This window comes from Nicotiana sylvestris, chromosome 12 (assembly GCF_000393655.2).
Source record: "Nicotiana sylvestris chromosome 12, ASM39365v2, whole genome shotgun sequence".
NCBI classification, from domain to species: Eukaryota; Viridiplantae; Streptophyta; class Magnoliopsida; order Solanales; family Solanaceae; genus Nicotiana; species Nicotiana sylvestris.
In genome coordinates, this window is record NC_091068.1 from 159,130,986 (window position 1) to 159,203,074 (window position 72,089).

Below are 72,089 nucleotides of genomic sequence, written 5' to 3' on the forward strand. Positions count from 1 at the left end.
AGGCAAACACACAACTGTAAGCCAAGTGACAACATAACAAAAACCCATTTGGCAATTTTAGAACAAAATTAGTTAAGTTAGTTAATAGTTAGTTTCTTTTGAACTTAAATTTTAAAATTATTATGCATTATGTGTTATTAATAATTAGTTACTACATCTGTTCCAGTTTATGTGAACCTATTTTCTTTTTGGTCCGTCTAAAAAGAATGGCCCCTTTCTAAATTTGGAAATAATTTAGCTTAAAGTTCCAACTCTACCCTTAATAAGAAGTATTTATAACCACACAAATAATCTAGATCCTTTTTTGACTTGTTTAGGACCACAAATTCTAAAAATCTTCATTTTTTCCTAAACTCCGTGCACAGTCAAACATGTTCACATAAATTGGAACGGAGGGAGTACTATTTTTGAATTTGGATTTTAAACATAGGAGAAAAGTCTAATTTGAATTTGAAATAATTACAAATTTTATACTAAAAATAAAATAGAAGAAAAGTCTAATTGTTTATTTCATATAATGTAGAAAAAAGTTCTAAGAATATTCATCATTTTAATTATATAATTATATTATTAAACATCTGTTTTCATATTGTTGCAGCAATATTTATCAGTTGAAGGGTTTATATAATAATATTATCTATTATTTTATGAAGAAATAAAAAGAAGATAAATATTTTAAATATAAACTTTTCCTGAATTTTTTTCAATTTCTCAAGTACTTAAATAATAAAATTCTAATTCAGAAAAAATAGTAGAATTTGGATAGACTTGAATATATGAATATTCAGTGTATTTACATGTTTATAAAATAATATCATTTACATGTTTCTTTGCTCGTAGTTTTTAAGTAATATTTTTTTATAAAAAATTATATTTAATATTCCTCGCGTGGGTGTGAATACTATTATATTATAAGTAGCACGTATGTCGCATGCTCCTGAAAAATAAAAATCAAAAACTAAAAGTGGGGGAGACTAACCAAATAAGTGACTACATGATTAAAAGAAGGGGTTTTGACACAGTTACTCACAGAAATAAAATAATTTACTTTTATTTATCCATTTATTTTTCTACCCATAAAGTAATTACATTTCCTACCCATGGCAGTTTTTGTGGGGAATTTTTTCTTTATTCTCCCATTCATTTTTATTTCTATGCTTCTTTTCTTTCTTTCTTTTTTCTCGGTTTCTTCTTATTTTTTTATTTTTTCCTTTTCTAATTTCATTTAACTTCTTTTTTATATTCTTTTTTGTCTTCATAATCTAATTTCATTTACTGTTTTTACTATTCTTTTTTATACTATTACTAAAGAAAAATCAAATTGTGTACCAATTAAATGTAGCTAATACAACAAAAAAATATTAACTAACATATAATACCAGTATAGTATATAGCTATACCAACAGGGTATACAACTGTACGCAAAGAGTTAAAAATTAAATTCAATGATTAAACTGAAATAATATCAGTTGTTAGTAAAAATTTCAAAAATTCTAAAAGAATCTAATTGCAAGAGTATACCGTTATATTATATATCATACTATAATATTTTTTTTTATTTTTTTTTGCAGTTTTAGTTTTCCCCTCACGCTGGGTAAAAGCTTAAAGCAAATTAAAAGAGAAAATACAAGTGAAATTACGTGTAATAAATATATTATTATAGTATATTGTATATTATTACAGCATACTGTTACAGTATATTGCATATTGTTATAGTACACTACAATAATATATTGTATACTATAATAGTATACTGTTGCAGTATAGCTATATACTCCTACAACATATTATATACCGTAGCGGTATACCGTAGCTATATTCTTCTTCGATTTTCAACTGAAAAATTCGATATCAATCACCTCAAATCAGCTCCAAATACTATCAAATTTCAGTATGAACTTCCAGAAGGTACTATAAGCAATATTTAACAACACTCACTTTGAATCAAACAAGAAATCTTCAAATTAAAAAAATTTAAATTCAAGGGCCAAGGTAAGAGCAAAAGCTAGGAAAAGAACAATCAAGAAAAAATGGAGCAGAATTGAAACTAGCCAGAGGTCAACTTCTCAGATAACAAGATCTAATTTCTTTTTGAAGAAGGATATAAGGGAAATAGAAGAGTTTGTCCAAGTCTTCTTCACGGAGGCGAACTTAATCCAAGTCATTGACATCTAGGTGTGTCAAAAGGAAGAGTTTGTGTGCAAGAACTAGTTGGGGTTGTTGTGTTCCTTCTTCCGCATCCATGACTACCTTTTTCTTTGCTATTTCTTGGTTTTTTTCGTTTCACCGTATTTGTGGAAAAGTTTATACAAAAACCGGGTAAATAGTTTGGGACGCATGGGTAAAAGTAGTAAATAGTTTAGACCTGGACATTAAAGGATAAATAGTTTGGAATTGATGGGTATAAAATGAGATTTTCTCTTAAAAGAAGTGTTTTTTCGCATTTTTAGATCATAACAAACTTTTTCGTTAGTGAAATTAGTCTAATTTGATGGCATGCATAGGCATCAATATGAAACATCTTTAAAGCATGACTTCATTTTTTTCTTCTCTATACAGTGATATTATTTTTATAATCTATATTGTGTTGATAATTTTTCATCTTTTACGTCACATTTGTCAACAGTGGCGGAGACGCTTGACCACTAAACTACACTTTTGAATTGTGTTAAAGGGGTTCAAAACTTAATATATAGAGGTAAAAAACAAATTTTGTCATATATACACAGTTTAATTTTTCGGTGAAGGGTGAACCCCCTTCCGCCCCCCTAAATCCGCTCCTGTTTGTCAAGATCTTAAATTCCGGGTGAAGTACACAAATAACCCATAAAATAGATGATCATGAGTTTTTCTTTCCTCTTGTCTGAACTTCAAATTTAACAAGTATTACCCCTGCTTGCCTCATGGGAAATACTTTTAACTTTTGACATTAAAATTCTACCCATAGGGAAAGCGAGGATCAAAAGTTAAACACCACCCAAAAAGTATCATAGTTCTACAAAATTCTGGAGAATTTCGGGATAGAAGAATTAACTTAAGTAGCCGCTTACCGAAATGCTTAAACTTAAAATAGCAGACAAATGCATAATATATGTATGATTAATGTATAATCTGTATATAATGATGTATAATCATTGTATAATCTTTATATATTGGCTAGAAAAAGCAAATAATGAATTCAATGGGCTATTTGTGTAAAGATCCCCATTAACAGTAATTGTGCTTTAGACCACAAAGCTAATAGCCCAATTCAAAATCAAATGTTAAAGCCCAATAAAGATCCAACAATTATTCGGGTTTTGCCCGTTCCTTATCCCTTTTTTTACCAGAATGCTCGTGGGATAACTCTTAACTCCGCCGGCGAACACTCTCCCTCTAGTACTCCGTCACTGAATCTCGCCGGAGAAATAAAATGGTAACGTCTTCCATCACCGGAACGTCAATTTTTCCAGTCTCTTTCCGGCAGCAAACGTCTTCTTCGTCTCTGTTTTCATCTAGGTAATTTAAGCGCTAGGTTTTCGTAATTGCTTTTCGAATGCCTCTCTTAGTGATAAATTTACGTTTTTGTTCCTGATTTACATGTTTATTTTTATTTTTTGATTTTGAGAACAAATTAATACTAAATTACTTTTCTGCAGAAGCTTAAGGAAGCAGATAATTTCTGTTCTCCGAAGTCCGTATTCTGATTCATCAGCTATTGGTAAGTTAAGTTTTTGATTAGCAACGGAATTTGAGTTAGTTAGTGACTTAGTTAGCTGCTTAATTATCTTGAAACGAAATGTTTTATGGTTTTTTTTTTTTTTTTTTTTTGTGGTGATGATTTGGTTTTATTTCTTTCAATTTCTAGGATTTTCTAACAAGACTCTGAGAACCCCGTTAAAGCTCAATGATCACGAACCCAGTGGTCTTACCAATTCAAGGTTTATCACTTTATCTTCAATCCTTAGACTAGTTTGGTTTGTGAACAAGTTTATGGGATTATAATTTGAGGATCTAATAATGGCGGGATCTTTTGGTGGATATTTGATAGATGTTTGGTTCATTTGACTAAAAGTGGGATATGCGGGGTATAATTTTTGAATATGTGATATGCGGGGTATAATATAAAGCATGTCCTTTGTTAAGCTAGATAAACTTCGATAAACTTTTTTATAAGGTTAAATTTGATAATTTTTTTAAATAAGGTTAAGCTTCGATAAACTTTTATTTTCAATATTAACCTTGACTTTCTTAAAAGACTTTGTGAGGAAAGCTTTGGAGAAGATCAAAGGTGTCATTTTGCCACATTGGATGAAGTATAAATTTATACCACAATTGTGGTATGAACAATCCCAGAATTGAAGATTTTACCAAATGTCGGATAAAATAATCCCACATTTTATCCAGGATTATAATCCCTTGTCCTTGTAACCAAACAACCCCTTAGTGTTCAAACTTTTCTATACTTAGTGGAGAATATTTTGCTCTAATCATATTGCTTTAAAAGGTCATATTTTGGTTAAATATACTACCAGATGTAATGATGCAGTGATGTGGTTTTGTAAGAAGTCAATAAGAGTGTAGAGATGTTCTCAACACTTGGTAAGATCTTCCCACAGACGTTCTTCGATCCAGAACTTAGATAAATTTTCCTTGCTCTTGAGATGAGCTTACTGTTGTTTTCCTAAATTAGTGAGGCTTTGTGTTCTTCCTTCAATACTCACTAGAAATAGAGTTATTGAAATTTACTATGAGTAGCTTATCTTCACTTTCACTTTGATGGTATTGATGTGTGGCACGTCGTTAGAAACTGAAAATATGTCGAAGAGCATAAATTGTCATGCCCACTTTGATATTGTTTTGGTGCTTGCTAGGTCTTAAAAAGCTGGGTTAAATAGGTAAAAAGACAACAATCTCTCACAGGAAAGCGTTGAAACAATTTATCCAAAATATATAATTACACAGTGAAGAAATAAGACACAAGCATAGACCCAAATGTGCATGCTCAAAAGATGGTCAGCCAGCCTGCGCTTAACTCGCAAGCAGAAATGTTGCATTATTGAATGTCTCTTGAGCACTGGGTGGTCTTTGAAAATTCACTTGGTCAATGTTTACACACATAGACCAAATCATTGGTCGAAACATGCCACCTGGATAATATAACACTCCTGTTTTGAAATTCATGGAAACAGCTATGGTGTTATTGAAGCAAAAAAGGGGAATCCACCCATCATGCCTGCCGTGATAACACCAGGGGGCCCTTTGGATCTCTCTACTGTGTTATTCAGGAATCGAATTATCTTCATTGGACAACCAATCAACTCCGCAGTTGCTCAGAGAGTTATATCACAACTTGTGACCCTCGCAACTATCGATGAAAATGCAGATATTTTGGTACTGCTTTGCTTTGCCTGCCATAATCGTATAGCTAGATTTTGTTTAATCAAGTTGAATATAGAAAGGTCTTGTTTACAGTTATGTCCATGTTTTGCAATATCAGATCTATCTTAACTGTCCTGGTGGAAGTACCTACTCTGTCTTGGCAATATATGACTGCATGTCATGGGTAAGTATGTCACTTTATAGTGTCTATAATCACTCTGTTTAATCAAATTTTGAACAACTTTCAATTGCGTATATGCTCTACTTCTTGGAATTATGTTCTTACAATAATTATGCTTCAAGCAATGACTTCTTTTTCAGATAAAGCCTAAGGTTGGTACAGTATGTTTTGGAGTAGCTGCAAGCCAAGGAGCACTTCTTCTTGCCGGTGGAGAAAAGGGCATGAGGTACGCAATGCCAAATGCACGTATAATGATTCATCAACCTCAAAGTGGTTGTGGAGTAAGTTCTAATCTCTATTAAAAGTGTGCTGAGAGTTTCAGTCAAGTTGTGTTACTTTGGGTGTAGTACAACTACGTTTCCTCTGATTTGGAAATATTACAAACACTTTCCCCAACTTGTTTGGGACTGACGCGTTGTTGTTTCCCCTTTAAGGTATTAAGAAACACCCTCTCCCCTAAAAATTGGGCCACTGGATACCCAAGAGACAATTATAATCTTCCGTCAACTTATATTTCTTTTCTTCATTTCTTCTATTTTTTGTGCATTCTTCAACTCTTTTCTTTCCAAGTTCTTAATAAAATGTTTTGTTTTTTAATTTCCTATTTGAAGAATGAGCATTCTTTGTTACCTTTTTTTTCAATATAAATTTCTCAAACAGTTAAAAGAACGTACAGCTAATTTGTTCTGACAAAAATTTGTAAAATTGATTGTACTAAACTTTGTAATGGTGCAGTAAAGTGATTGTACGACTAAACACTTTGTATGTGCCAATCTGCGGTATATTTTTTTCTTTTTGCCTTTTTTTTTTTGGGGTAGGCATAACGAAAGAGATCTTTCCTGTAAATCTTATTCTCTATCTCACTTTTTGTTTCATGTATAAGAAAAGACATACAATTCCTTATCAAATAAAAGACATACAAAATTATTTCCTAGAAATGATGTCAACTAAAAAAAAAGGGTAGAATAATGTATTAGTCCAAATGTACAAGGAAATTTGTATAAAGTAAGAGCAATTCCGCATTATATTAGAAGCTCTTAATGAATTGCTCTTCTTTTTATGCTAAAGAGATGTCTCTAGTATAAAACAATTAGAAGAGAGGTAATATATTTTAGAATGTTTCTGTTAGTTCAGAACTGTATGAAGATGCTTCCATTTTTGCTACTTAAACTGGTTGTATTTTTATTAAAAGCCTACTTGTACTTGCTGCTTTAGGGTCATGTGGAGGATGTGCGGCGCCAAGTGAATGAAGCGGTTCAATCTCGCCATGTTAGTAATTTTTCTTATTCAACCTTCTCTTTCTGATAATCTACATTTGGGTTCTGAAGAAGATTATCTTTGCTCAGCCTCCAAATTAAATTTATTGCTCTTGTTATCTTGACCTTTTTCTTGGCGCCCCACTCCCTAAGGGGGGAAATAAAATGATAAGTAAAGTGTACTAGAGACTTTTTGTTTCATGGGCACCAAGCTTAAATTTGCAAGCAAAGTTTCCGTCTCCTGATAGTGGTCAGTGGTCAGATCAGGATGTGTATCATGTACCACATTGAGGGTTTGTCGAATATGTATAGCAACATTAAATAAAAAAGATTCCGATGACAATCAAAGAATATACAGGAAATATCATGGCAGATAATTAGCAGATACTTACACTACCCTTTGAAAGATTTGACACCAGCCTAATTTTAATATTATAATGTAGACAAGATCATGTCGCAATGGTACAATCAAAGTATACAGTAACAAAAGTTAAAAATAAACTGAAAGCCTTTCTAATAAATTTACTATGCAATGTATTGATTTATATCAGCAATGTCACCAACACGAATCTTCCTAGATTTGACGTGACTCAGTAAATTTTGACGACTCATAGGATATATAGGGAAATTGTATACGAATGAAATTTACGCACTAAATAAACATGATCATAAGATAGTTATTGTTGGAACTTCTTGACAAACCATATTGTAGTATACCATACAGATAAACAACTTGTCTAATAGGGTCATTAAGCTAAGTTGATGGAGGTTCACTTGGTATTTGTGGTACGCTACTACAAACTCATTGTTATACAATCATCCAGAATCCAGATTAAGCATAATGGTGATTAACATAGAAGGTTCCATGGACTTCCTTTCTCCATTTGTGTAATTTTGAAAACTATACTGACACAGCATAGGACCATGATGACCATAAAGAAGTCTCTTTTTAAACTTCACTTTCAGTTTACTGGTTTGTGGACATGCTCTTTATGTAACGTAGTTAAAAAAAAAAGATTGTTGACGGGGATGCATACGTGCTGGAATGAATCACCAAAATTTCAATTTATCTTTATACATGGGTTGCAATCTTCAGTGTATTATTTAAACTAACATTGGTGGTCCTTCACGGAGACCACGTGATTTTGTGAACTTGAATGATCTGATACCAGACTTGTGAACTAGGGGCATAAGTTTGTTAAATTGGGATGGGAAATAGGATATTGTAGTTCACCTATAAACTCCGATCAGAGTAGTTAATAGTAGTATATGTTCCAGGACTTTGTGATTGAGCTAAAACTCCGGGCGAAGTAGTTAATAGTAGTGTATATTCCAGGACTTTTTGATTGAGTTGATATTCTACTTATACAGAAAATCGACAAGATGTATGTTGCCTTTACTGGCCAATCAATTGAGAAGGTGCAACAGTACACTGAAAGGGATCGTTTTTTGTCTGTCTCTGAGGTAATGTTACTCATGCTATAACTTGTATGCTAGTATTTAAGATGCTATTCCTTGCTAAAGCATTTCTAGATGCCTCAAAAGCCTTGTTGGCAGTTTCTAAAGTAGTTTCTTGTGGTGTATATATGGTTCTATTTTATCTGATTTCACTTTCCTTCAATGCCAATTTTCGCTGGGCATGAAACAGAATCCATCTGATTAAGCAAACATTTTCTTTCTTTACTGCTTTATGGCAGGCCATGGAGTTTGGTCTCATAGATGGGGTGCTAGAAACAGAATACTAGTTGCAAATGAATCATTAGTAGTACATGATAGCTAGCTTTCCGATGACGGAAAAGCTGGTGTTGCTCATTAACCACTTCGAAGTACAAGAAGCTGGCTCTTGCAAATGTGTATCGTAGAAATATCTCAACTCTTCAATCCAGGAATGTCCAAAAGCCTAATTCTGAAGACGGTTATAGAAAGCGCTCATGTTTTACCATTTTTGTCTCTCTTGCAGATACACTCAGCACTTTTGTGGGTATTAATCAGTCTTAATTCATCACTTAATAACAATTCAGTTGGAAGTGAAGTGATCAAACACAAAGCAGATTCAGGAAGATGTGTATTTTTCCCAAATATATATTACTCCAATTGTTATTCATTCCTTTGCTGTCGTTACGAAAGAATATTTAACTTATGGTATGCGGATTGCAGATTGATGAGGCGACTACTATCTTTGGGGCTTCTGTCCTATAATTACAGTTTGCTGCAAATTCATCGGTTAGCTCTTGGGAAACAGCGATAGTTTTATTGATAAAATACACTAGACGAAAGAGTTTTTGTTCAACCGGGATCATCACGATAATTAGAGAAATTAAATTAGGGATCCGAATTGATTTCTGAAAAAGGGAGGAAACGATACTTTATAACCGCTCTCAAAATTAACCAATATATATATATATATATATATATATATATATATATATATATATATATATATATATATATATATATAGTAGCAAACTCTAGTATTAGTAATGCAAGGTTTTTTTTTTTGTTTCTCACCCGGTATGTGGTACCTTCATTGGGGCCCGACTAAATTCGAATTCGAGGCGGGAATTCCCTCATTGGGGGTAAAGCGCTGCCTAACAAAGGGAGACTTCATACCCAGGGATTTGATCGCGAGATCTCTAGTTAAGGATGAAGGAGTAGTTACCACTCCACCACAACCCTTGTTGGTGTAATGCAAGGGGTTTTAATACTTGTATAAGCATGATTAAACACATAATTGTTCCTCAAAACCTATTCCAGATACTTTCCGCCATATTTTGGAGGGTATTTCTGTAAACAATCAATATTTTTAGAAATTATGCAATACTATAATACATCATATCAAATAATAGATAAGAAATAATCTTAGCATAACTACCCGGCATAAACAAGTTTTGTTTACAAAATATATACAATCCACCTTAAAAGACTCCCAATCCATTATTTGTGCCTTCAATCAACGGATATAGTGACACCCTTTTCCTTTTTTTTCTCTCCTCCTCTCTTTCCTTATGTTTCCACTCGTATGTTTTCTCACAAATCTTCTGATTTTTCAATCTCCTCGGTCATCTATGTCTTCATTCTAGTTCAATAGGAATGCAACTAAGAAATTTAAATCTTTACATTAAACTAAAATTATTTGGAGTACAACTCTGACCATATCGATCGAGTAGTTTGATTCACGCTCAGTCGGTTTATCATGCAATTGCTCTTGTACAATTGAAGCAACATAATGTCATCAATGACTTGGTTGCTGGTAAATATATGTGTCTACCAACGTATTAAATTTTTGTATGCGGTTCAAATATGGAAACATCCTTAGAATCAAGTAAATTTTTGGGCAGTTTTCCATTGCCTCTCACAGTTATGTCTGTGCAGTAGGATATAATGCTATTAGTCTTCACTTGAGGAAAATAATATGTAAAAATAGCACGGTATAGCCAGTTTTCTTACTGGTCATTTAAAAGTAGCCAACGTTTACGAAGTCAATGAAAAATAGTCACTATTTTGCTGTAACAGAGACCGATCCAATATAATATACTGGAGTTTGGTGCACTTGTGTATGAACTCCAGCATATTATGCTAGACCGGTATACTTTGCTGATATACTGGAGTTCGGTGCACCTGTGTATGAACTCCAGTATATTATACTGGACAATTATACTTGCTGGAACTCCAATATATTATGCTGGAGTTCTAGTGTATTTATGCTAGAAGTCCATCATATTATGCTGGAGTTCCAGCATACTTATCCTATCCTGGAACTCCAGCATAATATGTTGGAGTTCAAGCATACTTATGCTGGAACTCCAGTATAATATATTGACGTATTTTTCGGGTTTTGAACAGTGTTTTCGCTCAAATTTATCTTTACATAAAAAGTGATTAAATTTTAATTACTTTTAAAACTGAGCTATTTTTAAACGCACAATTATAAATCTGGCTATTTTAGAATTTCTCCCAAATAATATGCATTAGTCCACTTCTGCGACTAACGCTCATTCTTTGTATCAAGTGGCATGAGAGACCCTTATTTTCATTTTCCTTTTGTTATTTATATTCATTTAATGTTGTTAAGCGCAATAACTAAATTAAGGAATTCTGCCAAGACAACCCCTCTTTCATCCCCTCTCCGAACCACACGTGATTTATGAATTGACTTAGTTGAGAACATGACCATGTCCAATTTTTAGTACATTATTCAGTTAAATATAATTACAATAACATACAATTTAAATACAAATTTTATACAATATGTCTTTTGTATATTTTATATATGATTTATACATAGTAAAAGCAAATTTCATACAACTAATTATATATTATACAATTTATCTACAACTTTCACATATTATTTCTACCTAGTTAAATACAACTACAATAATATACAACGTAAACACAAATTCTATACAAATTTTATACAATATATCTTTTGTATATTTTGTATCTAATTTATACATAGTAAAAATATATTTCATACAACTAATTATATATTATATAACTTATCTACAATTTTCATACATTATTTCTACTCAATTATACACAATTGCAATATACAACTTAAATATAATTTTTATACAATGTTGTTCAACTTTCATACAATAGTTAAATAAATAAAAGAAAAATATATAAACAATTTTTTTATAATTTTTCTACAACTTTACTACAATTTCGTAAATATATTATATATTATGTCTTCTTCTTCTTCTTCTTCTTCTTCTTCTTCTTCTTCTTCTTCTTCTTCTTCTTCGAGTTTCAATCTGAAATTCAGCCAAAATCAAGTCTAATATTTACCAAAACCCCTCAAAATTGAGATATAAACTCCAAACCATATTACCAATTGTTAGCAACAACACCTTATCCAAAAAAATAATGATTTTTGAAAACCCAAATTCGAATTCAAAGCTTCAAAGCTTTTTAATGGTTGTCAATGGTGGAATTGCTGCTCTATTTTCCTTTGCGTTACATTAGTGAAATTTGGGATTGAGAGATAGAGACACGTAGAGAGAATTCTCAATTCTTTGCAACAACATTCAATTCAAACAAATAATGTTTTCTGAAAACCCAAATTCGAATTCAAAGCTTAAAAGTTTTTTAATGGTTGTCAATGGTGGAATCGTGGGTGGATGCAAGATACGTAGGGGAGGGGGTAGGATGTGGAGATAGAAACGTGGGGGAGTGGAAGATACGTTAGAGTAATTTTAGGACACTAATTATTATCATTAATTCCCTTAAAATGTACATAAATGGTAATTGAATATATAAAATATAATTATAATAAAATTTGAGTAAGGAGAGTAATATAGTTTCATATAGTGTATAGGAATGTTAAAATTCCTTACTATATACATTAGTATAGTTGGGGAGAGGCGTGGAGAAAGAAAGAGAAAATAGGGAAATATTTGAAGCTTAAAATTAAGGAGTTGCTATGTTTTAAAATCTTGTTATATTAGGTAATTAAGTTCAAATGTCTTTCACTGTGGTGATTAAGCTTCTAATTTTACATATTTAGCTAGAAATTCCCTAATTTTAATTCTTTAAGAAATGTTTGACCAATTTTTTTATAAATTGCTTCTTTTGAAAATATTTTTACCAAAATAGTTTTTCATATTATTTACTTTTGGAGAGAAGATTTACTATTTTCGTTTAAATCTGCTTTTAGAATTTGAGTTAATTCCCCAAATGATTAGTCAACTTGATGAATTTATTTAGTAAAATCACTTTTCTTTGTTTTAGGACAAAAAAATCACTAAACTATTCACTTGTTTCTCCAAATGTCATACACCACTATAAAAGATTAAAAGCCACTTTTCTTAAGAAAAGACAATTTTACCCCATGTCAATAAATATATAATGTTAATAATTGTATTAAATTATTAAATAACTTTTTAAGGTTATATAAAATTATAATAGGACTATAAATTCAAAAGTAAAGCACATATAAATTCCGTCAAATCAAATCAAAACCAAACAATTGAATATAAAAAAATTAATATTTAGGATTTTAATGGAATTTTGGTTTTATTTCATCAAATCAAATCCAAAAAATTATGTCCATTGTATATTAGTTGTTGTCTTGCTGGACTCCTTCAATATTATTATATAAGTAATTATTCTGCTCTTTGGTTTAGTTTTTAGTAATCTCTTTTGAATATTTTAATGAGTTAGCAAAATCTTATAGAGGTAAAATACAGATTGACTTTGAAAACAGAAAGATGCAAAATTGACACATGAATTGCAAAATAGTAGAAGACAAAATGCATTATAAACGCACTATAAATTTATATTAAGTTCTTTATATGTAAAATATTAATTCATCATTAGTTATTCTTTAAACTTTATATTGTCACAATCAACTTTGTATGATAATATTTTCAACGACCAAAAGAATCAATTTTTAGTTTATTTTATTTGATAAAACTTTTTAAAAAAATATTATAAAAGTATTTTACGTTTTATTTGCGATATTAAGTCACAAAAATAATTAATTTTTAATTTCATAGGTACATTTCTTCATTTATTGAATTAGTTAAACAAATACAATATTATCATTTTTTAGATTTATACTTTATCTATACTATATTAAAAGCACGAAGGCCCTTAACGAAATGTCGTTCGTCTTTTTTACCCTTTAAAAATAAATTTTACATTGGACAAAATTATAATTTAAGTTATTTTCCTAAAATTTTGGGCATTAATTATTTCCTGTATTTAGGACTTAAGATTTTGCTTATATTCTTTCTTTATTTGAATACAATTTAAGACTCTAAAAAGACATCGGGCTAATTATTACTTGGGATTATTTGGAAATTTCACTTATTAATTTGGACGGTTGTAGCAAAGTTATTGGATTGCTAAATTGCGTTTTAGCTATTACTTAGAATTATTTTAAGTCTTATTTATTTATTTTCACGATACCTAAATTTTTTTCTTAGAATGTAGAAGACCTAATATTTAGGACTACTTCTTTTTCTTTCCCTATATAAACTGTACTCTTTCAAGCATCACAAAAGGTGACGTTATATTTAAACACTAAAGTTTTCACAAATCTTAGATAGACTAATATTTAAAATTTTGAAGTTAATTGTGAATTTTCACTTTACGTTTCCAAGAACTTAACCCTATACAATCGAAGTTCTATTTATTGTAGAAAGAATCTCGTTGTTAATTCATTGTGTTAAAAATAAACTCATCTCAAAACAAATAGAATTTTTTTGATAATATGTAATTAGCGGCTTATTTGTATTATTTAGCTACAAATTTGGTTTGTCACTATTTTTTTTTATATAGTTGACCTGTTTAGAATACTCAACTTCATTTTGTACTACGTTCTGAGCTTTCAAAATTATCTAGATTGTTTTCATGCTTAGCAACATCATTCTCTACTTTGCTGTTTATTTATAATTAATATTTGACAATTTTAAAAAATTATTAAATTTTTATCATATAACTCAAATAAATTATTTAATACTCACTTCGTTTCAATTCAAATGACACATTTTTCTTATTAATCTATTCCAAAAAGAATGACACATTTCTATATTTAGAAACAATTCAATTTTAAACTTTTTATTTTACCTACTTTACTCTTATTGAGAAACTTTTATAGCCACACAAATATCATGGCTCCACAAAGTTTTTTCCCCTTAAGCTTTTAGAACCATATGTTTCAAAAGTCTTCTTATTTGTTTCTTCTTTAAACTTTGTGTCAAGTCAAACTATATCATCTAAATTGAGGAGAGAGTAATATTTATAAATTTTTTAAATTTTACATTCCTTGAATAGGTGACCCTTAGCGAAATATCTTTTGTTTTTTTACCTTTAAAAGATGGGTCTGTATGTTTATTTTAATGGAGAATAAAATAAGCCAAATGTGTCCTCTTCTGTCTTTGTTCTTTCTCCACATTTTTGTGTAGAGAAAATGTGATCTACTTTTTTTTGCGTCTTACACCTTCATGTAACAAATATATTTAGGAATAGCCAGCATTCAACTTTAGGGTGTTTGGTTAAAGGCATCATTGATGGTAGAAAAATTTATGTTCTCATATTCTTGTCCTTTTCATTTTGTATTGTGAAGATTGAGAAGTTCTATCACAGAGTTTTTTTCTTTATTATATTAAGTTAGCTAAATATAATCAACGATCAACAATTACTATTTTAAAAAATTCGGAGTTCTTTAATGTTTTACTTTATAATATATTTTTATGTAAGTTTTAAATTTTTTATACTCATTGAGATGGAGTACACGTGCAACGCGCGTATCGTAAGACTAATTTTTATTATAAGTTTATATAACTCAAACAAATTATCTAATAATTTTATGCCAATTTTAACATTATGTATTTATTAATATGAATAAAATTATCTTTTCTTATAAAAGGTGGCTTTTATGATGGTTATGACTTTTGGAGAAACAAGTGAATAGTCCTAACACAAAGAAAAATGATTTTATTAGGTAAGTTCATGGTTGAATGACCATTTGGGGAATTAACTCTTAAACTTTTCACTGCGAAATTCTCAATTTTAATTTAATTTAATAGGATATAAGATAAGTTGAAAACTGATATCTTCCGGTGAGTCGAACGCCGAACGCAAAAACCTCCGTTAAACACTTCTTATTTCTTCCACAAGAAGTTACGTTGCGCCAATTCGTTACTGGACAACTAGCGACTGCTCGAGAATTGATCGATTTAACTAGATGGATCCCGAGGTTTGTTTACACTTTTGATACGCTTCTTATGCAATATTTATTTATTTTTGCGCTTGAGTTTCTGATTTTTTCTTTTATTTCTTGACATGGATATTTTTATTGATTTGCAATCTTCGATTTTCCTTTGATTTTTATTATATTGTGGCAAAATTTAGGAGAGCTGTAGGGAAAAATAGTCTAACTATGTATATGATGAATGAATTTGTCACATGAGAGCCCAATTAGAACGGAATAGATATAGACGATTCTTACAAGTGTTGATTGTGGATGCTCCAGTGTCGGTATAGTAGTAAATAGTGGTGAAAAGAAAGGATTTTTTAAGACTCAAGAGTACTTCGGATGGCGGAGCTAGGATTTTCACTAAGGGGATTCAGTGGTTCGTGCGGTAGTGACCGACAGTTGGTTGATGCTTGGTGGTTTGAAATTGGAATCACTTATGGTGGTTGTGACGATGGAGGCGCGTCATGATTTTCGGATGACCAAAAGCAGCCTTAGCAATAAATATTTCTCAAATCTGGGATGAAGAAACGATTGATGCTATTCAACTAGACAGTGTAGGAAGATGATCAGCTTTCAATTATATATGCTGCTGTATAATAACTAGTGCAGACAATTCCTTTAATCAATCAGTCTATCAACCAACTATGCTTCAGTGCACAGCTATATGAGGTATTCATTTGGCACTATTCAAGTCCAATTTAGTATTCATAGGATACTTCATAGTTAGACTATTTTATTATGTTGATCATTAGCCTACAACAACACTTATCCTTTATCTAAGCTTGGAGCTAGATTTATTTTGTGAAACACACATTGCGTAGATGATTCCTTATTAAATAAGATGGTGTCGATAATTTTCCAAACAAAAAAGGAGCAGAGAAAAAGCTTGCATAGTTGTTTTATATTCTCCTCGATTTTAGATCTGAAAATACAGTTTGGTTAAATCATAAAGAACTAATGCTTTGTCTCAAGTGTCTCATCAGAGGTGGATTACCTAACACTGAATAGGGGGTTAGAATGATCGATAGGTCACCATGAGCTAGGGAAGGGTTTTATTCTGTTCTTGTTCATTTAGGTTTTTTTTTTTTGTAATGAGATGGTTAAGGGAGCATTATACTTCTTTTTAAACATTAACACATCCAAGGACTTTGTATCGACGTATGTTTTCTGAAATCATTGTAACATCAATTCCTGTCTAAACTGTAGGCACATATTTGCATTTTGATCTTTGGCATCTCTTTGCACTTAGTTGATTGCATTGTAAATTAGTTCTCTAAGTCAAGGATGGATTATTTGAGTGGAATCTACACTCTATTCTTGTTGTACATTGGCTTTGTGACAAGGATATATGTGCCTTCATAGTTTTACTTAGTTTATAAATTGCTGCGACTTCTCACTTATACCCTATTCTTATTGCTGCTCTTACTTCAGCAAAAGAAATTGAATTGTTTTTGGTGTTTTCTCCCGTTTCTTAGAATATATCAATTATATGAATGCAAATTCCATTCAATGCAGGTTGGATTGAGACTGCTTCTTTCTCCACTGGGTTCTAATATAGTTGTGCGGACAGCATGGTGAGCTGCTATTTAATTTTATTCACTAGAATTATTGCTTATGATTATGAAAATTTGTGTTTCTGGTAAAAATATGATTCTTATTTGGGAAGATTAGAGAAGATTGCTTCTGTTATTGATGATGCATTTTATTATGTGACATCTACAGCTGTTCTGTGGGGGTTGTTTTACCTGTTTATTCCACATTTAAGGCAATTGAGGGAAGAGATGAAAATGAGCAGAAAAAGTGGCTTCTGTATTGGGCAGGTTTGTACTGCTTAATTTTCTTAATGCTTTTCTCCGTTGATTTTAAATCTCTTAATACGCTATTTAATTTTGTGGCAAGCAGTATTTCCACTTTCTAGGCAAAACCATTACATATATCCCCTCGTTAATTGATATAATACTTCTAGTACAGAAGTTGTTGAATTTAGATGCAGGCTGAAAAAACGGTAGCATCAATTCAACATAAAATATGTTTTTCTGGAGAGACCCCGAGAGAAGGCATATTTAAGCATCTTAATATAGTTGCCTGTAGAACATTAGAATTGATTTTGTGTTGCACGTATCTTTCTTATAGAAAAAAGATTTGTGTTGCAAGTCGTGAGTAATTACTATTACTATTTTAAAGAAGCTATTGAATTTTACCTGTAAACCACATAAAAAATGATTAATATTGCAATGACACTGAGGAGCAAGAGATGTTTGAATTTCTTTTATGTGGATCAGCATAGCATTCCTGCTCAGACTGTATGTTTGTATTATAATGTTCAGTCTCTCTTTGATAGTTGCTCTTCATGTACCCTAGGGTTACGGGATAATTTTGTTGCATTTTCTTGGACATTCTTTCTTCTTAGAACTGAAAGAAGTTTCTGTTTCTTGCAGCTTATGGGTCTTTCAGTATTGTTGAGTTATTGACTGATAAGATTCTCTACTGGTATAGCTCTTGTTCCACTCATTGTACTTTTAAACCATTTTAATGCTTCTGCTAATTTAGTCTGCTTATGTTTTTCTCGTTCCAATTTTGTCAGGTTTCCATTGTATTACCACATGAAGTTTGCATTTCTTGTTTGGCTTCAACTCCCTACTACTGATGTAAGCTAAAGAAATTGTTCTCTTTTTATTGCTTGTGTTGTTTTATATTCATCCCCCTCTGGCTCTAATTTTGTTTTCTTAAGTTCTCCTGTTTAAGGGATCGTGCATAATTATAGGATCGTTCAGGATATTTCTCCTGAACAACCAGATGTGTTCTCAATATGTCTTTATTTGACGTGCAAAGTTCTTTAGACAATTATACTGCATTGATCTTCTGTATATGTAGTGGAGTTCCTCTTACCCTCTCTCTATCTGGAAGGCTGGTGCATTCTCACTCTGTTATAGTAAACTCTTGTGGTCACTTGTCTTACAACTACTGTTAAATCTTAGTCTCCTCCCTTTAAACCTTTATTCAGAACTTAGTGCCTCTTCTCTTGTTTTACCTTTCTGATTTCGCCCGTCAATGTTGATGTTACACAAATTATGGATGCATTTCAGCATTTCATCCATGAATGCCAGATCTGGTAGAACAATTTAATTGGCGAACATTGTGAGTATCTAAATGGTTTGAACTTCTGTTTGCTACTGACAGGGGGCAAGGCAACTTTATATGAATCATCTTCGTCCTTTCCTCTTGAAGCATCAGGCCAGACTGGACCAAGTAGTTGGATTTTTTTATGCTCAAATGGTAATTATAGACTTGATCTTCCTATTTCCCTTTTTTATTTTTATTTTCTTGCTTTTTTACTTTCTTACTGTTTTGGCTCTCGTTGGTTTCTTTCCCTTCTTTTCGTGGGGGTTGGGGAGCAAAGGGCAGGGATCTTGTGTCTCCGAGTTATACGTTAGAAGAAGGCATAACTCTCTTGATTCATGTTTGGTTGATGAGGTGTGATGTCATCGGATGCCTTCTGATCGAAGGGTTGGATTCCATTTTCTAGTTATTTTTACTTCACATAGATCTTAAGTCATCTACACCCTGGTCTGTAGCAGTTCGATATATTAGTTGGCTTTTGGATCTTATATCAGTATCCAGTATCCACAACCTGGCTGGCTCTTTAATTTGCTTAAGCTAATTATCTATTTAAGGTGCAACTCGCAAGCAGCTAATTTTGCATTGTCATTTAACCTTGCATTATTCCTGCCCTTGCAGTCCAAGTTTGTTAGCTTGCATCAAGCTGAAATACAGTTCGTGAGGGCACTTCTGATGAAGACCTTCGTATCAGGTAGCCATCATACACTTGTGACTTGCTGCTATTTCGGGTGTTAGATATCAGTCGTTCCCCTTCATGTATCTCATGTTACTTAATCGTTACATACTTTTTATCATTAATAATGTCCTTTTGGTTAAGTGTCTTGACAAAAATAAGTATATGGTGTTCATTTACATATTTATGTGCCAATTCACCCCCCCCCCCTTTCCTTTTCAGTTAAATGTTTCATTATTCTTCTTTATTTCTTATCAGCAAACCAGTTTGCTTCAGATTTTATTCGCCCTGAGCGAAGGAATGTGAGCAGTGCAATTGAAGGTCCAAGACAGCAAGTTGACACTTCTGATTCTGAAGATGAAGAGTGATGCTCAGCCCAACGATATTTCATAATTGCAATGGTTTTCCTTAGAGAATAGATCTATTCACTCTTTACCACTCATAAAACCTCTACATACTGAGTCTTACATTTTGCATTTCTACGGCTCTTATGAGTTTCGAAATTGATTTTCCTAGAAAAGTTTCTTGAGAGGTATTTAAGACTTTCAGTGGTTTTGTACATAGTTTCTCAAGAGAGGTTAGCTTAGTTGTTCAAATGCAGCTAGGATTTTTCCATCTACATTGTCTAGGTTGAAATAATTACTAGTATACTAGCAAAAGGTTTTATTTATATATGTTTTTGTGTATGTTTATATTCGTCCTTTTACATTTTGTCACAAATTACTGTAAGAAATGTGACAATGGACAATGGACACATCGAACATTTCTCCTTTGCTTAAATGGAGCATTTGCATTTATACTCGCTTTTTGAGTCACGTTTTAACTTGTGTCCGCTTTGCAAAAAAAATTGCAAACGTACCCACTTTTTTGCGGTACTTCAGCATACGGGGCTGAAGTAGCAAAGACAATCATGCAAAACTTCAACATTCTAGTAGCTGAGCCTGAAGTAGACCAAGTGTGCTGAACTTAAGCATTCTAGTGCTGAAGTTTTGTTCTCTATTTGCTGAACTTAAGCATTCTAGTGATGAAGTTTTGTTCTCTATTTGAGGAACTTGTTTTTGCTTGTAATTGCTGAACTTAAGCATTCTAGTGCTGAAGTTTTGTTCTCTATTTGCTGAACTTAAGCATTTAGTGTTGAAGTTTTTTTGTCATGGATAAGCTTTTTCAAAAACTACAGCAGAAGATGCTGAAATTATTTAGTTCATTTATAAAAACTTCAGCAATAAATAAGCTGGAGCTTTTTTGTCCTGGATAAGCTTTTTCAAAAACTTCAGCAGAGATGTTGAAGTTATTTAGTTCATTTGTAGAAACTTCAGCTTATTTAGTGCTGAAGTTTTTATAAAAAATGAAAGTTTTAAGATATCTATGTGATTGAATAGTGTTCGTATAAGTCATAGTGATCAGTTTTCTAAGTAACAGTCTTTCTGTTAGAAAATTCATTTAGCACTTTGCAGCTCAAAGTGGTTCTGAAAATATAATCAAGCAAGATTCATCTGCCGATGCTCTTTATTATATTTTAGGTGCTAGAGTAACGGAATTAGTCTGTGAATCTATATATAACCTTTTAAATGTACCCAACAAAGTTGCTTTTGTTCCATGGACCATCTACGGTTTTGAGTTTATACATCAAATGCTAAAACTCTATAGATCTCGTCTAGTTCATAACTTATCCTTGCATGCTCCTAGTTTTGCTGTTGTGTTTTTGTGGAGACAAAACATTTAAGCATATTACTGTATATTCATAACAGCACCAACAACAGCAGAAGAAAGAAGAAGAAGAAGAAGAAGAAGAAGAAGAAGAAGAAGAAGAAGAAGAAGAAGAAGAAAACGAAGGAGGAGAAAGAGGCTGAAGTTATTTTAAAAGTGGGTACAAATTTAAAGTTTAAAAAAATGGGTATAGGTTAAATGAGGGCGACCAAATAGGGCGCCCCGTGCAATTTTTACGCTTAAATGTATGGATATATACATGCATGGTAAGACTGTGTACAATAAACCTTTGTGGTCCGGTCCATTTTCGGATCCCGCGTGTAGCGGGAGCTTGCGCCCCGTGCAATTTTTACGCTTAAATGTATGGATATATACATGCATGGTAAGACTGTGTACAATAAACCTTTGTGGTCCGGTCCATTTTCGGATCCCGCGTGTAGCGGGAGCTTAGTATATTGTGCTGCCCTTTAAATTTGTGGTCTGGTCCTTTTCTGAATCCCGCGTATAGCAGGAGCTTAGTGCATTGTGCTGCCCTTTAAATGTAGGGATATATCACAAGGTAATTGATAGCATAAGCAGCTAAGATGCTTTTATTGATTGGTTGATTAGATTTTTTGTTGTCACCATTTTTGTTTTGGACTTTTCAGTGTGTTTTTTAGTTAGTACTTGGTTTTGTCGTCACATTGTAGAAGCAAAATGAAAGAATTTCTTTTTTTAGAGTAATGACATAAAATTATCTCTGGTCACTAATCAAGTCCCTCGTTGTCTTTTATCACGCTTTGAGAGTGACTACACGAAAATGCTCCACATTTTTTATGTTGATACATCCACTTGTATTATTCATTCATGCACACGTGAGCCCAAGTAAACATTAAAAAAATATTACAGTAGTATAAATTAATCAGATAAGAAAATTATTAACTGATTAAAACTTATATGCCTCTTTAAATGTTTAGAGCACAAGGATTATTATATTTAATTTTTGGACGTTATTATCATTAAAATAAATTAACATATTTAAAAATTATATAAAATCTAGTACTATAATATACAATAACTTAAAGTAAAAATTTATTACTCCATAACATTTGAAAAAAGTCAGTGTTAGTGAAAAAATTAGAACTTAACAGACTTTGACATTAAGATCCATCCACCAACCGGCACTACAGTAAAGGAGAGAAAATCCCCTTACTTCTGTTCTGTGTTTGTTAATTAGCTGCCATATTAGATAATAATACTATCATCCATTCTTGTTTTCCTTTTCTTTCTTTTCTTTTGCAGATCACTCAAAATATATCCTTTTTCTCCAGCTCCCTCAAGATTCTCATCTTCTGTCCCTTAATTTTAGGTGGGTTCTTAATCTTTTTCTCTTTTAATTCCATGCATGTATTATTTTATTATTTGATCTTGTTATGTGATCTGTACATGATGGAAATAAATGGGTTAAAATAAAGCAAAATGGGTGTGGGAGATTTATGTAGTTGACTCCAATTAGTATAGTTTGAGATAAAAAGGTAGTTGTTGCTGTTGTTATTATGTGATCTGTGGTTGGATCTATTTATGTTCTTCTTTTAATCCAATTTTAGGTGAGTACTTGATTCGTAACTAACTATATTATGTATTTCTTGTGATAAAGTTTCTATCTTTGTATAATTTCATGCTTCTGTTGGTTCCTAGTAAAGCTGTCAAGAAGAGAAATTGGTCTGGGGCAGGTTGGTTTTGGGGGGGGGGGGGGCTTTTGGTTTATTCGAAGGGGTGTCACTTGACACCCCTTAGCTGAGAAATCACACGGTGTACCTAGGTAGCTAGGTAAAAGATTCCTTTTTTATGTATATATATACTACAGTATATACTATATATTGAGTCCCCTAGGCTTTTTCACAAGTTTACATCTTTATATTTTGACACTCCATACTGAAAATTCTGGCTCCCCCAACCGGGGGGGGGGGAGGATATAGTGAGTTTATGGTTGAATTATGGTCTTTGGCTTGATGTTGTGAGTTTATGTTTGAATTCTGTGCTAGAAGTTTGATCTTATTGATTCAATCAATCCAAAACTGTTGTTGTTAATATAGGTCTCCCAATTCGTTCTCTTGTGTTATCGAGTGATTTGACTCTCTCTGTGTTACTGGAATAGAATAGGTTTGAACAGGGGAAATATAGTGGATATATATTTGCTGAACCCAACTACTTCGGGATTGAGGCATTGATTGATACTAAGAATCAGATCCAAGTGTCGATAATGATCCTATGAGTTTGCAGCAATTACCCTAGACGATTTTCAACAGTTGATTTTGTGTTTTCTCGCATAGAGCAATCACTTAGTGAGAGGGCATTGCACCCTGAAGAAGTGAGATCTCCTTCTCCATGATGAATATCGTAACTGAACAAATTTATGTGTGCAAGCTCTTCTGCTTAGATGCAGAAAGGAAAATCTGTAGGTTGTCTTTTTCCCTTTTGAAATTTCTTGAGAGTATTGAAGATTCATTTCCTTCCTGTTCCTTTTTTAGTCTTGCAATACTGTCAGGGCGAAATGCAAAAATGGTGGAGGAAGATAATACAGGAGGAGAATGTGTTATATATTAGACGTTTTAGGACCTGTCGGCTGTCCATGTTAGGAGGGAGAATTGAAGTTATCTTAAAAGATTCAGAATATCTCGGAATCCAGGAAAATCTGGCAAAAGATAGAAAAACAACGGAAGTTGAATATTGATATTGGTGATACCAACTAGAACTAGTGCTTATTAGGCCTCATTTATTTGCACTTAATGGAAGTTTGAATCTTAATCATTCAGATCTCACACATTAAGTGTGTTTGTTTTTAAAGTCTGAATCTTAATCATTAGATTTGTTTGTTTTTTTACTTCACAACCACTTAGTGAGTCTTAACACGTCTGTATGATTAAGATCTATAATAAAGACTTAATAGAAGGCTCTTTGTGTAATAGCGATTTAACTAATAAGTACGTTAGAGAACCCCAGTGTTAGATAATTCTTAAGTACAGATTGAAATATTATGGACCCACATAGAGCATTTATGATTTATGATATTGTGGATTCATATAGCCAACTAGCATGGGATTGAGGTGTAGTTGTTAACTTGTTATTGTTGTAAGATGGGAGTTTTACTTTATTCTTTGTTCTCTGTTTTGAATATTTCTTGACATAACAGGCTGCAGTATTTGTCTACTCTCTGTTTGGTTCATAACTTTGTATTTCCTCTTTGTTTACCCCTCTCCTTATCCACTCTCTATTGTGATTACTTGCATCTTGTGTCACTAAAAAGGGTCGCCCGGTGCACTAAGCTCCCGCTATGTGCAGGGTCCGGGTAAGGGCCGGACCGCAAGGGTCTATTGTGCGCAGCCTTACCCTGCATTTCTACAAGAGGCTATTTCCACGGCTCGAACCCGTACCTCCTGGTCACATGGCAACAACTTTACTAGTTACGCCAAGGCTCCCCTTATGTGTCACTAGATAATCAAATTGACACATTCAAGCCTTTTTCCTCATAATAATGCAATTATGTTGTGATATGACAGGTTTCTTGATTCAAAGGTTGTGCATATATGGATCACCAAACTGGTGAATCAGTGGATGCTATGTATTCAGCTGATATGAATTGTGAGCATGGCGATTTTGAATGCAATATCTGCTTTGAAATAGCTCAAGATCCTATTGTGACTCTTTGCGGCCACCTTTATTGTTGGCCTTGTCTTTGTGAATGGTTGCAAGTTCATTCACATTCTCACGAATGCCCTGTTTGTAAGGCTCTCATAGAAGAGCAGAAGTTGGTTCCAATATATGGCCGAGGTAAGGCAAGCTCTGACCCAAGGTCACGTGTACGTCCTAGGACGAACATCCCTAACCGTCCAGTATTCGGGCCAAGACCACAAACAGCTCCACCACTAGATATGAACTATTTCCAGCATGACGAGTTAGATCCGATGGGGGGATTCATGCCAATGGCAAGTGCGTGGTTTGGGAATTTGACATTATCTTCTTTATTTGGAGCTATTCCGGCTTTTTTTAACTTTCATGTGCAAGGATTTCATGATGCTACTGTATACGGTGCAACTACAGGAGTTCCATACCTGTTTTCGAGTTCAGTTCATGGGGGTTATGCTCATGGTTTTCATCATTCAACTCATGTAGATGGGACAAAGTTCTTAATCAAGATGTTTCTCTTGATTATCGGTTTCCTCTTAGTTGTTTCTTTAATTTTGTAGAGTTTCATTCCAAGTGTTAGAAGGGGAGCCTTGGCGTAACCGTAAAGTTGCTGGCGAGGTCAGCGGATTCGAGCCGTGGAAGTAACCTCTTGCAGAAATGCAGGGTAAGGCTGCGTACAATAGACCATTGTGGTCCGGCCCTTTCCTGGACCCCGCGCATAGCACCGGGCTGCCCTTTTTTCATTCCAAGTGTTAGAGATGAAATTAAGATGTAGAATTGTTAATCATGTGTGTATATCTTAGAGTAGTAGACTTATGTATGTCTAGCAAAAGCAGTGGCCCCAGTGTGCACAGTTATCTTTCAGTGTATTCAGTGTTAGGCTTAGGTATTTATTCCTTATTGCACCATAATTAGCTCCATATTTTTGTCCAATAAAATCTGGTGGAGTTTCAGTTTCAAACTGTTCTGCACCTATTTAACTATGAGTTTCACTTATATACAGTGTTAAGAAACTTTATCAAGTTTTTGAAGATCCAATTACGTGTAAGTTTTAAAGCAAGCATAGGACTGGTAACTTGCAGAATATGGTAAATGACCTGTTATAACAGGTAAAGCTACACAAAAGGAGTCTTACCAGTTTCTAAGCTCTGGTCCTGAAGAAGCTATAGAGTCGATTACTAATAGTACTAGCTTGAAAGGCTCGTTGAAATTGATCCGCTACGAGATTAACATTATACACAATATAAGCACCTGAAGTACTAAACGGAATAGGTATTGGTTTGGTAATGGTTGGAGCAGCAAACTCGGATTCGACAAGAATTTCATTTTTTGGTGGTACGAAGGGGAAATTGGCCCAAAAATCGGATGGGGGTCGAAGGCGATGTCGGGCACCGGCGGCTGACTCAAGTGCACCCCGAACCGCGCTAAATGGTCGCCTATTACACGGCTCACTAACTCTGCCTAGGATATTTCTGTAGAATCCTTCACGAACAATCGTCATTTTTTAATGGTTTTTCGTTTCTCACGGCTGCTCTTTCCACACCTTTGAATATCTGGTGCAAAATGGTCGCCCCTTTCCTTATTTCTTTGATAATAATAGAGTTGACTATCTTTGTGGCATCAATTGTACATGTTCGTGAAAAGGGCTGCATGAGTAGAATGAGGGAAAGCGGCTCGATTGACAAAAAAGAAGAGTAGCCTCCCTAGAACCTGGCAGTTCTTGACCAGTTAGAAAAAAATATTAGCTAACTTTTGGTGAGGCGGTGATGAAGACAAAAGAAAGATTTATCGGATAACTTTTTATACCGGTCCTATTTACTTGTCATATTTGTCAAAGTATTGTCCCAAAATATATCAGGTTAGAAAACTAAAAAAGAATTAATATTTCTATCCTTAAATTAGTAAGCATCTATTGGAGAGAGATTAGTGTGGTGAAAGATTAAAGAATAAAGTAGTCAAATAAATTTATTTATTAATAATATTTTTAAAATATGTGTAAAAGATTAATATGACAAGTAAATTGGACCATAGACATAGAGAGTAATTGGAAAACTTAAATGGCGTTCGGTTATAATTAGGTTTTGGCTAAATTTCCAAAACTTAATTACTTGCTTTTAACAAAAATGTCAATGAGTGTTTTAGCAGATTCCCAAAAACATTAAACCTAAGTAGAAAATAGTTCGGAAAGACATTTCTTTTCCACTAAAACCTTTCCAAAACCAAAAATATTAAGGATAAAAAAATTTCTCCTTGCATTTATAGAATTTCAACGCATAGGGATTAAAGATAACTTTTTCTTTATTTCTTTTTTTTTCTACTAATTTTGTTGGTACGACCTAACTGTATTTTATAATTAGAGAAATTCAGGGAAATATTATATTTGAATATTCTGTTCGTTATGTTATCTTCGATAGTCATTTCCTTTTCCTTTTTATTAGTCAGACAAAAACTAATGACATATTTCTCTTTTTAGAAATTGCTTAATCTTCTAAATAACTTCATTTTATCCTTACAAACATGACTTGTTGCCTAATGGGATTTAAATAACTTCAGATGTCGAGTTCATAATTTTTTATTTAAAAACTACATAGAAGTACTATAAATTACATATTTCATAAGTTAAAATGTCTTCAAACAAATATAAAATCATAATTAGAAATATATATATATATTTCATCTAAATAATAATTACGTACAAATAAAAAAACCAATAAACCATGGAAAATTATTCCCCGTAATCTTTGACTGGTGTTAGTTTTGGCCAAAATACCAAATTGATTGGTCGGTCGAAACTAATTACATTCGCTAAAAATATATATACAACACAATAACAACAATAATAACCTACGAAAATCACACAAGTAGGGTCTGAGAAGGGTAGTGTGTACGCAGACCTTACCCCTACTGTCTCTGATAGATCCTCGGCACAAGAAGATAGAACAAGGCAGTGTAGCAAATATATACAACACATATGTACATAAATTATAGTAAATATTTTATTGGCTGTTATATTTGGAATAGTTAAAAATATACATTTCTCTTACTCCCTCGTTGTAATTTATGTGAACCTATTTGACTGGGCACGAAGTTTAAGAAAAAATGAAGTTTTTCGAAATTTATGGTCCTAAACAAGTCAAAAAGGGGTCTAAAATATTTGTATAGTTATAAAAGCTTCTCATTAAGATTAGAATTATAAATTTAAGCTAAATTATTTTTAAAATAAAAAAGAGATCATTCTTTTTTTATCGGACCAAAAATAAAATAGGATCGCATAAAAACTAGAAAAATATCTAATATAACTACGGTTGAAGCATACCTTTGTGGATAAAATAAACTAACTAACCCGATCGTTACACCTCCATACATATGGACTGAACCAAACCTCTAATCTCTTCACAATTTCAATGGAGACTCTAAAGATTTCAACTAAACCAACAATGTCACATATACAAAACCAAATTCATCCCTTGAATCTCAAACCCTATCCCCTTATCCACAATTCTCGAATTCTTGGTGTGTACAACAACAAAGGTGGCCGCACTTTTTCCTTTACTCTTACATGTAAGCTCAAAGTCAAAACAGTTAAAGGAACTAAAACCAACAATGAAAAAAGCGTTTCTGGTCAGATTACAGTGCCTGATTCTGATAGTGCGCCGCCAATTATTGAAGCAGAAGAAGGGTCTATAGGAAATGGTGAAAAGAAAATGGAGCAGAAAAATAGTGTTTCTGGTTCAGGACTGTTCAAGAAATTGCCTAGAAAAGTTTTGGGAATTTTGTCCAATTTGCCTTTGGCTATTGCTGAGATGTTTGCTGTTGCTGGGTTAATGGCCTTAGGTACAATTTCAGCTGAGACTTAAACTGAAATGCTTCTTTATTTAGTTACATATCTGCAAATTTAGGTGTGAAAATTTCTGATAGTTTATTGAGTTGCAGTTAATGCCTAGATAAGTTATGATACTGGTAAAGACTTACATGTCAGTTTCCTTATTTGCCTTAAAAGACAATTTATTTACTAGTAAAATTTAGTCAAATGTGCCCGACAAAGCGGAATAGATGTAGAGGATTCATATAGCCACCCTCAACTAGTTCGGATTTGAGGCGTAATTGATTGGTTGATAAATGTAGTGTATTTTCATGCATATGTGCTAATTCATAGGCGGATCCAAAATTTGAATTTTATGGGTTCGAATGCGTAATTATATACTTGCATCTAATTTAGTGGGTTCAACATCTACTATTTGTACATATATAGTGAATCTCTTAAGACATATACATGGTCTAAGCCAATGGTTATGGGTTCAGATGAACCCACAACGTGTTCATTGGATACGCCGATGTGTTCTATATGCATATTTTGATAGAGGCACAGATGATAATGACGTGATAATGCTGATCTGTAGAAAATTTACCCTATTGCATTTATTGTCCTTTATGATTTATATAATAACACATGTGTTCCCATGTATAAGCTTTTGTTGTAGCTAATTTTGCTCATTATTTCTTGCTTTTGGCGTTGCATTTTTATCCTTAATTATTTGCTAAGTTGCTCCGACATGGCAGTTTAGGTGCCGCACCCGTGTCGACACGACACTAGTATGGCTGTGGGTATGGGATCCGTATCGGATTTAGTCAAACAATTTTGGGTACTTTGACCACGATGGATGGAAAATTCGAGACGAGATACAATTTGTTTCCCCAAAAATAAGAACCAAAATTAGGGTAAATTTGAAGAAAATAGCATATATTATCTAAGAAATTAATCCTTTACTTATCTACAACTTGAGAATAAAAATGAAATCCACACTTTACAATACATACTTAAGTATTTCACAAAATTTCTCATAATTTAGATGTATTTTTTATATTTTTATTTTTTTGAATTATTTTTAGCCGAATCCCCGCACCCGTATCCGTACTAGGATCCGTATGCCCGAATCTTAGAATTTACATCTCAAAGGATCCGACCTCTAGATCCGCACCCGTGTCGGACAACCATACCCGTGTCCGAGCAACTTAGATTATTTGGGCAGTAGCTGTTCTGGTTGCGCACATATGCTGCAGAACATGCAGTATAGGCACATTCATATTCTGAATTATGGGATTTCATTTTGGAGTTTTCATCCTATCTCATCTTCACTACAAAATCCACAAAAGATATCTTGCTCTTGTGATATTCCAGGTCCATTTCACTTAATATTATATAAGGAAGAGAGATTCCTATGCCTTCCATCTTGGCATGACTATGAGCTTTTTCCTCGAAATCTTAGCATTATAATTAGTTTTTTTCATCTTAAATATAGCATGAAACCAGAAAATTTAGTCTTTGTTAAGTTATGAGTGATAGATTGAGTAGCTGTGGATGATGTAGTGCGGTGAAATTCTTGTCCAGTAAGCGTTCTTATTCAAATGTTAAATTTTACTATAAACTTTTTGTTCCGTCTTAAGTCACACATCCTGATCACTTTTTCCTATTATTTGTTTCTCTCAGATTTCAAGTATTCTGACTAACAGTGGATTTTGTTTCGTTTCTATTTGTTTCCCTGAAGGAACGTTCATTGACCAAGGCGAGGCACCTGATTACTACTTTCAAAAGTTTCCCGACGATCATCCTTTCCTGGGTTTTTTCTCTTGGAGATGGGTTCTCACCCTCGGCTTTGATCATATGTTCTCATCACCGGTATTCTTAGGAACATTGACTCTACTGGGAGCATCATTGATGGCTTGCACATACACAACACAGATTCCCCTAGTGAAGGTAGCAAGAAGGTCTGCTTTTGATTTCACCTAAATGTGATTTTTTCTTCTTTTTGGGGTCTTTAAGCAAAACCGGGGCTAAAAGTAATTGATTAAATCTGCAGATGGTCTTTCTTAAACTCAGCAGAGACAATCCGTAAGCAAGAATATGCAGACACTCTGCCTAGGGCATCAGTTAAAGACTTGGGTGTTATACTGATGGGAGATGGATTTGAGGTATAAACATAGCATTTCTCCTAGTTTACTTTTAGTTTTGTTTTCTTTCTTTGGTTTAGTAGTAGAAATGTCAAGATTATAAGGGTTTGTCACAGGAATGAGCAACTCTAGATATTATTTCTACAAATCAGAGGGATGTTCGGGTACATGAGAGAGAACTAAAAATGTTGTCTATAAGGCTGCTAAGCACTTCGACTTTCTTAAGAGAGATGAGAATTTTTCTCAAAGAATTTTCTTGTATGTATTACTATATGCCTGCAACACTCTATAGAGGTTAAAACAGAGTGCATATTCTTTTTTTCTATTAGTCCTACTATTTTGGAAAGTGATTGTTTTTTCATGTTATCCAATAAACAGGAAGGACAATACGGGGTTTTGGTTTGCTCAAAGATTGATTATTGGTGTTATGCTGAATCATAGATCTGCTAGCTTTATTGGCGTTATTCTTTTAGCTTCTTACTTTCTTCGGAATATGACTTTATAACTTTCAGATTAACCTGTAGCAATCTCGGTATCTGCAGGTATTCTCGAAAGGGCCAGCTCTGTATGCATTTAAAGGGTTGGCAGGTAGATTCGCTCCAATTGGCGTCCATTTATCACTGCTGCTTGTAATGTCTGGAGGAACACTTAGTGCAACCGGGAGCTTTCGAGGGGCTGTAACTGTTCCACAAGGTTTAAATTTTGTCGCGGGTGATGTACTTTCACCATCTGGGTTTCTATCCACTCCTTCCGATGCTTTCAGTACAGAGATTCATGTCAATCGATTCTCCATGGACTACTATGACAGTGGGGAGGTACGCAAAATCATTTTATTAATTGATAACCATGGCATATGAGCCAGCTTGCGGGGTGCACCTTGACTAATACCGTCGGGATACCTGTTACTTCTCACCAGCAACAGGTACCGGGTAACTTTGTCCACCAAGGCTTGGACAGATGGGAAGAAATTGCCTAGTGTTTTTGCCGCTGCTGGAATTTGAACCTGAGACCTCATGGTTCTCAACCCACTTCATTGACCACTAGGTCACATCCTTCAGTGCGAAAAATCAGATTTTTTTTCTTTCTTTTATTTATTAATTTATAAGGAGGTATGCAAAATCAGATTATGAGAAACAACCGTGTTTCCCTTACTACAAACTGCTGAGGCCCTTCTTTTCCTCTTGTCTTTAATATGTGTTGTAGGTCTCACAGTTCCATACTGATCTTTCACTATATGACCTTAATGGAAAGGAAGTAATGAGGAAGACTATAAGTGTCAATGATCCCTTAAGGTACGGGGGAATCACTATATACCAAACAGATTGGAGTATATCAGCGCTACAAGTACTGAAGGATGGTGAAGGTCCTTTTAATTTGGCTATGGCACCACTGCAAATGAATGGGGGTGACAAGAAGCTCTTTGGTACTTTCCTACCAGTCGAAGATGGTGATTCGCCCAATGTTAAGGGAATGTATGTTATTTAACTACCACACTATCTAGATAAATGGATGTTTGAGTTGCTTGTTTTTCTTAATAGGGCGCACAAAGTGTAAGAGTTGACGATACAAATCTTCAACTTGCTGACTAGCTTATGTCTTAAGAGTTCTTGTTATGCCAATATTCTGATTTTTCTTTTGTCCTTTTGGCGGATCATAATTCAGATCAATGCTAGCACGTGATTTGCAGTCAGTTATTCTTTATGATAAACAAGGAAAATTTGCGGGAGTCAGACGACCTAATTCCAAGCTTCCAATTGAGATTGACGGAACAAAAATTGTTATTGTTGATGCGATTGGCAGTAGTGGCCTTGATCTAAAGGTAAATGAGATGAATCCTATCAACACTGAAATCTAATTGTTTTCATGTTCTGTCTCCAATTGTCATTTCATTTGAACCGTGTTTTTACAGACTGATCCAGGAGTACCTGTTGTCTATGCTGGTTTCGGTGCTCTAATGCTTACAACTTGCATCAGTTATTTATCTCATACACAGGTAAAATCCTGCCAAACCATTAACAACTTTGAGACAGTAAATTTTACAAATCTCATTAGTTTGACATGTTTCTATATGAATTGTAACTTTTCAAAAGCTATGGGCCTTACAAGATGGAACATCGGTGGTGGTTGGGGGTAAGACCAACCGGGCCAAGGGTGAGTTTCCTGATGCAATCAATCGTTTGCTCGATCAAGTCCCTGAATTAGTGGAAACATCTTCTCCCAAGGAATCTGACAGTCTCGTGGCTTCTAAGTTGGAGTTGGAACGAACGGGACTTGATGTTTAACTAGCTGATATCGTACAAATAGACATACGTTCAAAGAAATATCAGACATGCAGATATCAAACCATTGATACTAAATCCTCAGCCATATTGATTATATGGCTTTCGCTCTTAGGACAAATTCTTGACCCCTGTAAAACAGTCGTTTTCCTTTTTGGGGGGGATTATATATGTATAGTTAAGTTTGTATTGGAAATATGTTTCTTGGGGTTAGTTGGTTTTTGCATTCAAAAGTTCAAGAGTTGTATATGAACATGTGAAGTGTACTTTGTCCATACAAGAGAAAATGAAAGAGCAATGATATTGTATTTTTGACATTCATCTGAATAGACATGTGATTTCCCCCTCTCATTTTGTTCAGGCATGCAATCCTTTTCTAATTTCAAGGGCCAGTTCATAAACTTAAAATACTCATTAATTAATCATCTGCCTGAGTATTTGTTTTCTACCTTTCTAGGTTTGGCTGAGACTTATAGCCTGTTTGGCCAAGCAGGAGAAATTAACTTATTTTGAGAAGTGCTTTTGAAAAAAGTACTTTTGGAGAAAAACAGTTTGTGTTTGGCTAATTACTCTGAAAAGCACTTTTGAACAATAATTTGTGTTTGGCCAAGCTTTTCAGAAAGTCCTTTTAAGTATCAAATTACGAATAAGGACATGAATAGATTTATTTAATATTAATATTATAAATAAATAATCTCAAAAATTTGTTATCACATGCAATAATTAAATCTTTTCATTTTATTTAAGTAAAATATGAAAATAAAATTAAAAAGTACTTAATTCTTTTAATATAAGTTAAATATATTAAAAATCATTTAACAAATATAAAAGCATTCACCCCTAAAGTCACTATATATTAGAAAACTATCCTAAAAATAAGAAGAAATATTTATACATTAATATCCAAAGTATTAGGTTTAACAGTTATTTTGGTATATACTACTATATTTTGTATATATGGTGGAAATCGGGGCTACCCGATTTCGTTCTTCGATGGAAAAAATGATAGCACGTCGGAAGACCAGGACGTCGAGCTCGGGGTCGATGTTCCTTTCCAAGGTCGAGGTCGATATCACTTACCGGGTCAGAAGAAGGCATGCTTCGAGATGATGCCGTTATGATTCAGTAACGGAAAGAGCGGGATATTCGCAACGGGCCGGAGATCACGGCGTGAATTTCGAAATGGATTGTTCTTTGGCGGTTAAACAATTGTCAAATATGATTTCCTACTATAATTAGAAGTGTACCTTATTTATGATTCCCCTATTATATAAAGGGGGATCCTATTCATTTGTAGGATGAATTGTCAACTGATAAGAAAATATACGCACATTACTCTCTTGCTATTTCACTTATTGTTCATTAGAGTTGTTTTATCATTTATTATTCCCATTATCATACCTCGAGATTATCACAGATCGAGGTCGAGATTTAGCTTACACACTGGTTTGATCTATTTTATTCTTTAATTTATCTATTTAATTCCTTGTTTATCAATTGGTATTGGATTAAATCGCATATCCTTAAAACCACAATATAAGTTTAATTGTTACTCGAATTTTAGGGTAAACATTTTGTTAAGGGCATTTTTGGTAGGAAGAAAAGTCAAAACTGCTTTTGCTTCTGCTTTTGGGAAGAAGTTACTTTTTTCTACTTCTCATAAACTGCTTTTGCTTCTTCCCAAAAGCATTTTTTTTCCTCAAAAAAACTTGGCCAACCACCTCAAATTAGGGGAAAAAGTGCTTTTGGGAAGAAAAAAAAAGCATTTTTGGCCTCTTGAGAAGCTTGGCCAAACAAGCTATAAAAGACGGTTTAAACTGACAATTGGCTTCTCTAGCAATCACTTCACTATTTTCATATGAATCGAATGTTTGGATTCTTTCACTGGTTGAAGAGCTAAAAGGTTAATGAGTCTTCCGAAAAACAGATACATAACATATCACATTGAATATATAAGAGCATGATACTTTAACATGGGGTCTTTAGTTCAAATTCCAGTGAGGGCAAAAATGAGAATTTTTTTCATTTGTTCAAAGTTTGGTGGACAAAGTTACCAAGTACGTGTACTGATACGAGGTAGTAAATACCCCGTGAAATTAGTCCATTGATAGATAGCGGAGGCAAAAACACTAGATGATTTCTTCTTATCTATCCAACAAGACCATCCAAGCTTTGATTATAGTGTTACCAAGTATCTGTGCTAATACAATATAGTAAATATCACGTAAAATTAGTCTAGATACTCACAAGCTGCCCAAACACTATGATTATGGGAAATCTTCAACATCTTGAAATAGCAAGAACGAAGTAGGCATTCAGACCATATTTGAGCCGAAGTTAGAAAAAGTTTGTGGCACTTCATTTTAAAAGAAAAAGAGTTTGTGAAAGTTGAAGATTTTCTGATCTAATGGAAATCGGTATGTATTTGAAATACACCTGCAACTAGTATTTTGATATTTCACTTGAATTCAAATAAAGTATACAATATTAGAAAATATTGAAATAATAATTAATGCCAATGATGAAAAATCTGTATACATAAACCGGTCTAACCACTACTCCCTCCTGTTTGACCAAAAATATGTTAACTTTCGGTTAAAACGATTATACTTGTATATTGAAGGATTAAACCTAGTTAATGATAATAGCTCTAAATAAGGGTTCTAAAAATAGGGTTAACGTTAGATAGATCTAATGGGGAGTTGGCAGTAGCATTCATTAAATATTCCAAGAGATGTGGGCAATAATGGAGAGATAACTAGCAATATATAATAATAAATGATATTTAAGTAAATAAGAGAAAGTGGTTCACCCAAGAAATGATGAACTAGATGATTGTTCCTCCTGACAATGATGAGTGATAGACAAATCCTAGAACATTCGAAATATTCTCGGATCTGATGGAAAGGTGTGGAATAATATGAACAAGAATCTTGATAAAAAATAGTCCTTGTATCTTTCTCTTATAGAATCTTTATTAGAGATCTCTTCTTATCAAATGATATTACATGCCCCTAGTCATTCTCTTTTTTCCAATTTGTATGGGACATACCCCCAACAAATTCTGATAGTACAAGTGCAGAGAATATTCAATAGATTATTTTCTTTAATATCCTATTCTAATAAACTAGCTGTTACAGCTCTTTCTGCATTGATCGACCTCGATCCTCGTTAGCATCTCGACCACGAGCCTCATTATTTCCTGGTCGACCTCGGCTGACTCTTTTCTCGATATTACTTTGCCCCAAGTACTAAGACAAATCTCGACCTATACAGTTAGTCCCTCTGCTTATTAAGGCCGGCCTCAGACGACCTTGACGAGCGAATTCTGTTTATTGTAGTTGGCAAAATTGGACGAGCAAGTCGAGTAGTGGCGTTTTAGACGAGATGACAAAGTGAAATTTCGTGAGCCGCAAATTTCAGGGACATATCGTTCCTACTTCAGAATGATGTCATGCGTCATTATGGCATGTTTTCCCAATGTTTTGCATCGTTTCCCATGCATCTGCCGTTTCAGTACCAGTGCTGGGTAATAATGGCATGATTTCACGGTTGTGACGCTTGAATTCTTATAAATAGGGGTGTGGGTGTATTCATTCATACTTTACGCATTATTTGTATCGAATCCCTGCATCTCCTTCTTCCCCCATTATTTGTCTCCTTTATCGGTTCCGCAGATTTCAGTTGCTTTTACTTTTCTTCAAGTTGAATATCCTTTCTTTCGTGGAACTATGGCTAATGTGTCTTCTAGTCCTAACAAGGAAAAATACTCGGTCCCCTTAGCGACGGTTTTTCCTCCTCATGTAAGGGGTGTGGGTGTCTCTGTTGACGTTGAGGATGAGGACTTCCCTGCGGTTGAGGAGATAGTTCCTCATAGCGAGAAAATCATGTGTGACTTCTCAAAGACGCTTGTAGCTGAGCTCGAGGTCTCTGAGTCGGCGATGAAGGAGGCTGACTTACTAGAGTTTAGGGCAAAATTTGATATTCCTGCTCGCTTCGAGTTGGTCCTTGCAGGGCAGGATATGGTGCAGGTCCAATGCCCTGGGTACTACGCATTCTATGCCTACCCTTTCTATGTTAGTTACACTCTCCACCTTCTCCCATTGGCCGAGGAGTTTTGCCGTTTCTATGGCATTTGCCCGGCTCAGCTTTCACCATACATCTACAAGCTCATCAGGATGCTTGCAAAGTTCGCAGAATTGGTCAGGGTCGAGATCACGATTCGGCATTTGATGTATCTCTTCGCCCCTAGTTTTTTTAGAGGGATGACGCCATCATGGGAGTAAGTGTCTAGTAGTAAAGATGGACGACAAGGCGAAGCGTTAGTTCTGGCATAACTTCTTCTTTGTCAGAATCGAAGACGTGGTGGATAATGCGGACATTTACCCCGAAACTTGGAACCACACTCGTAAGTGTAATTTTTCTCGAGGTATTTTGTTGTATTTGCTCAAACTAGTGTTCTAATCTTTCGCCCCTCTCTTATGTAGCGAGGATTGCGCCTCCTCCTTTGGTAGGGGATATTTCTGATTAGGTTGGCCGGCTTCTTCCTTATATTGTCGGAATTCATGAATGGCCGGGCTTTTTAAGAAGTTCGGCCCTGCTCCTTCCCTAACCGGTGAGTTAGTCCATTCTCTTTTATTTTTTTGCCTCCTGGTCGCCTATTTCTTTTAGTTTGCTTTCACTGATAATGAACCTTTTTTGGTTCTTCCTTTTTCAGGCCGAGGACTTTAGAAGAGGCCGGAATCTCCCCCTCATTTATTCTGTAAGAGGAAAGATGCCTCTTTTTCGATGTCTATTCCTTCTACAACCGAGGTTGGGCTTGCTCACCCTTCCATTTCCATTTCTGTTCCCTGCTCGTGCGGCCAGATCTATTCGGTCTTCGGCGTCGGCTTTTTCTCCCCCTACAAATGTTTTTTCAGCTAGGCTTTTGGCTTCCTCTTTATATCATCTTGTAGACGAGGAGGAGGAAGCGCCGCTAAGCGATAAAAATTTGGTGCCCCATAAGAGAAGGTCGGTAGATGGTGGTGATGGGGTTGCCCGGGCAGTAGATTCAGCAATGGATGATTCATCATCCACGAGACGACGACCATAATAGTTGAAGATGACGTCGAGTTGGCATCTGACATTCTGATATCGACGGAGGCTGTTGAGGGCATACCTCTTCCCTTTACGACGGTAGGAGCTGAAGGGTCGGCCACTGAGGCTTCTGATAGTTTGTGGCAGGACGGGCCGTCGACCTTGCAGCCGGTTAATGATGCTCTTTCGTCAGCCGATGGGAGAGGTAAAGTCGTTGGCGAGGATGGCTACAAGGCGGGTTCTGATCTCGATGCTGATGCGATGAGGATGATGGAGGAGAGTTTTACCCATCTCGAGGTAAGACTGGATGGATCCATGCCGACCATCGCGATCCCTATGGAACATGATTTATTAAAAAACATAGAGAATGTAGTCCCTAATCTTGATCCCTCTGTTTCGACGTGGAGAGTGTAACCCTTGTGGAGTTGGACGACGCCACCTTATCGAGGAGCATAGCTGGCCTCGCTCTCAGGGTAAGTTTTTCAAGACCTCTTTCTTATCTGCTTTATTCAGATTTTTTTATCTTAGTGCTTTGCTTTTGTCAGCGGAGACGTTCTTGTATTTGAATTTTTTTTTTGTGATTGCAGACCGTGATTTTGGAAATTGAAAGTGCTCGAAGAGAGGCGAGGCGCAAGGCTATTTTTATGAAGTTACAGTGAAAATACCGTGAGTATCGTGGAAAGTACCGAGAAATTTGCAGGCGGTTTGGTGAGGACGACAATTTGCAGGCCCTTCAAGACGAGCGGAAGCAAAAAGATGACAAGTTGGTGAAGTTCATCGAGAAATGCAGTGTCCTCGATGGGATATTGAGAACCAAAGAAGAAGAGCTCGAGGTCAGCAAAGGGGTCGAAGCCCAATGTGGAGATCTCCAAGCCTAGGTGGTCTCATTGCGTGCCGATCTCGAACAAAGCAGATGCTTTGTGTTGCGAGGTCGCCGAGAAGGTAGAGGATCTTGAGAAGGCTGAGTCTACTCGATTGGGGGCCATGAGGAAGGGGGAGGCTTTGGAGATCATGATCCACAATCTTTATTCCGAGCAAGAGAGTGCCTTGGAGACAACCATGCTTAAGGAAAAACGGCTCGATGAGTGGATTGGAGAATTGGAGAATTGGAGAAAGAGGCTTCTGGCCTTTGTGACCGAGTCGCCGCTCTTGAGGCTGAGAAGACCCAATTGCTGACTCGACCGACCTCTTCCCACACTTCTAATTTTCCTTATGTCCCTCGAGACTTGTACGAGGAGTGGATTCACGTTGAGGCCCACCTGGATATATTTAGAGATCTGATGAGGGCGGGTACAGTTTCAGAAGCCGTCTTCAAAGATGCTCGTGTTAAGGCACATGGAGCATGGCTCGCTTGTGGTTATGATCCAGCTACACCGGAGGCTGGTGACGATGAGGAGGACGCAGATGTGGACCAAATTGAATGAGGATGCCTGGTACGAGGATGCGTACCCTGGGGACGGTGGTAATGGCGAGGGAGCAGATGGAGATGGCCCAGGTGGGCAAGCCGATGGCACTGCTGGGCCTGGCGGTGACTAGTAGTTTTTTTTCTTTTCTTTTTCTGTAAACGTGTACGTTTTTGTAGGCGTTTTTACGAGCCTTTGTAAAAACATTCTAAGTATGAAATGTAAGTTTATTACTTGTACCTGATTCTGGTTCGTACTTGTATGCTTTTTGATTTTGTCGCTTGGTTGCCTTTATTTTCTTAGCCGTAGTCGCTTAGCTCGAATAAGGTTGAAGCAAAACCTAAGTTAGAGACCGAGGGCCAGTAGATGCTAGTTCGAGCGAGAACGAACGTATCATGTTAAACTGTGGCTGAGGGCTGGTAGATAGTTCGAATGAGGTCGAACATATCATGTTGAACTATGGCCGAGGGCCAATTAGGTGTTAACTCGAACGAGGTCGAGTATAACCTAATTTTAGTTATGGTCGAGGGCCAGTTGTGGCCGGAGGATAGTTAGGTGTTAATTCGAATAAGGTCGAATATAACCTATATTTAGTTATGACCGAGGGCCAGTTAGATGTTAATTCGAACGAGGTCGAATATAACCTATATTTAGTTATGGCTGAGGGCCAATTAGGTGTTAATTCGAACGAGGTCGAATATAACCTATATTTAGTTATGGCCGAGGTCCACTTAGGTGTTAATTTAAACGAGGTAATATAACCTATATTTAGTTATGACCGAGGGCCAGTTAAGTGTTAATTCGAACTAGGTCGAATAAAACCTATATTTAGTTATGGTTGAGGGCCAGTTAGGTGTTAATTCGAATGAGGTTGAATATAACCTATATTTAGTTATGGTCGAGGGTCAGTTATGTGTTAATTCGAACGAGGTCGAATATAACCTATATTTAATTATGGACGAGGGGCAGTTATGGACAAGGGCCAGCTAGGTGTTAATTCGAACGAGGTCGAATATAACCTATATTTGGTGCGGTATTTGTCGACGTTGTGAACTTTTTAAGGCAACGTTGCCTTGGTTGTATATATTTGGAGAAATAGGAATAAACTTCATGCATTTCTGCTTTGTTCATACACTTGGAGAAATTTACATATTTTTTCGGGCGTTGGCTGGCGTTCCAACCCCAGTTCCAGTCTATCTAGTCCCTTCATTGGTCATCCTGGATAAGGCTTGAGAGGTCGAGCAATGAACTAGTCGTCCTGTGCCTTCGTCTGTGCATGTTTCGACTTGAAGTGTCCCCTTCGTCGCCTTTTAAGTATTTATTTAGTCTTTTAAATTTGGTTTATAATAAGTATCAGTTTAAGAAATCAAGATAGCATTAATTCTCTAATAAATGGTCTTTACAACTTCCTAAAAGAAATTTCTCTCTTGAGGAGAGCTAGAGAATAATTTAGTCAAATAAACCCTTACAACTAATTCTACTAATTGCGTAATTCTTTTTATCATGTGTACCAAAATCCTAAACTGAACTGAATGAAGTTTTTACTAACGGAGAAGAATAATGAGATTCAAAATTTGGCAAAAATTTACTCGCGACGGTGCTTACACCAAGCCAATGGATAAGAAACATATATCTTGCATAAATATTTTTTAACGTAACTATGATTAAGTGATATTTATTTTTATTTTAATTTGTCAATTTTTAAGATTAATTATTTAGTTAAGTGTAAATACTGGTGCGAGTAAGTATTTACCAATTTGACGTGAGGGAAGAAGAGTTGGATGTTCTTTTTCGGAGTCTGAAACCAAAATGTGGTTCTTTTGGACTCATGTGGGGAAAAAACTGGGCACCATAATATATATAACGCCCTAGTATACCACGCTACACCTTAACGGTCGTTTGTCCGTTAAGGTATAGGACGGTGTAATACCACGCTATATTTGAAATTAAAATGGGTAGGAAGGTATAACGCGCATAATCTATACCTAGATAAAAAGCGTGCAAGTCTCCTTCCCCACCAAACTAGTGAACTTCCCCCTCCCCTCCCCCCCAATTAAAATACTGAAACCAACGCCCCTCCCCCCTCCCATTTTTAACCAAAAAAACTCGGTTGGAGCCTACTGGTCCCACAAAAAGTGTAGATTCTCGGTCCTGCATCCTAGCTAAGGCGTTATCTTGTAGTGGGTTGCTCGTTTCGGCTCCAAATCACTAAATCTTTAAGTTTCCAAAAATTAAAATCGAGGTATTTCGACTTAGTTTTTGTTAAAATTCATGTATAAAAAATGCCTATTAGTTATTTTTTTACTGTGCTCTATGTTATTTCGTGATTGTTTTGCGATTTAATTAATTTGTTATTTTTTATCCAGATTATATTATTAGTGCGCCAAAAAATTAGTAAAATAGAGAAATTATTATTAGTTGTTAAAGAAAATATTAATTAGTTACTTTTTACTGCGGTATATGCTTTTTCGTGATTGCATTGTCATTAAATTAATTTATTATTTTTATCTGGTTTAGATTATTTATTTGATAAAAGACTAGTAAAATAGATAAATTATTATTTTAGGAATAATTAATCTTATTTAGATGTTATTGTTGTACATATATGAATATGTGACTTTAGTTCCCTGTAGTGGTATCTTGTGCCATAATATAGTGCTCGTATTTGTAATGTAGTGCGCTTTTAGCGTAGTAAAATGTAGTGCCCTTTAGCGCAATATTTTTGTAGTTATTGAAATTAATCATTTAATTATTTGTTAAACCCAAAAATATATGAAAAAGCTAATAGTTCAAACACAAACTCTCTCCAATTCTATTCAACAAATGTAAGAAAATAATATTAGAAAACAACAATATTTGTCAAACTAAATATTTAATAATTAAATTTTATAATTAATTATTTAATTTTATTATAGTAAAAAATAGGTGAATAACAAACAAATAATAAACTAACATATAAAATAACAGACCTGTTGAATGATAAATTGGGGGCATTTTCTCATCGTGAACACAAGAACATTGGATATATTGGTGCTACTAGGCCACAAATATCGAGTTCAGAATCAAAATATGATTTATTTGGACTCAAACTAAGTATTGTTATATGAATATTTAATAAATAAATCTTTTATAGTTATGAAAAATAATTATTTAATTTTATTATAGTCAAAAATAGGTGAGTAACAAACAAACATATAAAATAATAAACTAATATATAAAATATAAAACTATAATATAGAAAATGTATCAACCTAAATAATATAGTAAAAATATCGAATAAATTTTAATATTAAAGATATTACAATATATTTAAAAATGTTAAGCAATGAAAAAGAAAAATACTTTAATTAATATTGTTCAATTTATAGTAGTTGTCATGGAGGTTCTGCCTGTGCATCCCTGCCTCGCTAGAGCTATTGTTGCTACAGGCCGAGCATAGGTCTTCGTACATATGGGAGGGGCAGTTATTAGCCCAGACATTCTATGTTAGACGAGTAGGCGATATGTGAGACTTTCTTAGGGCCCACCATCTCCATCCCCATATAGTTAGACGCATTCAGGATACGGGTTTCTATAGGATTATTGAGAATAGCCGGTTGCAGCTGGATTGGTCGTTGATCACGGCTTTGATAGAGCAGTAGCGATCGGAGACACACATTTTATTTACCCATTGGCGAGGCTACTATCACGCTTCAGGACGTGGATGTTCTGTATGGGCTACCGGTTGATGGCCATCATGTAGCTTTACCTCATGCTATCAGAGATTATACGGGATTGCAGTAGCTGGAGATGTTGCAGTGGCTCACCGGTTTCTAGCCAGCAGAGGAGGTTGCATTGATTGGGGCTAGTCGTCTGCAGTTGATGCCCGTCCGGCTGCATCTGGAGGCGATGCATGCGGACATTACAGATGATACACTGAATCTTCATATTAACTGGAACACGAGATTGTTGATGCTGCTTATGTTTGGAGGGGTATTGTTCCCGAACACTTCGGAAAACTTAGTCAGTTTGAGATTTCTTCACCATCTTGAGCGGCTAGATGATTTACCTGGTTACAGCCTGGGTGTCACTGTTCTTGGTTACTTGTACAGGCAGATGTGTCGGGCAAGCATGGGCACCCAGCGCGATGTTGCCGGATTTTTGCCGCTGCTGCAGGTGAAAACATAGTCAATTTTTTTCATGATTATAACATACATAGTAAAAATATACCTTAAATTTTACTTCCACATTGTATATTAGTTTTGGGCCTAGGAACGGTTCCTGTAGTTGCAACCACCTCTACCACCTAGCGCTCCGGGTGCACCATCTCCACTGTTTCTCCTTTTAGCTAGGAGGTGGGTTGATAGGTGATGCTACGGACGTGAGTTTGAGGCTCGACATAATCTCCCCTATTGCAGGGATTTGTTGGATTTATTGGAGGGCGCACAAGTAAATGTATACTTAAGTTTACTTGGCCTAGCTTTATATGTGTTGCGTATACTCACGATTCCTGTTTTTACTAAATAGTTCATTTGGAGGCTCGGCCGACCGACTTATGTGGAGCTCTTCCGTCCCATTGGTGTGTCTCGATATTATCGAGCAACATGCCACCGAGAGAGTCCTTCGCTAGTTTGGTCGACCGAAGCTTGTACCTACTTCGCCCGCTTGGCATAAGACACATTACTAGTGGGATGATCGTTCCAAGGTTAACCAGACATATGTGGCCTGGCTAGAGGCGCAAATTGAGATATGGGATCGTTGACTTGACCTGATTCTGCCACCCCTCTACCAGAGCGTATGGATAGTGAGCATGAGTATATGGTCTGGTACCATAGCGTTACTCGACATCTCATCGGGAATCCCATTCATTGTGCTAGCAATCGGTACGTCCCATACTCCTGGAGGCATGCGACACTAGTATGTTATTTGGTATACTTACTTATAACGTTAAGCTAGTGTTCTGTAATTAATATTTTACATGTTGTGCAGTCTATTGGCCTACATATGTTCTACCAGTTGGGACTGTAGATGCAATATCATACTGGCGAGGGAGCAACCGCTTTGCACGAGTATGGCCGGCAGGTTACAGATCCGGCTACCTAGACATTGAGGCGAGCCTGAGATGATGAGCGATTAGGATACGAGGCTGATTATGTGTCGCCAGAGCAGTACCATCATGGGCCAGCAATGGAGTCTGAATGTGGTCGCCGTGGCAGGCATGCCCAAAGAGGTAGGGGTGTCCCACGAGGTCGTGTGCTAAAATTCACCTTGTTTTCTTTCAGTGATGCCTTCGACTAGGAAGAAAATGATTAGTATACGGCTTGATACAACTGCAGGAGAGGGTACCAGTCAGGTGCTCCAAGCCAGAGCAGGCCAAAGTAAGGCTCAAAGTAAGATGCCATCTCATACCTCATCTACTCCGTCTCCTCCAGAGGATATTAGGAGGCACATAGCACCACCAGTTCCTCTGCCTGGCACTACAGACCAGGATATGCGGAGTGCGGTGCAATTGTTGACTAGATTGGTAGATGCTCAGGCTCAAAGGCAGAATACCGGTGCTACTAATAAACTGGTTAGCACGAGAGTTCATGATTTTATTAATCTAGACCCTCTAGTGTTTACCGGATTAGACCCCAAAGAGGATCCACAGACTTTTATTGACCAGGTTCATCGTACACTGTGGGTTATGCATGTTAGTGATACAAAGCCAGTAGAGTTGGCTTCTTATCGGTTATGAGATTTAGTGGTTTTCTGGTATGATAGTTGGGAGAGATCCAGGGGTCCAAACACTCCTCCAGCTGTGTAGAAGGAATATTTTGAGGCCTTTCTTCATCACTACTTGCCAGTTGAGATACGACGAGCTAGAGCTGATAAGTTCTTGAACCTTTGACAAGGTAATATGAGTGTGCGAGAGTATAAAATGCAGTTTGATTCTTTAGCAAGGTATGCTCCCCCTATGGTGGTCGAGATGAGCGATAGGGCGCACCTATTTGTGAATGGGACCACATCTGATAAATGAGTGCATGAAAACCTCCTTGGTAGAGGGCACGAATATTTCCCGTATTCAGGCTTATGCCCAGACACTAGAGGATCGTAAGTGCCAGCAAAGTGCAGATAGGGAGAAGGATAGGGGCCAACATAAGAGGGCAAGATTTGCAGGGTATTCTGATGATTTCAGAGGCAGTGTCAGGCCCCAGTCTTAGAGGAGTTCGGCGCCACCTATAGCTAGTGGTCCTCCACAGTTTCAGAGGCCTCGGTATGATTGATTTACCTATTCTGGTCCAGGTCAAAGTTTGCGGGCATCAGGCTCGCAATATCACAGGGATACTAGTCAGACGAGACCCCAACACCACGTTGTGATCAGTGCGGCAATGCCCAGTTTGTACTGTGCTGTCAAGGTTCTGATGCATGCTATTCTTGCAGATAGCCTGACCATATAATGCGGGATTGTCCTAACAGAGGAGGTGGTGGTATGGCTAATAAGTTTAGCGTTGAACCTGAATTGATAAGTAAACCACTTGCGGTATCTACTCCGATAGGAGCTTCTGTGATTGCTAGAAGGGTATATAGAGGTTGCACTGTGATGATTTGTAGTCGTCAAACCTCAACAAATTTATTTGAGTTAGAAATGGTTGGTTTTGATGTGGTAATGGGAATGGACTGGTTAGCCTCATGCTATGAAAATGTTGACTATCGTACGAAGATGGTTAGGTTTTAGTTTCCTAGTGAACCCGTCATTAAATGGAAGGGGAACACTGCTACACCAAAATGTAGGTTTATTTCCTATCTTAAGGCAAGAAAGATGATCTTAAAAGGTTACACTTATCATCTCGTTCGCGTTAGGGATGCGGAGGCGAAGTCGCCTACTATACAATCAATCCCCGTGGTCAATGAATTTCCAAATGAACTCCTAGGCCCTTCTCCCGAAAGGGAGATTGAGTTTAGCATTGATGTTTTGCCTTACACTCAACCTATATCTATTCCTCCATACAGGATGGCCCCGAAGAGTTGCGAGAGTTGAAGGCGCAGTTGAAGGACTTGCTGGATAAGGGCTTCATTAGGCCTAGCACTTCACCTTGGGGTGTGCCAGTTTTGTTCGTGCGGAAGAAAAACGGGTCGTTAAGGATGTATATCAATTATTGATAGTTGAATAAGTTTACTATAAAGAACAAGTATCCACTTCCAAGGATTGACGATCTTTTTGACCAACTCCAGGGTGCCAAGTATTTCTCCAACATTGACTTACGTTCAGGATATCATCAGCTGAGGGTTAAGTAGAAGGATATTCCAAAGACAACCTTTCGGACAAGATATGGGCACTTTGAGTTCTTTGTGATGTCATTCGGGCTAACAAACGCCCCATCAGCTTTTATGGATCTCATGAATACTGTATTCAGGCCCTTTCTTGATATGTTCGTGATCGTATTCATTGATGATATTCTGGTGTATTCTCGATCGGTATTCAGGCCCTTTCTTGATGTGTTCGTGATCGTATTCATTGATGACATTCTGGTGTATTCTCGTTCGGAGGCGGAACATGCGGGCCACTTGCAGAAAGTATTACAGATGCTTCAGGATCGTAAGTTAAATGCTAAGCTCTCTAAATGTGAATTCTGGCTGAACTCAATAGCATTCCTTGGCCATGTGATATCTGACGTGGGTATTAGTGTCGACACTCAGAAGATTTATGCAGTAAAGAATTGGCCAATACCTACAACACCATCAGAAGTCCGTAGCTTCCTGGGGCTTGCAGGATAGTATAGTCGGTTTGTAGAAGGTTTTTCATCTATATCAGTGCCATTGACTAAGTTAACACAGAAAGCTACCAAGTTCCAGTGGTCTGATGCTTGTGAACGAAGTTTTCAGGAGCTAAAGAATCGATTGACATCCGCGTCAGTGCTCACTCTCCCAAAAGGAACAAAAGGTTATGTGGTATATTGTGATGCCTCAAGTATAGGTTTGGGGTGCGTATTGATGCAATGTGGGAAGGTGATTACTTATGCATCAAGACAATTGAAGAAGCATGAAAAGAATTACTCGATCCATGATTTGGAATTAGCTGCAATATTATATGCTGTGAAGATATGGCGACACTACTTATACGGCATCCATGTTGACATCTACACAGATCACAAGAGTTTACAATACATCTTCAAGTAGAAGGAGTTGAATTGGAGGCAGCGTAGGTGGCTTGAATTACTGAAAGACTACAACATCGAGATATTATATCATCCTGGTAAAGCCAATGTTGTGGCAGACGCTCTCATCCATAAGTTAATGGGAAGTTAGTACATATTGAGGCAGGTAGATAGGGGTTGACTAAAGAGCTTCATCAGCTAGCCAATATGAGAATCAGATTGTTAGACTCTAATGACGAAGGTGTTATTGTACAGAATACAACAGAATCATCTTTGGTAGCCGAGGTAAAAGCACGTCAATATGAAGATCCTACCTTAGTAAGATTGAGAGAGGGCATTCAGCAGTGTAAGATTACAACTTTCGAGATCAGAGAAGATGGGGCACTGAGATACCAGGGTCGATTATGTGTACCTAATGTGGCAGGGTTGCGAGAGAAGATTATGATTGAGATTCATCAATCCCAATATTCCATCCATCCCAGCTCGACAAAGATGTATCATGATGTTAATGAGCAATATTGGTGGGATAACATGAAAAAGTATATTGCAGAATTTGTAGCCCAGTGTCCTAATTATCAACAAGTAAAGATCGAGCATTAGAAACCCGATGGATTGCTTCAGAATATTGAGATTCCGACCTGGAAATGAGAGGTGATTAATATGGACTTCATCATTGGATTACTTCGCTCTTATCATAAGTTTGACTCCATCTAGGTGATAGTAGATCGACTTACAAAATGTTCCCATTTTCTGCCAGTTAAGACAACTTACACGGCTGAAGATTATGCGAATTTGTATATCAAGGAGATTGTTAGGCTTCATGGTATGCCGGTATCTATTATATCAAACCGAGGAGCTCAATTTACAGCTAAATTTTGGAGGTATTTTCAGAAGGTTTTAGGCACACAAGTGAATCTCAGCACTGCATTCCATTCGCAGACTTACGGACAGGATGAACGTATCATTCTGACACATTATGATATGCTACGAGCATGTGTTCTAGATTTCAAGGGGAATTAGGATGACCATCTACCACTCATAGAATTTGCCTACAATAATAGCTACCATTCCAGTATTTAAATGTCTCCGTATGAAACACTGTATATGAAAAGATGTACATCACCAGTTGGATGGTTTGAAGTCGGTGAGACAAAATTATATGGGCCAGATTTAATTCACCAAGCCATTAAGAAGGTGAAAGTGCTATAAGAACGGCTGAGGACGACGCATGTAGCCAAAAGTCTTATTCCGATGTCCGACGTCGTGATTTGGAGTTTGAGGTTGGTGATTGGGTTTTCTTGAGGATCTCGCCGATGAAGGGTGTTATGCGTTTTGGGAAGAAGGGTAAGCTGAGTCCGCGGTATATCGGTCTGTACAAAATTCTTCAACGAATTGGACAGGTTGCTTATGAGTTAGAATTGCCATTCGAATTGGAATTTGTCCACCCGGTATTCCATGTATCTATGTTGAGGAAATGTATTGGAGACCTTCTTAAGTCGTCCATATCAAAGATGTACAAGTTACAGAGGATCTATCATATGAATAAGTGCCAGTGGCTATATTAGATCGACAAGTCCGCAAGCTGAGAATAAAAGATGTAGCTTCCGTCAAAGTATTGTGTAGGAACAAGAATATGGAAGAAATGACATGGGAAGCAAAAGAGGAGATAAAGTCTAAATTGCCTTACCTGTTGCAGAATGAAGATAACGAGGATGCCGGGGGAATGTAGGATACATTAGAAGGTGAAACAGCTCTATGAGGTAAGCAATAGCTTGAGAATACTCTTCCTTAATACAAAATGGTGATATGCAGATAATGTACATGTCTGTAATGCTTTGTGTAGCCTTGTGAGGCAATACATTGGGTTTGACTGCTTGCAAGTTTGGCTAGTGTCCATTTTATAGGGGAAACTTGGCCGAAAATTTATGTTGGAATCCACAATGATTTAGACTTCCCATAAACCCTTACATTCGAGGACGAATGTTCCTAAGGAGGGGAGGGTGCTACAACCCATATTCACGTACGTTAGTTCATGATGTGAGTTAGTCAACGTAAATTCAAGAAGATATTATCTTTGAGATGATAAGAAGTTAATCCTATTGGTCTTAAATAATACAAGGGTATATAAGGGTGGTTAACAAGTATTAGAAGTTAAACGAATCAATGATGTTGTAACTCGTATTTTCGGGTAAACCTAGAGGTGCTTAATATACTAAAAAGGTCGTGTTTTAAGGTATTTGAATCATATAATACCTGTATCATAAGTCTTGAAGTCAAACAAGTTATGAAACAAAAGTCGACAAAAGTTGTCGCAACTTAGGTTCATAATTTTACTTAAACTTTAGATCAAATGTTACTAAACTTTTCTCCTAATTTACTTAGACTTATGGGGTTATGTTCACACAAAATTTAATATCTATGAGTCTAGTTTCCAACCCATTAAATCGTTCATTGATACGATATCAGAGTAGAGAGATATTCACAATTTTGCGAGACTGCACCAAGTAGCTCTCTATAGGGCCCACATAGGCAGTTTAAGACATATGGATAGATATAATATTCCTCAATCCCGTTTTATGTAATTATTTTTCAGAGTTTTCAGACCTTATAACCCTAAAAACATTCTCTCAAGTTTCTCTCATGATCCAAGACCCAAACAAAGGGCAAACAACACAAATCAAGTGTCGGGAATCCCGTGGCGTTAGTAAGTTTCTTGTTCTTCTTCTTGTTGCTCATTTTTGTGTTGTTCCAGATCATGTGGGAGGTTTTTTTAAGGGATTTATGTTTTGTAAATATTCCCTCAAGTTTTAATATCAACCCTAGGTTATTTCAAGCCTTCTAAAGTGATTCTAGTACCGAAAAACCCTAATTGATTGCTAGTTTCGCTTCCTTGTTGTTGTGGCAGCATTGGAGGGATATTTCGTGGACAATTAAGGTCAAATTGGAGTTTTTATTTCTGTATAAAGGTAAGGAACCTCTTACTCTACATGTATTTAAGATTATCCAAGTTGAGGCTAGGTCATTAAAGCTAGAACTTGTGAAATATATATCGAAAGGCTTGGTAGTAATGTTGTCGGTTGGTGGACTGTTTTGGGAGGCTCAATATGATTAATATTGATGTTGTTTGGGCTGTTTGGTGATTGTTTTCACTTGTGGGAAGTCATATAAATAGGGGAGGTGTTGTCCATTTCATCGTAAAATAGGTTGTGATCGGTACATAATAGTTACGACGCTTAAATGTTAACAATAGTGTCATTTCTCCTATTGTAGACTAAGGAGTCGTGACATTTTTGTAGCTTGAGGTTGGGAAGTATATACAAGGTATGTGAGGCTATCCTTTTCCTTCTTTTTACGACTCTGATTGTACATAATGTAATGAACGAGCTTCCAAAAATACTCTACTCTTAGAAGCTAGCAATACTTACATTGTTTCCCCTCTTATGGAATGATTAATGTTGATGTTGCTTCTCTTATTCTTATGTTATAAATGTTGTTGGTACTTCCTGAATCTTATAAGGTTCATAGTGAAGAGTTAGTCCTAATAACGTGTACAAAGGATACCAACCTTACGTCACTCCGAAAGGTTTATAACGTGATTTCATGAGTCGAGCATGCATTATATATATGTATCTATTTTACTCTACCGAGCCGCGCTATAGTCGACCGGGTACGACACCTATGTGCCACCACTGATCAATTGGGTTTTACCAAGCTCTACATGGCTGGTTACGATTCTACCAAGCCTTATGATGGCCGAGCACATTTTCACCGAGTCCTTTTTGAGGCCGGGTACGATATGATGATGATGATGATGATTCCCATAAAGGTGTGTGTTTTAAAAGTTTATATATATATATATATATATATATACACACACACACACACATATATATATGTCTGTATCTGCATTTCATGTCAGTAGCCCACTGAGGTACCCAGATGTTACATGTTGTATATTCTCTATCCTTATTCACATTACTGTTCATACTTATGCTTTCCAGCCTTGCATACTGTCACACCTCCTTTTTTTACCTACACCCCCGGAAAGGGCGTAAAAGAGTTTTTCCAATTAAAGGGCAATCAGAACGAGATTTAAATATTAATTATTCAGAGTCGCCACTTGGGATATTAATGGTGTCCCAAGTCACCGGTTGAATCCTAAACCGAGGAAATTTATGACTCTGTTAACAGTCCGCGTACCAGAAATCCGAGTAAGGAATTCTGTTAACCCGGGAGAAGGTGTTAGGCATTTCCGGGTTCCGTGGTTCTAGCACGGTCGCTTAACTGTTGTATTTGATTTTATCTGATTTTAATACATGCTAGCTTATGTGCATTTTATTAATTTTACACCGCTTTTATTATAGTTATTTTTAAAGAATTGCGACGTCATGAAAACGCGTTTCGAACCACGTCGCAATCAATGCACCCGTAGTTATCAACACATTTCGGCTTCGTCGAGATTTGGATTTGAGTCGCATCAATGCGCACCCGATTTTCAAGAAGGTTATTTAATTAAATTGTGCCTAAAGATACTAGCGTAGTGTTACTTTGGGGAAAAGCCATGAAGTTCGCTAAACGGCCTTCCCAAATACTAATTATTTTGATAATTACTCACTAGGGACCCCACATTTATTTTGTGCGGCGAGGCTCGTCTCAATTTGTGAACCTCTTTTCTATCATTATTTATTTTATAAGAATTACGATGTCGCGAAAACATGTTTTGAACCACGTCGCAATCAATGCACCCGCGGTTACGACACATTTCGGCTTCATCGAGATTTGGATTTGGGTCGCATCAATGCGCACCCGAGTTTAAGAAGGTTATTTTATTAAGAGCGTGCTTAAAGATTCAAACGTATTGTTATTTTGGGAAAGGCGGTGAAATTCACTAAACATCCTTTCCGAGTGTACGCAACGGAATATTTGTGCCGTTAACTACTTGAGGATTCTAATTGATTAGGCCTACAATTTGTTGAATTTGAAGTTGAATATCTGGGCAGAAACGCCGAGCAAATGGGCCCTGAGCTCACAAAGCCCAACCCGGCCATTGCACAGGCTGCGGGCACAGCTCCTTAGAGCACGTGGGCGTCGGGCACAAAGCAGGCCCAAAACTTGGCTTGCATTCGCACAGCCCAAGGATTGAATCCTTGGGCTCCTTTTGATTTAACTAACTTCTTGGACTTCCTGCCAGAATACAAGGCCCAAAACTGGCCCAATATGAGGCTATTAAGTATGTGATTTATACCAGCCCAAACTTAAAATTAACCATGCGTACAGACTCCAAATCTACTGCAACTTTTGCAGATTTAATTTCAGCATATCGTGAAACTTAAGCAGATAGAAAATGACAATTGTATAAACATGAAATGCTCAATTTAAACAAACCCCCACCCTGGAATATATACATGAACCTGAATACCCAACTGTCCACTTACTAATTAAAATGATCAAAATCATGCTGGACAATTCATCAGTCTCAGTTATACAACTCAGTTATTGGCTCGAATCAACACTAATTAAATCAACTATTACAGTCAGACAATTTGAACAAATGAAACTATATAAAAAAATATAGTCAACAGACAATGTTTCCTAAGGCAATAGAATTCAGTAGCATTCTTCATTGTTCTCCACTTCAAACTTGGAATTACATAGATGAGAGTCAAGGAAATGTACTTGGGAATTATAATGAAAATAGAGAAAAGGAGAGGAATCAGCTACTTTCAACAGCAACAAACAACAAACCCAGTAATGATACACCACAGAAACACAGGCAGATTGCTTTGAAACCAGAAATATAAGCAAATTCCCACAGATCAGCTTACCAGACTTCTAACACTTCCCTGACCCTCACAGCTGAAACCCAGAATTAGTGATAAAGCTGTGAAACTGTTTCAGATCTCCACATTTTGGTGTTTTTATTTCTGAATAACCTCAGAATTGAAATGCTAGCTAAAAAAAGGAATGAATGCTCAAATTAAGACTTAGGGCTCAAGGCCGAAAAACTGAGAGCAGACCCCCTTTCCCAAGGCATCTTATGCCCTTTTATAGGCAACCCCAAAGAGAATGAACTAAGGTCTGATTTTCTAATTAGTCCCTCTCTATTTTCACTTTGGTCCCTCTATTTTTATCTTGCTAAACAAGTAACTGCAGTACTCTTATTAAAATTTACACTTGAAACCCATTCTAGAAGGCCCTAAATCATTCTTCTACCCATACAATACCATACTACCCTTCCCTATACTTTGATATTACTATTCTTAACAGAACTGCCCTTTTCCATACCCAGATTACCCCTGAAAGCCTTCCAGAATCACTGATCCTACCCTTATCCTTAACAACTATACCCAATACCCTAGCCCAGTCTGAAACTAACTTAAATCAATTAACTAACAATCAGAAACCAACTTACCAGACTGACTGACCCAATTATGTTCAATTAACCAACTCAAATAAGCTAAACGAAAATAAACTGAGCTTAAGCCACCACGATTAACATTAAAAGAACTTAAACTAATTATTAAACCATGAAATTATAATCATTCAACCTACTAACAAACTCAGAATCAACAGTAATTAACAGAACCTAAACTAACACATTTAAACCATAAAATTAACAAAACAAATAATGAAACCACAATTGCAAATAATATCTTAATCATGCGAGCAAAAGAAGCAGTAGAAAAAAGAAAAGAAAAACTCACAAAGGCAAAAAGGGTTCCGGCCAGTCATAAACATCTGAATCCTTTCAGATTTTTGTCGCGTAACATCCCTAACCATGTGTTCTTACACGAGAACACATGGTTAAGGGTGCTACGGTTCGAAATCAAAAGGATTTGATTTTAGGGTTTGGTCCGCGATTCTTAGATCTAAGATTTGGGTCGTTTCAAGGTGATTTGAAAGAAAACAAATACAGATTAGTGTTGAGGAAGGGCTGGGGGTTGTAGGGTGTGATTTTGGGCTGATTCGGACAACCTGTCACTTGGCCGGAAAACTTCAAATCAAGATTCGAAGAGTTCCGGCCTTATTCGAGGCAAACCATTGGGTGTAATAGAAAGAGGAGGGTGAGGGGAACCCATGGTGTTAATTTCAGGGTGAACGGCGTAGTTCGCGTTCACCGCTGGCAAGGAATTTTAGGGCGGCACGGATTAGGGTTTGGGGAGAAGGGGTAGGGTAAAGAAGACGATGGAAATGGGGGGTGGGGGGAATGGTTTGGACACTTATATACTGGAAACCTCGTTAGTTCCGGACCGTTAGATTGATGAGATCCAACGGTCCTGATCCAAGGACTCCGAGATGACGTCGTTTGGACATTGTTATGAACCGGACTGGGTTGGGACTTTTGGGCTGGATTTAATTTAAAAGCTAAGGCATTTGGGCCGACGGGATGCATGCAGAAATGGCCCAAATTTTAAGTCTCAAACAAGCTCACTTGCATTATATATTTTTTCATTTTTCTTTTTGCAATCTTGTATTTTTTGTATTTATTTTCTGATTTTTTCAAAGATGTGAAATTAAACTAACAATTAAGCTAAAACCAATTAATGCCTAAAATTAACTTAATAACTATTTGCGACTGTTTCTCAATTAAAATAATAAAACGCTAAAGTAAACTATTTTTGTCATTTTCTTCACATCCTATTCTAAAACAAGTTAATGCCTAATTAATACTAAAGTATAAAATTAAATCCTAAATGCACAATAAATACGTATTTTTGTATTTTGTAAAAATTAACACGCACAAAATAAAAATGCAACAATTATCGGAAGATGACACGAAAACGCACAAAAATTGTAAAAATAAAGAAAAATTATTTTGTTTGGGATTTTGGGAATTATTCATATATAGGGCAAAAATCACGTGCTCACACATACTCAGTACTTTATTTGTACTGACGTCCTTTTTATTTATAGACGCTGCATGAATTTTTGGCGAGATGCCTTCTCCGGACTTACCGTGATCTTGGTATGAATTTTTGTTATAGGCATTATGGGTATGTCGGGGCCCTGTTCCGGCGATGTTGCAGCACTTATGATACTTTAGAGGCTCATAGATAGGTGTCAACTCATATATAGTTTGGTATGCCTTGTCGGCTGATTTTGTTGCATAGTCTTTCATGGCAGTGTGGTAGTTTGTACCTTATATGTAGTTTCCTGACTGTCTGGTTATTCCATGTTAAGTATGTTCATGCCATTATATTTCATTTTTTGTTGTTCATGATCCATATATACCATTTACATTGATCTCATCGGCCTTTAAAGATAATAAGAAAGGTCAGATAAAATGTACGTTGGTGCTCGACAAGTATGGCTCGGGTGCTAGTCATGTCACGCCCCAAAATCCGAGGAGTGCGACCGACGCTCAACCAAGTAAACCCGACTGAGCAAGCCTGTTAGGTTTCATACTACCCAAATTTGTCTTTGCATAAAGAGGAAATGTACACCATTAATGAAATTCTATAAACATGTCATTAACAATTCCATTTCATTTCCATTATCAACTTCGTTCAAATTTTGAAGATATTACAAGTTTTATACATCATTGCGAAACATCAATATTTCTACTTTAATTTCAATACCCGACACTACCCACAACCTGTCTACGGAGCCTCTAAATACAACTGAAGAATAATATGGAAATGCCGGCAACAAGGCTCCGGCTATACCTCAAATACAAAGGACATGATAAACAGATGAAACAGGACCCCAAAACGAAGTGGGGCTTACCAAGTCAGCTGAAAGGATGATGCGGCACTAGCTGCGACCAACACTGCTTGCTTAGAAATACCTACATCCATTTAAAGACGTAGCGCCCCCGGCAAAAGGGACGTTAGTGCCATCGAATAGCACTAGTATGTATAACTAAACACCATCCAATTAGAAAGAACAACCATACAAGAGTAAAAGAAATCATAAGGACAACAAAGCTTCAAATAAGCACCACACCAACAATATAAGAGGTTCACATAGTTTTCACATAATTTCTGAAATTTTAAATTGGGGTATTCCATATCATTGCATCATTATCCACATTACCACCGCTTCTTTGAGCGGAGTCCGATCACGGCCCGATCGGCTAAGCCGTCCTACCAAGACATTACCCTTATTTCATTCTCACTTTCCTGTTTTAATTATCAATACCTTACCACCATGTGTGCATAACATGGAGTCCGATCACGGCCCGATCGGCTAAGCCGTCTTACAAATACGTTACCCTCTTTCGTTAATCATCTCATTTCAATCTTTATTTCATGTGCATCAATTCATAGGCACTTAGGGCCACAATTATCACATCATATTTGGCAATAAGCCACATTTCATAACTCACATTCCATATCACTTTCACTTCCAACATCAAACTTGCAATTTAAGATAATGGGCACATACAAGAGCAATTCAAGTTGTAAGCATAGAGAGAGAGATTCACATGATTTGGCATAATAATCACAATTTAAACTTGACTTGAAATCTAGGTAATTTAGCATATAGTCCACATTCTCCACATACCACCAATTTATCAAGAATACCATATTGTACATATTGGGACACACTTTTCACATATATTCTTGCAACACTAATTCCTTTGAAATAACAAATACTACGTCAATCAAATTCCGAACTTAAAATTTTACATGGACACCATGGGAGCTCAATTTCTAAGAAGAGAAGGTTTTAGCCATACATACCTTGTTTAAGCGTTCCTTAAGTTACTATGACGTTCCGAAAATTCTAGCAATCCCAATCTACTTTGAGACATGACAAAATTGAACACAAATTAAGAAGGTATTCACGGTTTCAGCTCATTCGAGCATTTTATCAAATACTAGTTGTGCATCTTGATTTCAAATCTCTTTTACAAGATTTCCTTCATTTCCTAACCCAACCTTTACTTATTTATATTCAACAATCTTCCCACCAACCTAATTTGTACATGCATGTATACATAATACTATTACACCCAACAATCATACCTCAATAACCCATCTCACAATCTCTACAACACCAACACAACCTAGGTTAGTCACCTATGGCTTCCAATCACCATCCCATGAGTTACAATACTTAATTCATACTCATATTCCCATAATATATCCATATATGTAAGTCTAAGGGTGTAGGAATTACCTTTTGGAAGAAATCTTGCAAACCCTCCTTTGAGTTCTTGAAGGAATTTCTTGAAGATCTATGTGTTTTATGAGTAGATTTCATCAATACTAGTGTAGGAATGATGGAATTTCACACCAAGTTAGTAGAGGTTGCTTACCTTGAAGATTGGAGGTGTTGGAGGTCTTGAGAGATTGGAGGAAAACCCTAAAAGTCGTCCAAAAGATATGGGGAAAATAAATCCCGAAATTGTGTTTATAAGGCCAAATTTCGGATGCTGCCTCGGATACTTCGCATCCCCACTTCACTCCTCTCAGGAGCTCGGATGCTGACCCGGATGCTATGGCAGTACTTCACTGCCAGCTCCTCTTTTTGGATGCTACCTCGGATGCTTTACATCCGCGCAGTCCTTCGCTAGCCATTGGTAATTTGGTCATAACTTCTTGTAGGAAAGTCCAAATGACGAACGGTTTAAAGCGTTAGAGACTAGAATCAAAGGCCTTTCATTTGATAGACTGTGTATCATCTAAGGCCTTATATATCTGTAGATATGCTCGTCCAAAGTGTGGTCTTGTGCGTACTCATTTGGAATTTTAGTCTATCATATAATTTTCCAACTTGGCTTAGACTTATACGCTTATTAACATATCCAATTGATATACATTATATCATGAATCCTCATTTGCACACAAAATAAATAATTATCCAACCTTGGCACCACGAAATCTTAAATTACTTAGCAAAATTTTTCGGGGCCTTACAAGTCATGACCCTCCAGTTTGGGTCGTGACAAACTTGGTAACAGAGCAAGTCTCTCCTAGGGGTTGTCTATGAGCCGTGTCTAGTAGAGTCTTGATTATGGATGTGTAGCACGCCACATTTATAATCAGGAGGCTACATGACATCTAGGGTTGTTACCTTCTTCCTGAATCTAGATCGTGCATAGAGTTGAGTCATAAGTGTTCTTCTCTAATATTCACCTTGTTTTCTTTCAATAATGCCTTCGACTAGGAATCAAACGATTAGTAGATGGCTTGATACAATTGCAGGAGAGGGTACCAGTCAGTTTCCCCAAGCCATAGCAGGCCAAAGTGAGGCTCAGAGTGAGATGCCATCTCATACCTCATCTACTCCCTCTCTTCCAGAGGATATTAGGAAAAACCCATTACCACCAGTTCCTCCGTCTGGCACTACAGATCAGGATATGCGGAGTGCGATGCAGTTGTTGACTAGCTTGGTAGCTGCTCAGGCTCATAGGTAGATTACCAGTGTTGCTGATAAACTGGTTAGTACGAGAGTTCGTGATTTTATTAATCTATACCCTCTAGAGTTTACCGGATCAGACCCCAAGGAGGACCCACAGACTTTTATTGACTAGGTTCATCATACACTGCAGGTTATCCATGCTAGTGATATGGAGGCAATAGGGTTGGCTTCTTATCGGTTACGAGATTTAGCGGTTTTTTGGTATGATAGTTGGGAGAGATACAGGGGTCTGAACGCTCCTCCAGCTATGTGGAAGGAATTTTCTGAGGCCTTTCTTCATCACAACTTTCCAGTTGAGATACGACAAGCTAGAGCTGATAAGTTCTTGAACCTTTGACAAGGTAATATGAGTGTGCAAGAGTATATTATGTAGTTTGATTCTTTAGCAAGGTATGCTCCCCCTATGGTGGCCAAGATGAGCGATAGGGTGCACCTGTTTGTGAATGGGCTGGGACCACATCTAATAAATGCGTGCACGACAACCTCCTTGGTAGAGGGCATGGATATTTCCCGTATTCAGGCTTATGCCCAGACACTAGAGGATCGTAAGCGCCAGCAAAGGGCAGATAGGGAGAACGATAGGGGCCAATATAAGAGGGCGGGATTTGCAGGTGTACTCTGATGAATTCAGAGGTAGTGTCAGGCCCCAGTCTTCTAGAAGTTTGGCGCCACCTGAGCTAGTGCTCCTCCACAATTTTAGAGGCCTCGGTATGATCGATTTACCTATTTTGGTCCAGGTCAAAGTTCGCGGGCATCAGGCTCGCAAGATCATAGGGATACTAGTAAGACGAGACCCCCAACACCATATTATGATTAGTGCGGCAAGGCCCATTTTGTACTGTGCCATCGAGGTTCTGATGTGTGCTATTCTGGCGGACAACCTGGCCATATGATGCGGGATTGTCCTAACAAAGGAGGTGGTGGTATACCTCAGTCGACTGGATTTGTGTCTGGTTCTTCCTCATCAGTTCGACCTTCAGCGTGGGGTTCTCAGCAGTCAACAGTTTGTGGTAGAGGTAGAGCTGCAGTACCGAGTTCGAGTAGTGCTCAAAATCGAACCTATGCTCTAGTAGGTCGACAAGATCTTGAGTCATATCCAGATATTGTTAAAGGTATATTGTCTGTGTTTTCTAACGATGTGTATGCGCTGATTGATCCGGGATCTACATTATCATATGTTACTCCCTTTGCCGCTAATAAGTTTGGCATTGAACTTGAATTGATAAGTAAACCACTTGCGGTATCTACTCCGATAGGAGATTCTGTGATTGCTAGAAGGGTATATAGAGGTTGCACTGTGATGATTTGTAGTCGTCAAACCTCGACGAATTTATTTGAGTTGGAAATGGTTGATTTTGATGTGATAATGGGAATGAACTGGTTAGCCTCATGCTATGCAAATGTTGACTATCCTACAAAGATGGTTAGGTTTCAGTTTCCAGGTAAACCCATCATTGAATGGAAGGGGAACACTGTTACGCCGAAAGGTAGGTTTATGCCCTATCATAAGGCAAGGAATATGATCTCAAAAGGTTACATTTATCATCTCGTTCGCATTAGGGATGCGGAGATGAAGCCGCCTACTATACAAACAATCCACGTGGTCAATGAATTTCCAGATATTTTTCCAGATGAACTCCCAGGCCTTCCTCTTGAAAGGGAGATTGAGTTTAGCATTGATGTGTTGCCTGACACTCAACCCATATCTAATCCTTCATACAGGATGGCCCCGGCAAAGTTGCGAGAGTTGGAGGCACAGTTGAAGGACTTGCCGGATAAGGGCTTCATTAGGCCTAGCACTTCACCTTGGGGTACGCCAGTTTTTTTCGTGCAGAAGAAAGACGAGTTGTTAAGGATGTGTATCGATTATCGACAGTTGAATAAGTTTACTATAAAAAACAAGTATCCACTTCCAAGGATTGATAATCTTTTTTACCAACTCCATGATGCTAAGTATTTTTCCAAGATTGACTTACGTTCAGGATATCATCAGCTGAGGGTTAAGGAGAAGGATATTCCAAAGACATCCTTCTAGACAAGATATGGGCACTTTGAGTTTTTTGTGATGTCATTCGGGCTAAGAAATGCCCTAGCAGCTTTTATGGATCTCATGAATACTGTATTCAGGCCCTTACTTGATGTGTTCGTGATCCTATTCATTGATGACATTCTAGTGTATTCTCGTTCAGAGGCGGAACATGTGGGCCACTTGCGGATAGTATTACAGAAACTTCAGGATTGTAAGTTATATGCTAAGCTCTCTAAATGTGAATTTTGGCTGCACTCAGTAGCATTCCTTGTCCATGTGATATCTAACGTGGGTATTAGTGTCGACACTCAGAATATTGATGCAGTGAAGAGTTGGCCAATACCTACAACACCATCAGAAGTCTGTAGCTTCCTAGGGCTTGCAGGATAGTATAGGCGGTTTGTAGAAGGTTTTTCCTCTATATTAGCACCATTGACTAAGTTAACACAGAAAGCTACCAAGTTCCAGTGGTCTGATGCTTATGAACGAAATTTTCAGGAGCTAAAGAATCTAGTGACATCCGCGCCAGTGCTCACTCTCCTAGAAGGAACTGAAGGTTTTGTGGTATATTGTGATGCCTCAGGTATAGGTTTGGGGTATTTATTAATGCAACGTGGGAAGATGATTGCTTATGCATCAAGACAATTGAAGAAGCATGAAAAGAATTACCTGACCCATGATTTGGAATTGGATGCAGTAATATATGCTTTGAAGATATGGTGGCACTACTTATACGACGTCTATGTTGACATCTACACAGATCACAAGAGTTTACAATGCATCTTCAAGTAGAAGGAGTTGAATTTGAGGCAGCGTAGGTGGCTTGAATTACTGAAAGACTACGACGTCGAGATATTATATCATCCCGGTAAAGCCAATGTTGTGGCAGACACTCTCAGTCGTAAGTCAATGGGAAGCTTAGTACATATTAAAGCAGGTAGAGGGGGGTTGACTAAAGAGCTTCATCAGCTAGCCAATATGAGAATGAGATTGTTAGAATCTGATGACGGAGGTGTTACTGTACAGAATACAGATAAATCATCTTTGGCAGCCGAGGTAAAAGCACGTCAATACGAAGATCCTACCTTAGTAAGATTGAGAAAGGGCATTCAACAATGTAAGTGTATATGGTGAAATCGGAGGGTCCAATTCATCGTCATCGAGGCACCTCAGAAGATTATCTCGAAGCCTCGAGGCTACAAGACTATGGTCGAGTTTCCTCCCTCAAGGTTCGTCGATGCTCGACCTTGGGACAATGTCGACCACGGCTATGGTAGAAATAAGGAGTTCCCAAGGTACACGGCAAGGACTGACAAGGCCTAGTAGGCTACTCTAAACCCGAATCAGGGTGCCATCTAGCTGTCCCATCTCCGCTTCTTTGTCATTAATGTATTTTATACTATGTTGGGATTCCCCTCCTATATAAAGGGGATCCTTGTCATTTTGTAAACCCTTATTGCTTCAGTTTCTCCACACAAAATATACAAGAACATTCTCTTTGCTCTCTAATACATTCTTTCGATATTATTGCTTCCATTTATTATCTTCATTATTGTTCTTCATTTATTGTTCATCATTGGCCATAAAGAGCCCTTGTTAATTTTACTATAACTACTAGCCATACTTCGACCACCTTCAATAGCTCCCAGTCGAGCTTCGCAATCGACCTCGAGGCCCCGATTGTTAACCTATCGGTCTAGTTATCACCTTATCTTTGACTCACATTTCGTTTCTAAGTCTCATATACATAGTATCAACTGCTTAACAACTATCATACAAATAAATCACGTATTTTTAGAGTCTCATAAACAAATTTAATTGTTATTACCATTTTCACGGTAAACAGTTTGGCGCCCGCCATGGGGCTAAAACTAATAGTGATTATTTTCTTACTGGTTTTACTACATAATGCAAGTTATCTTTCACATTTTTTCTTGTCCAAGATCTTCGATTTCAGGACGAAATTTCTAACTCAGTAAATGGAGGTGAAAACAACAATCTTGAGGACCACGGAGAAAACAGCGTGAGTGTTCCAGGTGTTGGTATGCCACCACGAAACCCTAGGAATGCACCAGAATCCCCGTGGACGCGGTCTCACGCGACGCCCTACAAATCGACATAAGCTCCCACACTGACAAGAGCGTGCACCAAGGAGACCGACAGGAAGCTCAGGAAACCCTGGTTAGGGTAGAATGGGAGGTTAGCCTTCACGTTATTTTTGAAAAGTTGCAGGCACAACAGCTAGCGATTGCTCGGTTACAAAGTCACCAGAAAACTCCCAGCATGGTAGCACCGGGGACAACTCCCCTAGTCAAACAGGTACCAGAGAGATCGAGCAATGACGGGTTGACGATCGATCCCGCCATAGTAAAAATGCTCGAAGACCTCACCAAAAGGATCGAATCGGGCGAGAAAATGATAGAAGCCAACGACGAGAAGGTCGAGACCTACAACTCTAGGGTCAACCAAATTTCGGGCGCACCCCCCGTCCTGAAAGTTGTAGATTCGAAGAAGTTCATACAAAGGTCATTCCCAGAGGAAGCGGCTCCGAAACCCATTACAAAGAAGTTTAGAATGCCTGATCTCCCAAAATACAATGGGACCTCGGACCTAAATGAGCACGTTACCGCTTATATCTGTGCAGTAAAGGGCAACGACCTGAAGTACGACTAGATCGAGTCTGTCCTACTGAAAAAATTCAGAGAAACACATTCTAAAGGGGAGATGATGTGGTATCATAATTTGGACCCAAACTCAATAGACTCATTTGCCATGCTGGTAGATTCCTTCATAAAGGCGTATGCTGGGGCCATCAAGGTGGCCACAAAGAAATCCGACCTCTTCAAAATCAAGCAAAGGGAGAACGAAATACTGCGAGAGTTCATATCTCGTTTCCAAATGAACGGATGGAACTACCACCGATCTCTGACGACTGGGTGATGCAGGCCTTTACTCAAGGTCTGAATGAGCGAAACTCGGTGGCTTCGAAGTAGCTGAAAGAGAATCTGGTCTAATATACCGCTATGACCTAGTCAGACGTCCACAACCGATACCAGTCAAAAATTAGGGTCGATGATGACCAGCTGGGAGCCCCCTCGGGCTCAGTATACCCAAGCAGGCTTCTGGCGAAGGAGCCAAAGCCAAACAAAGAAAGATATCAGCCATACACTGAAGATAGAAGGAACGCCCCGAGGTGTAACCCACCTCGCAACGATCGAAGGAAAGACCAAGGACAGAATCCTTGGGGACTCATCAATAGGGCCGGATTCGATAGGAACACAGGGCCAACGGAGGCACCGCGCTTATTAAAATACAACTTCAACGTCGATGTATCTGACATCATGTTCGCCATCAGTAAAATCAGAGACGCGAGATGGCCCAGGCGTGAACAATCAGATCCTTCGCAAAAAAATCATAATTTAGTGTGTGAATTTCGCAACACGCACAGCCACAGGACCGAGGATTGCCACCAACTCCGAGAAGAGGTAGCCCGACTACTTAACAAAGGTCACCTCTGGGAATTCCTCAGTGACCGAGCCAAAAATCAGTTCCGAGAAAGAGAGGCAGCCAAGAAGAATGAAACAAATGAGCCACAACATGTCATCCACATGATCTTGGGAGGCATCGATGCCTTACATGAACTCGTGATTAGAAGGACAAAAATATCCATCACCAGAGAAAAGCAAACCCGGGGGTACATACCCAAGGATGCCCTCATATTCAGCGAAGAGGACACCAAGACCTTGTCTCAACCCCACAATGATTCACTGGTAATCTCTTTCCTTGTAAATACTTTTCAAATAAAATGTGTACTCGTGGATCCAGGTAGCTCGGCCAACATTATCAGGTCGAGGGTTAGCTCAGACTGCTTGACCAAATCGTGCCCACCACTCGAGTCCTCAACGGATTCAACATGGCAAGTGAAACAATGAAAGGAGAAATCACCCTCCCAGTCAACATGGCTGGCACAACCTAGAATGTCAAATTCTATGTCATCGAAGGAAACATGAGGTACAATGCCTTGTTCGGGTGGCCGTGGATACACTGTATGAGAGTAGTACCATGCACCTTCCACCAAATGATGAATTTCCTGACAAAGGATGGAATTAAAATCGTCTACGAGGAACAACATGCTGCAAGATATTGTTTGCGGTGCACGATGTGGCGCCAGCACCAATGCCTCCAGCCGCAAAGGGGCCAAAGGGTAACCAAACTACATATTCGGTTAAGCCCGATAAAATAGAGAAAAGGACCGTACCACGTCCTCATCGCCAGCAAGTTGAACACATCGGACCTCGAAACATCGCCGGCATATCCCACACTAAGGTATAACCATCTCCCTTTTCATTTTATATTTCACACTAACCCTTATGCAGGCATTCGACCGAAGCAGTCAAAGCGCTAACCCAGCTCGAAGGCCTTAGGTTTCAAAAGCATGTGTCTCACTCTTTTCCTTCGACCGGGTTTTTATCCCGAAAAGGGTTTTACCGGCAAGGGTTTTAACAAGGCAACATCCATATGCTACCTAAGAAAGACTCAACAAGTATTCAAGACTTCCTTTGCAATCAACCTCGAACACTGGGGGGCATCCCCCCGGAAGTCCATCCACTCGGAAAAGCTAAGAAACGCCAAATGGGGCCCCAATAGGAAAATGATGTACCGGGCCAAACGGTCGAACAAACCGTGTCCGGATACCTCGGCCCCCGACAGCCAAAACATGTACACTTGTACCAAGTAATCGAAGATTATCTTTTATCAAAGCATCTCACACTCCAAAGGAAGCTCGACACCTTCGCAAAAATGACTCCTCCGCCAAAAATGTCTTGAACACTTAGGAACTGGCGTCAACGATTCAACACCTGAACAACCTCCGGGTCGGGACTCTAAACTCATAAGCCCTCAATGAGGCAATAACAACAAGATCACAAAATGGCTTCAAAGCCAAAATATGACCCGAACACTCGGGGACTGGCGTCAAAAACTCAAATAACCTCCGGGTCGGAAATTCCAAAAATTGTAAGCCCTCAATGAGGCAATACCAAGTTTACAAGTAATGGCTCCCGAGTCAAGAAACCCTCGATGACTCGGGGACTGCCGTCAAGCACCATCTCCATCGACTTATCAAAACCCGAGGTTGTAAGGCCACATACGGGCAGCCTCGGTCTTGTAAGACCTACATAAGGCAACAGCAATATCTATAAGACCTCAAGAAAGGCATGAACAATACTTGTACCAAGTATCCAAAACTGTAAGACCTCAAAGCCATGTAAAACTTGTAAGACCTCACTAATGGCATAAACATGATCTCAAAGTTTCGGCTATATATTAAACGTGTAAGACCCCTAAAAAGGCATACCCTCGATATAGATGTCAAAACTACTTCACTCGGGACTTACAGGCTCTGGCCGAACACAAATGACTCTGGTCACAAGGCTGTACCAGCCGAACTAACGTGACTCAGGGACACTCGACCGTCACTACAAAATCACAAGCCTTCAATTACTTCGAATCTACTTCGAAAAGAATCGATTAAATAGGCTACCCTTGATACAAGCAAAAGAGATTCGACCACGTTAGCTCCTAAACATCGGCTTCAAGATACTTAGCCTCCGAGACAAACCTCCCGAGGTGCTCGATCATCGCCATATAATGACTCACAATCGAGGTTTTTTATTAAACCGTCAAAAGAGTCAGGCAAATAATATTTCAAAAAGTCTTTAACGAGGGAAAAATAAAACCTACATAAAAGGTCGCATTGACCCAAGGCGTAAGAGCCACTGTCGCTAGCCTACATATATAAAAGGCTGCATCGGCTCGAGGCGTAAAAGCCATTGTCGCCAAGCCGCACAAATACAAAATATGAGGGTCGAATGAGCTCAAGTCGTAACCCGATTCGGAGACTGAACTCAAAATAGTTAACTAAATATGCCTAGGAGCAAGGCATAAGAGCCATTGTCTCCAGCCCACACTAAAAGGCTGCATCGGCCCAAAGCGTAAGAGCCATTGTCGCCAGCCCACACTAAAAGGTCATATTGACTCAAGGCGTAAGAGCCATTGTCGCCAGCCCACATAAAGGGTCGCATCAACCAAGTGCGTATGAGCCTACGGGCTAGCCTAATGAGCCCCAGGGCCATATCACGAATCTAAGGATCCCTACTAACTCAAAGACCAGTTCACCTGGCCAAATTCGAGACAGAAAGAAATACAGGAGAAATAAAGCCGCAAGGTTTTCCTTTATACACATATGCGAAAAAACGCAATCTCCATCTACAAACATGCTTTGAAAATGCTATGTACAGATACTAAAATCCATGCTCCTTGGGAGCTACGGCCTGCCGGCCTCATCTTCACTTTCTTCGGTGTCGTACAGAAGTAACCGAGCATCACGCTCGTCCGCTCTCACTCTCGCTCGCGCCAACTCTTTTGAAAGGACAAAACCCCTAGCACGGATCTCCTCGAGGGTCTTTCTCTGAGACTTTCAATGAGCATATTCTTCAATCCTCTCTTCGCGATTGAGGACCCTTCTCAGCTCAGCTTGAGCATCGTTAGCGTCCTTTAAATAGATCGTCATCCCCTGGTCAGCCTTAGCTCGGCTCATTGCGGCTTTAGCCCGGGCATCAACAATCTCAGCCCTGACCTTCGAGAGCTTAGATTCGAGCTTCGTAATCATATCTGTTTGACCCGAAGCGTCATCGTGAGCTAATCGAAGTTGAGCCTCAAAAGCAAGAACTCTAGCTAGAGCACCCTTCCCCTCTAAAGCTTAAGTCTCCACCCGAGCTTTTAGCTCATCATGCTTACGCCTAGCTCGGTCAGCTTCATCCCAAAGGCGCTTCAGGGCCTCCGTATTTTTCTAAAACTGAAATAAAAGAAGCATTAGCCTCAGAAGCTAGAAGGCGGAATGCACGCTCACCCGGGATAGAAAATTACCTGCTCCTTCAAGTAGTTCTCATAATTCAAGCTCCGGATCGCCTCATTCTGCAAGTGTACCAACTCGACTTCCTTTTCATCGCAAAGGAACCTAAGGGATCTCTCCTCATCCAAAGCTTTCTGCAGCCTGGCTTCACGATGAAGCAGCCCAGACTTAAGCTTGTCGAAGCCCTGCAAAAGAAAACCCAATAAGGAAGGGAAAGGTGCGAATCTCGAAAGGCCTGTGCCGAAACTCACCATGAAGTGAAGCCGCTGGGCTTCCTCGAAGGCCGAGCGCACATCTACCAACCTAGTTCTCTCATCTCTGAAAGGGTTGATTCTGGTTTAGGCATAGTCGCTCGGTGTATGTGACCCCGGGTTTCTAGTATCCCTCAAAGTACTGTCAACGAAAAAAGAAGGCGACAACAATGGAGAGACCATCTTTTCCGAACCAGGAACCACGGACGCGGCAGGCTCGGACGATGCTTCCGCTCCGAAACCCCGGTCGCGTTTTGCCTTGCTTTGAGTGCCATCGCCCTAAAAAAGCATCTCTCGCTTATTGTTGTCGTTCTTTAGCCCGGAAGCCGGTAACCCTTCCCCGTCTCCAGAGGAGCGTGGCCTCACCTTGGAAGGCCCTCCGATGCCTACAACAGAAAGATTAATACGCATAAAGGGAAAATGCCTCTCCAAATTAAGGAAGGGAAAGGAAAAAAATAGCATAACACACACCATGATGTTTTTCTTCCCAACTTTCGAACCCAATCTGGCAAATCAGGAACGTCACCCAGTGCCCACGAAACCACTGCAGAAAGAGAAAAGAAGGCATGATTACGAAACCAGCTTTTGCCATAGACTAAACTAAGAAGGCACGAAATGCATCACCTACGTGTATAGTTCCATTCCTCAGGGAATGGTATAAGCTCCATGGGGATAATGTCAGCGGTCCGAACTCAAATGAAGAGACTCATCCACTCCCAGTCTCCATCTTTCTCATCGTCAACAACGAAGGGCATGGTCGATCGGCATCGCAAGGTTAGCAGACCTCAATGGTGTAAGGGCAGGTACAACCTAATAAGATGACTGAGCGTAAGTTCAAGCCCCGCCTTCTCCGCGAAAAATCTCATCATCAGCACTGTTCGCCAAAATAATGGGTGGATCTGCGCCAAGGTAACCCTATACTTCGAACAGATGTTAAGCACAACCCTATCAAGGGGGCCCAGTATAAAAGGATACGTGTTGATGTGCCGGAGAATTGCGGCATATTTAATACAAATTGTTTAGATTTTAGCTTGTTTTAAATGCAATTATCTTTTATACTTATGTAATTTTAATGTTTTGCAGTGTATGAGGTTTAAGGACCCAAGAACATGGAAATGAAATCAAAAAGCTGCAAAAGGACAAGAAAAGGGCACAACGCGATCATAGATGTGAGAATGCAGACCGCAAATCCAACATGCGGACCACATAGTGCTCAAAGGAATCACAAAGCCTAACAGTCTGTTGGCCAAATTCAAGCGCAAGAAATGTGATCCATTATGCGACCGCATAACAGATTTATGGGCCGTATAATGAATCACAAGTTCCCTATAGAAGTTGCTAAAGGCGGAAAATGCGGTGACAAATGCGATCACAAATCAACAATGCGGACCGCATAACCTAAATGTGACGACTACCTGGAAACTAGGGTTTCGAAGATGCGATGGCTGTGACGAGAATGCGGACCGCATGTCTGTTATGCGACAGAAATGCAGTAGCATAATTGACCTGGAAGGGTATTTTTGTCCGAAATTGGTCCCGAGTTTTAGCCCACTATAAATAGATTTATTGGGGTTTTGTGGGGGCATCTTGTCTTGTTTTTGAGCTACATTCCAACCTTTGAATATTCCTCTCTTTGGAAGCTTTAGGAGGGAAGAATCTTCCACTTTGTAAGCTTTATGGCATTTAATATTCTCATCTTTTTTGTATTTTAGCATGAGTAGCTCGCTTTAAATACTAAGGTTGTGGACCCTAAATGGGTGTTATGTTAATGGGCATTTAACATTGAATATATATATATATATATATATATATATATATATATATATATATATATATATATATATAATGGTTGGTTGATATATATTTATTTCTCATTCTTCATTTATTGTTGGTGGTTGCAAACATTAACAAGTGCCATTAAACTCTTTCTTTACTTGGAAAAGTGAGTTAGAGTTTGGTAGAAGTAAATATTAAAGACTCAAGGCTTTAAACCTTATTTAATAGAATCGCTTAGGAATAAGTGGGTTTTATTTGGCATAAATTGATTACTCTTAATTGCAACTCTTTTATATTTGAAAAAATCATAAAGAGGACATACTATCCAACTATTGGAAAATATTGGGTAGTCATTTAGAAATCATTTTCATATCTAAAGAACTTTCCATTAGAAATATATCATATTAACACCGATAGCATTACATTGCATTGAAGGGGACACAACCTTGGTTTCCTTAATCAAATTATTTACATTCTCAATGTTATAATTAGTTATCTCTTTAAATCGCAATCATATCATACTCTTGTTACAATTAACGGAATAGAATTACGACCTCAGTTAAGTAGAACACCACTCGAGTAATCTTTTCACGCCTATTCCCTGTGGGATTCGACCCCAACCTTGTTGGGTTATTATATTTGACACTGACCGCCTTACACTATTTAATTAAAGTGTAATTTGAGCGTATCAATGGAGCGCAAATGAATTATATGGTGACTGAGCAAGAACTTCTTGCCATTGTCTATGCCTTTGAGAAATTCTGGGCTTACTTGTTGGGATCCAAGGTGATACTGTACACAGACCATGCTGCTCTTCGCTATCTTATGGCAAAGAAGGATGCAAAGTCTAGGGTTGATTTTGTGGGTCCTGTTGTTGCAAGAATTTGACTTCGAAGTCAAAGATCGAAAAGGGACGGAAAATCAAGTGGCGGATCATTTATCAAGGCTTGAAGAGGCAGAGAGACCAAAGGAAGTTCTTGAAATCAACGATACGTTCCCCGATGAACATATATTGGCATTATCTAACACTTTTGCTCCTTGGTATGCCAATATTGCTAACTACTTGGTTAGCGACCTTATTCTGGATGGATTAGAAGCTTATTAGAATAAGAAGTTTTTGAGAGATTGTCGGCAATACTATTGGGAAGAACCATTCTTGTTTCATGTTTGTGCTGATAACATCATTAGAAGGTGTGTTCCAGAAGAGGAGATTATGTTAATTCTAAAGGCGAGCCACGACTCACCGGTTGGAATATGGGGAAAATCGAACGGCGACAAAGGTGCTTGAATGTGGTTATTATTGGCCGTCAATTTATCATGATTCCAATCAAATGGTCAAGGCTTGCGACCAATGTCAAAGGCAAGGATCAATCTCCAAGAGGCATGAAATGTCAATGCACTTTGTGATGGAGATAGATATCTTTGATGTGTGGGGTATTGATTTTATGGGCCCCTTTGTAAAATCATATGGTATGAAATATATCTTGGTGTCTGTGGACTATGTGTCCAAATGGGCTGAAGCAATTGCCTTACCAAACAACGAGGCAAGGAGTGTGACCACATTCTTAAAGAAAAATATATTCACGCTGTTTGGCACTCCTAGAGCTGTTCTTAGTGATGGTGGGTCTCACTTATGTAACAAGGCTTTCACGGGGCTACTAGAGAAATATGGTGTCAAGCACAAGGTGGCCACACCTTATCATCCCCAATCAAGTTGCCAAGTTGAAGTTTCCAACCGGGAGATAAAGAATATTCTCGCAAAGACTGTTAATGCAAACAGGACCGACTGGTCAAGGAAGCTAGATGACGCGTTGTGGGCATATCGCATGGCATACAAAAACCCTATTGGCACTTCTCCTTATCGGGTAGTCTTTGTCAAGGCTTGTCATCTACCCGTAGAACTGGAGCACAAAACCATGTGGGCTTTAAAAAGGTTGAACTTGGACTGGGCTGAAGCTGCAAATTTGAGGTTAACACAACTCAATTAAATGAAGGAATTCTGTTTCCATCATATGAAAGTGTAGGATGAAGTTCGTCCACGACAAAAAAGATCTTGCAAAGGGAGTTCAAGTCAGGTGACTTGGTTTTGCTCTTCAACTCAAGGCTCAAATTGTTTCCGGGCAAGCTCAAATCGAAATGGTCCGGTCCGTTCAAGGTGGTAGATGTCTCCCCTTTTGGAGCTGTAGAATTAGAATTGGAGGATAGGCTCTGAACCTTCAAAGTAAATGGCCAGCGAGTCAAGCACTAGTTGGGCACAG

General features: G+C 37.5%; 4 protein-coding genes across 4 annotated transcripts; all 4 read left to right on the top strand.

The window, feature by feature from the left end:
- Positions 1-3,331: 3,331 nt before the first annotated feature.
- On the top strand, positions 3,332-8,902 carry LOC104242665 (ATP-dependent Clp protease proteolytic subunit 6, chloroplastic). The gene is made up of 9 exons (XM_009797733.2): positions 3,332-3,498; positions 3,639-3,700; positions 3,848-3,920; positions 5,172-5,373; positions 5,480-5,545; positions 5,683-5,823; positions 6,758-6,811; positions 8,170-8,262; positions 8,496-8,902. Exons 1-9 carry the CDS (start codon positions 3,413-3,415, stop codon positions 8,541-8,543), a joined length of 825 nt encoding a protein of 274 aa, XP_009796035.1. The 5' UTR covers positions 3,332-3,412; the 3' UTR covers positions 8,544-8,902.
- A 6,367-nt stretch (positions 8,903-15,269) lies between these two features.
- On the top strand, positions 15,270-19,987 carry LOC104242666 (HVA22-like protein k). Its single transcript, XM_009797735.2, has 8 exons — positions 15,270-15,502; positions 17,018-17,076; positions 17,225-17,322; positions 17,941-17,992; positions 18,087-18,150; positions 18,683-18,778; positions 19,241-19,313; positions 19,554-19,987. Exons 1-8 carry the CDS (start codon positions 15,491-15,493, stop codon positions 19,661-19,663), a joined length of 564 nt encoding a protein of 187 aa, XP_009796037.1. The 5' UTR covers positions 15,270-15,490; the 3' UTR covers positions 19,664-19,987.
- A 2,232-nt stretch (positions 19,988-22,219) lies between these two features.
- Positions 22,220-25,661, top strand: LOC104242667 (uncharacterized). The gene is made up of 2 exons (XM_009797736.2): positions 22,220-22,350; positions 24,542-25,661. The coding sequence occupies exon 2, from the start codon at positions 24,569-24,571 to the stop codon at positions 25,226-25,228; it is 660 nt and encodes a 219-aa protein (XP_009796038.1). The 5' UTR covers positions 22,220-22,350; positions 24,542-24,568; the 3' UTR covers positions 25,229-25,661.
- A 2,339-nt stretch (positions 25,662-28,000) lies between these two features.
- On the top strand, positions 28,001-33,223 carry LOC104242668 (cytochrome c biogenesis protein CCS1, chloroplastic). Its single transcript, XM_009797737.2, has 8 exons — positions 28,001-28,502; positions 30,215-30,434; positions 30,527-30,638; positions 31,160-31,432; positions 31,821-32,089; positions 32,280-32,436; positions 32,527-32,610; positions 32,708-33,223. Exons 1-8 carry the CDS (start codon positions 28,073-28,075, stop codon positions 32,897-32,899), a joined length of 1,737 nt encoding a protein of 578 aa, XP_009796039.1. The 5' UTR covers positions 28,001-28,072; the 3' UTR covers positions 32,900-33,223.
- The last annotated feature ends 38,866 nt before the right edge of the window (positions 33,224-72,089 follow it).

Excerpts from the sequence above, each read along its gene's own strand:
- LOC104242665 (XM_009797733.2), top strand. The coding sequence starts at position 3,413 with ATGGTAACGTCTTCCATCACCGGAACGTCAATTTTTCCAGTCTCTTTC. Across the intron at positions 3,921-5,171 it reads AGTGGTCTTACCAATTCAAG|CTATGGTGTTATTGAAGCAA; the intron begins GTTTATCACTTT and ends TCATGGAAACAG. Across the intron at positions 5,374-5,479 it reads ATGAAAATGCAGATATTTTG|ATCTATCTTAACTGTCCTGG; the intron begins GTACTGCTTTGC and ends TTGCAATATCAG.
- LOC104242666 (XM_009797735.2), top strand. Across the intron at positions 17,077-17,224 it reads ATAGTTGTGCGGACAGCATG|CTGTTCTGTGGGGGTTGTTT; the intron begins GTGAGCTGCTAT and ends TGACATCTACAG. Across the intron at positions 18,779-19,240 it reads GATTTTTTTATGCTCAAATG|TCCAAGTTTGTTAGCTTGCA; the intron begins GTAATTATAGAC and ends CTGCCCTTGCAG.
- LOC104242667 (XM_009797736.2), top strand. The coding sequence starts at position 24,569 with ATGGATCACCAAACTGGTGAATCAGTGGATGCTATGTATTCAGCTGAT.
- LOC104242668 (XM_009797737.2), top strand. The coding sequence starts at position 28,073 with ATGGAGACTCTAAAGATTTCAACTAAACCAACAATGTCACATATACAA. Across the intron at positions 28,503-30,214 it reads TGCTGGGTTAATGGCCTTAG|GAACGTTCATTGACCAAGGC; the intron begins GTACAATTTCAG and ends GTTTCCCTGAAG. Across the intron at positions 31,433-31,820 it reads ACTACTATGACAGTGGGGAG|GTCTCACAGTTCCATACTGA; the intron begins GTACGCAAAATC and ends TATGTGTTGTAG.